The sequence below is a fragment of the Macaca thibetana genome, chromosome 3 (assembly GCF_024542745.1).
Source record: "Macaca thibetana thibetana isolate TM-01 chromosome 3, ASM2454274v1, whole genome shotgun sequence".
NCBI lineage: Eukaryota > Metazoa > Chordata > Mammalia > Primates > Cercopithecidae > Macaca > Macaca thibetana.
In genome coordinates this window covers 76,002,981-76,075,069 of record NC_065580.1, presented here as the reverse complement: position 1 = coordinate 76,075,069, position 72,089 = coordinate 76,002,981, and positions in this window count along the sequence as shown.

Genomic DNA, 72,089 nt, shown 5'->3' with positions numbered 1-72,089 from the left:
GTGTTGTCTCCACCCAATCCCAGTTCTGAAGTCTTCATTTTGTGGCTTCTTTCACTAACCACATTTCTTTAAACTTAATCAGAGCTAACCCTTCCCTAATTGGACTCAGACAAGTTACTTGAGCACTGGACACAAGACCCAGAAAGAATTCAGGGCTGTGAACAGCTGATTATAATTTCCTGTGGTGATTGAGACACACACATGCAGACACACACACTTTAGAGATCCTGGTTATACATGTTACTTAGCTATTCTTTATCTAATTGATGAGTAGGCCTTCCTGAGGGAAAAGGAAAGGGAGTTTCTTGGGTTTTTCTCCATTTCTAACTTCACTGAAGAGTTCTTGGTGGTAACCGTGGGTTGCTCACCATGTCCTGTGGATTTCTCCCACAGAGTGACTTAACAAGGTACAGATTCTGCCTTACCACTCTAGTAACGTTGCTCATGATGACCCAGTCACCATGACTTTCCCTTTGTCAAATTCTTTTCTTTTTTTTTTTTCAGAGTTTTACTCTGAAACTCTGACCAGGAACCAGGAGTTATAAGCCCTTCTTTTGACTTCTCATAGGTGCCTTGTGCTCTGATTGCAACACTCACCTTGCTTCACCTTGTGTTATATATACTCCTTGACATTCTTATATTGCACACCTTTCTAGATGGTAGGAACCTGATGCAATGCCAACAGTCTGTTGCACTGAATTGATTTAATTTGGTTCTGAACCCAGAGGCTTGCTAAAATTGTTTGGTTTTCTTAAAAAAGACATCGATTCTTTTAATAAAACAAGAGTATATTATGGAAAAATTAGAAAAATGCATAACTACAAAATGAAAACACCCATTATACCACCAGTTAGAGACAGACTTGCTCTCTTTTTGAAGTATTACTTTATTTTTTCCTAAAATTTTAATCAAATGTTTTAATTTTTCCAACAAATAATAAATTATACCAAGGTCATTTATAAAGTGATCATTCTCCCTGCTGATTTGAACTGATTTTAACAAATTGAAGTAATTGTTTTTGTATAGCAATATTGGTTGAAATGTCACTTCAGTGATACTAAAAAGGTTGTCAAAAGTAGTTATCTCCACCTCCTTGCCTCTCATTCTAAAAGGTATCGCATACCCACCAGCTTCACCAAGATTGCTCTTTTCAAGCTAGGCAATGCTCTCTATTTTGTTTGTATATTGCTTGAAGTCTCCACAGGATTTAGCACAGTTGACTACCCCTTCCCTGAACTACATCCTTCTGTCTGCTTCAATGCCTGTCTGGTTTTTCTCCAGCCTCCTCAGCTATCTTTTTCCTGTTTCCCTTGCTGCCTTGCTCCTCTTCTGTGTATCCTCCAAATGCCAGTGTCTGGGCATCTTTTTAGGACTCTTTTGCTTCCCTAACATGCTCATTTGTGCCTTGGCTTTAAATATAATCATCGATTATTGCCCAACCTGGATATCTTGAGCCTAACTTATCAGGACACCAGATTTCTGTAGGTTACTGCCTGCTTGTTACTTCCTCAAAATCTCTGATAGACATCTAAAACTTACTATATTTGAAACTTTTGATTCCCCACACCCACCCCCATCCTGGTCTTTCTCCAGTCTTCTTAGTATCATGCACCCAGTTCTTTTAGACCATAACAGGAATTACCCTTGATTCCTTTCTTTTCTTCAGTGTCCCAATTCAGTCTTTTTGACTTTTCCTCCAAAACATATCCCAAATTAATTCACTTCTTTCCAACTTCACTATCCCTACTTTATCCTGGTCACTTTCATCTTTCCCAGACTACTCTGCTAGGCTCCTGTCTGGGTTGGCCATTTCCATACTGGCTGTTTATAGTTCATTCTACAAATAGAAACCAGAGTGATCTTTATGAATGACAAGTCAGACTGTCACTCTTCTGCTTTAAAACCTTCCAATATTTCTTTATTATACTTAAAAAATAAAGTCCAACTTCTTTATCTTGGGTACAAGGTCCTGCAAGATCTAACTTCTGTCAACCTCACATATGCTTGCCCCCTTTCCTACTGTGCTCCACCCATATTGGCCTTCTTTCTGTTTCTCGACTACACCAAGCTTGATACTTTCTTTGAAAGATTCTTTCCCCTGCATTTGCATGGCTCACTTCTTCTAGCCATTCACTTATCAGATTTAATGTCACCTCCTCAAGTCAAAATTATGCCACCCTACCTGAATTATCTTTATTTTTATTTATTATATAGATAGTGTACGTATCTTGTGTATAATATATATGTATGTATATGACAGAGAGAAAAAGAGCATTGTCTGCCTCTCCGATCAGAATACAAAGAGAAACAGACTCTTGTCTACCGTATTCACTGTTGTATCCTCAGTGACTAGAATGGTACTTAGAGCATTATTTTTAAATAAATGAATGAATGTGACATAGGCTAGAACTTTATTTACACTTGCCTATGCTTTTGTTTTTTCTTTTCTGTTCTAATGATCTACCTATTCTTTCATCGAACAAGTAAACAAATAAAACAGAAATAGAAGACTCCATCTCAATTGCCATAGTTATCACATACGTTTTAATATTTGATAGGGATAGCCAAAGTTCTCCCTTCTTACACTCATTATTCTAAACATTCCTAACTAGTATCGCCTGTTTGTTCTCCAAGTGATCCAAAAACATACTATATATTTCTTTATTTATATATTTATTTATTTATATAAAAACATACTATTTATACTGTATAGTTCAATTTTCATAGGCTCAGCATAAAGACTCTGTGTGTTTCTTGTTAAGTCAGCTAGTTTATATTTTTCTTGCTATTGTGAACAGCCTATTGTCCACACAAGGAGAAGTCATGCATTTAGGTTACCTACCGGGCCTTTAAAGACATTTGAGTTTGCACCTCCTGATATACAGGAAAACTAATACTTGTCCATATTTATTTTCTATGTAATCTTCATAGTGGACTTTTTCATTGGTTTTAGCAGATCTTCAACTAATTTTCTTTACTTTTCTAGGTAGTCTATTATATCATCTGCAAATAACAATCATTTTTTTCCCTTCCCAAGAGTTAAACCCTTTACTCCTTTTCCTCCCTAGTCTGGTTGCATTCAGTAGAAGTACCATAAAAATATTCAATAATGATGAGTATCCTTGCCTCATAATGACTTTTATATAAATGCCTCGAGTCTCCCTATTAATTATGTTGTTGAATGCTGGTTTTAGATAGATTACTATATTAAGAATGACATAGCCTTCTCTCCTAGTTTAAAAGTGCCATATGGTTGTTTCTGATTGCATAATATATAATGCTTTATATTATAATACATTCTCATTGTTGCCATATTTTTATTATTTCAGTATGGAAATCATCCAGGAATGTTATAATATTGCCTTTATCTGATAGGACATTAAATGTTGACTGTGTATCCACCATGTTAAAAACATTGTGCTATTTTTATACTCTGCAAATAAGTAGATTAAAAGGAGATTTAAATGTGGATGTGGTAATCCAACCCCATGTTTAATGCTATTTCACCGCCCACCATCATCTACCAAAGCATTAGATTTGTTGTTACAAAATACCAAAGCAAGCAGTTGCTACTCTACATATATGTACTGTGAACCATCATATTTTCTCCCTGTTAGCTATGTCTATTTTTCCTATGACAATTAAAGGTTTTTTTCAATTCCTTGTTGCAATATCTTAAATAATGAGTCCTAACCTGGATGCATATGAGAATTAGCTGAGGTTTGAAATATTCTGATATTTAGATCCTTCCCTAAACTAATTAAATCTGAACTACCAGGAGTGGGTACGAGGCAATTTTATTATTGAAAAGCAACATTCAGCCAGTAGAGTCACTCAGTGTTGAACCAAGCACTTTGTGTCTGGCCCTCCAAGAATTCAAGAAAATAAAAAATCTCTACACCAGCTATTGTCAAACTTTGCTTAGAAATTAAGGGGCAATTAGAAATATCAGGGTGCATTTAAAAATTCAAGGTACAGGATTGGTAAAGGGCAGAGCAAGATGGCAGAATAGAAGGCCCCACTGATTGTCCCCCAACCCCTGCAAACACACTAATCTAACAACTGTCTGCAAAAAAAAAGCACCTTCATAACGACAAAAAATCAGGTGATCACTCACGGTACCTGTTTTTAAAAAATTATTATTATACTTTAAGTTCTGGGATACATGTGCAGAACGTGCAGGTTTTTTACATAGGTATACACGTGCCATGGTGGTTTGCTGCACCCATCAAACTGTCATCTACATTAGGTATTTCTCTTAATGCTATCCCTCCTCTAGTCCCCCCAACCCCTGACAGGCCCCAATGTGTGATGTTCCCCTCTCTGTGTCCATGTGTGCTCATTGTTCAACTCCCACTTATGAGTGAGAACATGCAGTGTTTGGTTGTCTGTTCTTGTGTTAGTTTGCTGAGAATGATGGTTTCCAGCTTCATCCATGTCCCTGCAAAGGACATGAACTCATTCTTTGTTAAGGCTGCATAGTATTCCATGGTGTATATGTTCCACATTTTCTTTATCCAGGCTATCACTGATGGGTATTTGTGTTGGTTCCAAGTCTTTGCTATTGAGAACAGTGCTGCAATAAACATATGTGTGCATGTGTCTTTATAGTAGAATGATTTGCAATCCTTTGGGAATATACTCAGTAATGGGATTGCTGGGTCAAATGGTATTTCTGGTTATAGATCCTTGAAGAATTGCCACACTGTCATCCACAATGGTTGAACTAATTTACACTCCCACCAACAGTGTAAAAGCGTTCCTATTTATCCACATCGTCTCCAGCATCTCATGTTTCCTGACTTTTTAATGATCACCATTTTAACTGGCGTGAGATGGTATTTCCTTGTGGTTTTGATTTGCATTTCTCTAATGACCAGTGATGATGAGCATTCTTTCATACATTTGTTGGCTGTATAAATGTCTTCTTTTGAGAAGTGTCTGTTCATATCATTTGCCCACTTTTGATTGAGTTGTTTGTTTTTTCTTGTAAATTTGTTTAAGTTCTTTGTAGATTCTGGATGTTAGCCCTTTGTCAGATGAATACATTGCAAAAATTGTCTCCCATTCTGTAGGTTGCCTGCTCATTCTGTTGATAGTTTCTTTTGCTGTACAGAAGCTCTTTAGTTTAATTAGATCCCGTTTGCCAATTTTGGCTGTTGTTTCATTGCTTTTGGTGTTTTAGTCATGGAGTCTTTGCCCATGCCTATGTCCTGAAAGTTATTGCCCAGGTTTTCTTCTAGAGTTTTTATGGTTTTAGGTCTTACGTTCTGGTTTTAACTTTATATCACTGAAAGAGGCACTGAAGAGGTAGGTAAAACAGTCTTGAATCACCAACACCACCCCTCCCTCATCCTGAGGCAGCAGTGGCATGGTGAAGAGAGCTTTTCTGTGCACTGGGCAGAGGGAGAGTGCAGCAATTATGAGGCATTGAGCTCAGTGCTGTGCTATTATAAAAGAAAAAAACTAGATGAAACTTAGCAGGTGCTCACCCATGGAGGGAGTATTTAATTCAGCCCTAAACAGAGGGGAATCATTGACCCCCAGCAGTCTAAACTTGAGTTCCTACAAGCCTTGCCACCATGGGCTACAGTGGCAATCTAGGCCACCAGGACTACAACTCCTAGGCAAGCCCTAGTGCTGAAATGGGCCCAAAGACAGTGACAGTGGGCTAAGCAGGGCACGTGACTAATGACACATCAGTCAGGGGAAGCTAAGGGAGTCCTGGCATCACCCTTCCCCTAACCCCAGGCTGCACAGCTTGTGACTCCAAAAGAGACCCTTTCCCTCCACTTGAGAGGAGATGGAATAATGGGGAAAACTGTTTTGCATCCTAGATAAGCTCAGCCACAGCAGGATAGGACATCAGTCAGAATCATGAGGTCCACTTTCCAAGCTCTAGCTCCTGGACAACATTTCTATACATACTGGAGACCAGAAGAGAGCCCACTGCCTTGAAAGGAAGGACCTAGTCCTGGCAGGATTCGTTATGTCCTAACTAAAGAGTCCTTGGGCCCTGAATAACCAGCAACACTACCCAGGTATCGGTGAAGGCCCTGGGTGAGCCTGAGACTTGCTGCCTTCAGGTGAGACTCAGCCTATTCCCTGCTCTGGTGGTTAGGTGGCAAGATGCCTTCCACATGAAAAAAAGAGGAGGGAAAAGTAAGCGGGACTTTGTCTTGCACCTTAGGTGCCACCTTGGCTACAGGGGATAGAGCACCAAGAGGATTCTCAGGGTCCCCAATTCCAGGATTGGCTCTTGGATGGCATTTCTGGACCTGCCCTCAGCCAGAGGGGAGCCCATTCCCCTGAAAATTGAATCCCAAACCAGGCAGCATTCACCACAAGCTAACTGAAGAGCTGTTAGACCCTCAAGGAACATCAGAGGTAGTCTGGCAGTACTCCTCATGAGCCTATGGTAGTGGTGGTCACAGGGTGAGGCTCCTCTCTGTTTGGAAAGGAGTGGGAAGAGTGGGAAGGACTGTGCCTTGTGGCTTGAGGGCCAGCTCAGCTGCAGCACATTAGAATATCATGTAGAATTCTAAGGTTTTTTTTTTAGTTCTTAACTCCCAGATGGCACTTCTGGACCTGCATGGGGAGTGGAGGAACTCACCACCCTGAAAGGAAGAACACAGGCCTGGCTGGCTTTACCACCTGCTAAGTGTAGAGCCCTAGGGCCTTAAGCGAACATAAGCTGCAGCCAAGGAGTGGTTATAGTAAGCCTTGGGCAACACCCAATGCTGTGCTGACTTCAAGTCTGACCCAGCACAGTGCTAGTGGTGGTGGCCACAAGGGTGCTTGGGTCACTCCACTGCCAGCTCCAGGTGGCTCAGAACAGAAAGAGAGGCTCTGTTTGGGAGAAAGTAAGGAAAGAGAACAAGAGTCTCAGTCTAGCAATCCACAGAATTCTTCTAAATCTTATCCAAGACCATCAAGGCAGTACCTCTATGAGTCTGGAGGAACCACTGCATTATTGGGCATGGGGTGGCCCCTGAAGCACATACAGCTTAGATCACAACTCCCTAGTCCTTCTGAATATATGGAAAGCCTTCCCAAGGAGGATGGGTACAAACAAGCCCAGACTGAGAAGACTACAATGAATACCTGACTTCAATGCCCAAACACAGACAAATATCTACAGGTGTCATGACTATCCAGGAAAGCATGACCTCACCAAATGAACTAAATAAGGCACCAGGGACCAATCTTGGAGAAACGGATATGTGACCTTTCAGACAGAGAATTCAAAATAGCTGTTTTGAGGAGACTCAAAGAAAAATCAAGATAACACAAAGAACGAATTCAGAATTCTATCAGACAAATTTAATAGAGATTGAAACAACTAAAAAGAATAAAGCAGAAATTCTGGATCTGAAAAACGCAATTGGCATACTGAAAAATTCATAAGAGTCCTTTAATTGATCAAGTAGAAGAAAGAATCAGTGAGCTTGAAGACAGGGTATTTGAAAATACAAAGTTAGAGGAAACAACAACAACAAAAGAATAAAAAAGCAATGAAGCACACCTACGGGATCTAGAAAATAGCCGCAAAAGGGCAAATCTAAGAGTTGTTCGTCTTAAAGAGAAGGTAGAGAAAAAGATAGGGGTAGAAAGTTTATTCAAAGGGATAATAACAGAGAACTTCCCAAACCTAGAGAAAGATACCCATATCAAATATAAGAAGGTTATAGAACACCAAGCAGATTTAACCCAAAGGACTGCCTCAAGGCATTTAATAATAAAACTCCCAAAGATCAAGGATAAAGAAAGGACCCTAACAGCAGCAAGAGAAAAGAAACAGACAACATACAATGGAGCTCCCATATGTCTGGCAGCAGACTTTTCAATGCAAACTTTACAGGCCAGAAGAGAGTGGCATGACATATTTAAGTGCTCAAAGAAAAAGAAAATTAACCTAGATTAGCGTATCTGGTGAAAATATTCTCCAAACATGAAGGAAAACTAAAGACTTCCCCAGACAAACAAAAGTGTAGCAATTTCATCAACACCAGACCTATCCTACCATAAATGCTAAAGGGAGTACTTCAGTCAGAAAGAAAAGAACATTAATGAGCAATATAAAATCATCTGAAGCTACAAAACTCACTGGTAATAGTAAGCACAAAGAAAAACAAAGAATACTGTAACACTGTAATTATGGTGTGTAAACTACTCATATCTTAAGTAGAAAGATGAAAAGATGAACCAATTGAAAAAAATAACTAGAACTTTTTAAGACATGCGCAGTATAATAAGATATACATAGAAACAACAAACAGTTAAAAAGTGGGAGGATAAAGTTAAAGTGTAAAGCTTTTATTCGTTTTCTCTTTGCTTGTTTATGCAATCAGTATTAAGTTGTCATCAGTTTAAAATAATGGGTTATAAAATACTATTTGCAAGCCTCATGGTAACATACATGGTAACATACGATGGCTACAAAAAAATAAAAAGCAAGAAACTAAATTATATCACCGGAGGAAAAAACTTTCACTGAAAGAAAGACAGGAGGAAAATTAAAAAGGAAGAGAAGACCACAAAACAACTAGAAAACAAATAACAAAATGGCAGGAGTAAGTACTTTTTTAAAATCAATAATTACATCGAATGTAAATAGACTAAATGTACCCAATGAAAAGATTCATTGATCTGTCACCTACAAGAAACACAAATAAAGACAACTATAAAGACACACATAGACTGAAAATAAAGGGAAGAAAAAAGATATTCCATGCAAATGGAAACAAAAAAAAGAGTAAGAATAGTTATATCAGACAAAATAGATTTCAAGACAAAAACTATAGGAAGAGACAAAGAAGGTCACAGTATAATGATAAAGGGGTCAATTTAGCAAGAGGATATAACATTTTAAGAGGACAATAAAGTTGAAAACCTAGAAGAAATGGTTAAATTCCTAGATGCATAAAACTTACGAAGATTGAACCATGAAAAAATCCAAAACTGGAACAGACCAATGACAAGTAATGAATTCAAAGGCATAATAAAAAGTCTCTCAGTAAAGAAAAGCCCAGGATCTAATGGCTTCACTGTTGAATTCTATCAAACATTTAAAGAAGAACTAATACCAATTCTACTCAAATTATTATGAAAAATAGAAGGGAAGGGAATACTTCCAAACTCATTCTATGAGGTCAGTATTGCTCTGATACCAAAATCAGAGAGATACATCAATAAAAGAAAACTAACAAAGGGCTAATATCCAGAACCTACAAAGAACTCAAACAAATTTATGAGAAAAAAACAAACAACCTCATCAAAAAGTGGGCAAAGGATATGAACAGATATTTCTCAAAAGAAGACATGCATACAGCCAACAGGCACATGAAAAAATGCTCATCATCATTGGCCATCAGAGAAATGCAAATCAAAACCACAATGAGACAGCATCTCACACCAGTTAGAATGGCAATCATTAAAAAGTCAGGAAACAACAGGGGCTGGAGAGGATGTGGAGAAATAGGAACACTTTTGCACTGTTGGTGGGATTGTAAACTGGTTCAAACATTGTGGAAAACAGTATGGCGATTCCTCAAGGATCTAGAAGTAGAAATACCATATGACCCAGCCATCTCATTACTGGGTATGTACCCAAAGGATTATAAATCATGCTGCTATAAAGACACATGTACATGTATGTTTCTTGTGGCACTATTCACAATAGCAAAGACTTGGAATCAACCCAAATGTCCATCAGTGACAGACTGGATTAAGAAAATGTGGCACATATACACCATGGAATACTATGCAGCCATAAAAAAGAATGAGTTCATGTCCTTTGTAGGGACATGGATGCAGCTGGAAACCGTCATTCTCAGCAAACTATCGCAAGAAAAGAAAACCAAACACCGCATGTTCTCATTCATAGGTGGGAATTGAACAATGAGATCACTTGGACTCTGGAAGGGGAACATCACACACCAGGGCCTATTATGGGTGGGGGGGAGGGATGGCATTGGGAGTTATACCTGATGTAAATGACGAGTTGATGGGTACTGACGAGATGGTGGGCGCAGCACACCAACATGGCACAAGTATACATATGTAACAAACCTGCATGTTGTGCACATGTACCCTAGAACTTAAAGTATAATAAAAATAAATAAATAAATAAATAAATAAATAAATAAAACTAACTACAGGCCAATATCTCTGATGAATATTGATGCAAAAACCCTCAACAAAATACTAGCAAATCAAATTCAACAAAACATTGGAAAGATCATTCATCATGACTGAGTGGAATTTATCCCTAGTATTCAAGGATGGTTCAACATATGCAAATCAATCAATGTGATACATCATATCAACAGAATAAAGGATTTAAAAACCCATATGATCATTTCAACATCCCTTCATAATAAAAATATTCAAAAAACTGGATACAGAAGGAATATACCTCAACATAATAAAAGCCATATATGGCAAAAGCAAATTAAGTGTTCATTAACAGATGAATCAATAAAGAAAATGTAGTACTCACATACAATGTAATACTACTCAACCATAAAAAGAATGAGATTCTGTCATTTGCAACAACATAGATGGAACTGGAGGTCATTATGTTAAGTGAAATAAAACAAGCACAAAAAGACAAACTTTTCATATTCTCATCTATTTGTGGGATCTAAAAATCAAAGCAATTGCACTTATGGACATATAGAGTAGAAGGATGGTTACCAGATGCTGAAAAGGTTAATGGGGGGTTGGAAGGGGTGGTGGAATGGTTAATGTGTACAAAAACAATTAAAAAAAAGAATGAGTAAGACCTAGTATTTGATACCATAACAAGGTGACTATAGGCAAAAATAATTTAATCACACATTTTAAAATAACCGAAAGTGTATAACTGGATTATCTGTAACACAAAGGATAAATGCTTGAGGGGATGGGTCCTCCATTTTACATCATGTGATTATTACACATTTTTTGCCTATATCAAAACATCTCATGCACTCCATAAATATATACACATATTATATACCCATTAAAAGTTAAAAAAATTATGATGACCAGGTCACACTTAAAGGCAAATAAGGACCTCTGTGGCGTCAGTCTTATTTGGCACGCCACATGTAAACCCAAAAGGTAGCCAAATTTAAGAACTGCTGTTCTACACTCCTGCAAATCAAAGTATGGTCTGTGGTTCAGCAGCATTGTTATAACTTGGAAGCTTGTGAGAAAAACTGATCTCAGATTTATCATATATGCAGATGACTTTGTTACATTAAAGTTTTAGTAGCACTGCTTCCGCAAGGGGTTTCAGCCTTGTAGCTTAGATTCTAAACTTTGAGACTTGTTATTTTGCTTACGATTTTAATTCACATAGTGGGGAGCAGTGACAACCCTAGGGAGTAATTCCAAAGATTTGTTTCAAAAAAGCATCTGGACTTTTCAGGAAGCCACATGTCCCTGCAGGGATGTCATTTCATCCCTTTTGCTCTTGCTAACTTTATTTTTATGTTTTTGTTGTAGTTCTTTCATTTATTTTGTTCCTGGTCTTGCACATGTTTGGTGACTGCAACAGGTTGAGGGAAAATATGATGCTAAGTGAGATGTGAGGCAATTGAAAGCCTTCATGCACTTAATCTAAAAATGAAACAACACCCTATATATAAAGTGTGAATTGCTTGTAGATGCGCTGACACCCTGAGGTGTGGGAGGAGAAGGAGGCAGTAACCACAGTACTCACCTGAGCAGGCTGGCTCAGCTCCCTGTTGAAACAATGGGATTCCCTAATGGCAAAATCACACCTGAGCCTCCTCTAACACTCCAAAAGCAGCAACCTCTTCATGAGCAGGGGGAGTTGTTCTTCAAGAAGCATAGAGTCCTGATAAATAATGTTTTCATTTAGGTTGAGTCAGTCATTTAGCATTGAAATAGCTTTCTAGATATGATAGGTATTTTTAGAATTTGCATTAATTCTGTCAGCATTATGGCTAAGAAATGGGCTTAGCAATAGCTAGTAGAAGATTGGCTAAAAGTCTACAAGGATTTCTCCTTGCTTTTAGAATCTCCCTATCTCCCCAGTTGCAGCCCCAGGTTTGTCCTGTGTCCATGTGACCTGTGTAAATGCCTTACACCTTACATCCCTTCCTTTATGCATGTGTTGGGAGTCCCAACACATGTCCCAAACACATGCATAAACTGGGAATCCCCTGTGCCCCCTTTCTAAGAGTGTCTCTCCTAGCTAATAGTGGAATGTTGGAAGGGGACATCCTGAAAGACTCAGCATAATTACTAATGTGGCTAATATTTATCAGGTCCTTTCAATGTGCCAAGCACTTAACAAGCATTATTTCATTTCATTCTCATAACAATTGTCTGAATTTAGTATTACTATTTTTATCCCCATTTTGTAGAAGAAAAAACTAAGTAACTGACCTAAGATCCCACAGCTATTCAAAGTCAAACCTGGTGGGATGCAAACTCAGGCATTCTGTCCCCAGAGCCCATGCTCTGACCCACTTGACCCACTACACTAAAATAGCTCCCTAAATGAGACTCTCTTGACAAAATGGGGAACTTAAACTTGGCTTATTATGAAAATCCTAAGCAAGAAATTTTAGACTAATACAATGTACTCCCATATATCTACCACCTAGATTTAGCAACCATTAACTTTTCGTCTTATTTATTTCATCCATATTTATTTTTACTGAGTCACATAAAAGTAAATTTTAGATCTTCTTATATGTCACCCCTTTAGTAGATAGAATGGTGGTTCCAAAAACGTATAGCCATGCCCTAATCTCCAGAACCTATGAATATTACCTTGTATGTTAAAATATGGTATATTACCTTATTTGGAAAAGGGGTCTTTGCAAAAGTAATTAACTTAAGAATCTTTAGATGAGGAGATCATCCTGGCTTATCCCAGTGAGACCTACATCCAGGGATAAGCATCCTTGTAAGAGAAAGCCAGAGGGACATTTGACATACAAGTTCCTTGGCAGCTGTGAGCCAAGGAATGCCAGGAGCTAACACAAGCTGGAAAAAGCAAAGATAGATTCTCCGCTAGAGCCATCAGAAGGAGCACAGTCCTGCCAACATCATTTCAGTCAAAATTCTAGTTTCTAGAAGTTTGAGATAATAAATTTCTGTTATTTTTAAGCCACCAAGTTTGTAGTGATTTATTACAGCAGCCCTAGGAACAAGTACAACCTTTCAATGATTGAGTATGCATCACCAACAAAATCAGGATAGTCTTCTATATATAGACAATAAAATGATCATATCTAGCAAAAGTAACATGAATTCATATATATTTATATAAAGAAGTATATACAAATATATATTATAAACAAGTACATATTTTGTATAAAATAATATATTTATATAAACAAGTATATACTTATATATAAATATATTTATAAGTAACATATACAATATATACATATAAATATATGTTATATGTATCTATACAAATTTATATATTTAATAAATTTATATATTTAAATATATTTTATTTTATTTATTTATTTTATTTATAATTAATTTATATATTTAATATTTAATATATAAATTAATGTAATTTAAATATATAGATAGAAGAAAAAGAAGATGATTCAATTCATTATTATAAGGAATTGGCTCATGCAATCATGCAATTATGAAGGTGATGTCCTACAATCTGCTCTCTACAGTTGGAAACCCATGAAAGCTGGTGGTGTGGTTTAGCCTGAATCAGAAAGCCTGAGAAGCAGGAAAGTCAACGTTAAAGTTCCAGGATGAATCTGAAGGCTTGAAAACCAGAGAAGTTGATGGTATAAATCCTAGTCCCAAGGCAGGGGAAGACTGATGATCCAACTCAAGCAGGTAGACAAAGAAGAGAAAATGTTTCCCTTCCTTTGCTTTTTGTTTGTTCAGGCCCTCAGTGGATTGATGATGCCTACTCACATTGGGGAGGTCAGTCTGCTTTACTGAATCCAGCAATTCAAATGCTAATTCTATCCAGAAACACCCTCATAGACATACCTGGAAATAATGTTTAGACAAATACCTGGCACCCTGTGACTCAGATGAATTGAAATAAAATTAACCATCACAGATGTCAAGACTGGACTGACCCCAAAGCATTCGTATTCCATGCAGAGCTCACTGTGGCTGGAATTTCACCTTTTGAAATGTCTGTATTTATGTAAGTTTTCCCTGCTTACTTTGAAAATGCCACGTTTCTAGACAGGTGCATTACATGACTAGCACAGCGGTATTAATTGATTTCTTGATCTACATGGCTTTTCCACCGATCAGATGGTCAAAGGGGATTTGAGGCTAATAGGTGTTTGACAAAGAAAACCTTCACCTACTTTCTAATTTTTCCAAGGCTGATGCAATGAACTGGAGGAATAGAGGGGAGAATTGCCAATACTCAGGAGTCAGGCTTCACATTGATCATGCAGCTAATAAGAAAGAAGGCAAAGGTGCCAAGCCCTTTGCCATATGAGAGCTTCCATTAACTTTAGCAGAAGATAGAAAGGAAAGTAATACTACTATTTAGAAACTGCCACTGATGTTTCTTGACTTCTCCTGAGTCGACTAGTATTTTCCCCTCAATGATTCAAATACAAGAGAAATTTTTCTCATCACTCTGTGTCTCAAAGCTCTGAAATAAGGCATCCTTTCCTGTCTTTTATTTGATTTAAGGCCAGCTTCAAGCATTTATTGAACTGATTAGCACATTAGTTTTATTATTTTTTTCCATGTCCTTTTATGTTCTGGTGAGTTTATTAGGTGAGGCCAGTTTCCTTCAGAGAATTTAATCCAAAGGCCTTTACTAGAAGGCTGGCATGTTTCCTTTTCTCATAAAGATAAGGAAACATCAGTAGGCATAACACATAGCAGAATGTCTAGCCTAAGTTATGGAAAAGGCTCCATCCCATGCTCCCTGGTGAGGCTGACTTCACACTTACTGGCTTACTTCTCCCAGTACTTGGTTTACAAGTAAGACAAGTAATCCCCTCTGCGGGTGACTGGTCATGTTTCTTTGTTTACTCTGAGGGTCATTTTGCCACTAACAGCTATACTGGCTCTATGCAGAACTTCAAACCTGAGCCTGTCTACCTGAGCTATAGGGAAGAAGAAGCTACAGAGTTCCCTTTAATAAGACATCAGCAATATGTTTAGTGGCTAGGGAAGATGGGTCACACTTAGGAATACATGGAGAATCTGTTTTAAAAGAGAGAGAATCCAAATGTATTGTACTCCTAATCAGAGGTCCCTAGACTCCAAATCCATTTCCTAATACAGTTTCTCAAGCTTTTTATTTCAATAATGTATGTATTTGGTAATGTCTGATGAATACTTATACTTCATTTTTTTGTTGTCCACTCGTTCATTAACATCTGCAGCGGTGTCTTGGATGGAGGGCGAACTGGAGAAGCACTGAAAAGGAAAGAGAGTGATATTACAAAGTCCCTGAAGTTGGAAACACACAAGCAGCCTGAACACACTTCTGTCCTCACCAGTGGAAAAAGCTCAGCTGCTCTTTCATTTTGCTTCTACATTCCCCAAACCCCAGGCTGCCCTACAATCCTTTTTTATCTCTTTTAAGACAATCTTTTACATTGAGGAAAGATTGAACAAAGGTATTGAATCATCCAGAACAAAATGGAAACTTCCAATTTTGGAATTGTGAAGGCTACCAAAGCTTCACAATTCAACTCATCAATTATGTAGATGCTGCAAAGACTAATTTTTAAAGAGCATTTGATATTGCTTACTTATACTTCCTTATTACTTATCTGCTGCTGGTGCTTATTATCATTAAAGAAAAAGAAAGCAACTTTCAAGTTTTCCTGGACAGCTCTTCCAGGACAATCAATCTACTTCTATTCCATATTTTCTTAATTATAACAAGACATAATTATGTACAGTAGATTCCCATTGGTGGGAACATAATGAAAACAAATTTTATACTGGTCATACTTAGTGTGTTCATGTAAGATGGGTCAAATCTGGAGCAGACCTCAGAGGGTGTCCTGGAAGATGATGACATGTGGAGTGACACCACCAAATCCAACTGCCCCAAAACACAAAGCCCCAAACTGTCAAAATCACTCAACACGTAAATAGATACATACAAATATAAACAGGTAAATAAATAGGCCTCTAAACAGGTATGCAAAAATATAAATTAAAAAAACATAACATAGAGTGAGCATAATAGATAATGGGAGGGGAGAGGGATCAAGGAGACTGACTAGATACAAGGAGTACATGTGCCCTCCATGGAGAGGAACCAGAATAGTAAGCAGATACTCACACTTCAAACAGATAATCGAGGAGAGAATTCACGGAAGACATGGGAAGCACCAGAAGTAAGTAAGAAGAGGGTTTGGTACAGCTTGCTGGCAGGGGGCTGAGAGCCAGGAGAGGCTCCTGGGTGCGGGGAAACCCTCAAGGCTCTGAAATGGGTTTTTACAATCTTGGCTGCAAGAGAATCCCTCAACCCACTAGGGCCTCAGGCCTGACACACAGAGGTGCCTAACGATTGCTCAGAGACATTGCTCCAGAAAGGGAACCCCACATGCCTCCAAGCCAAGAGCAGCCTCAGCTGGGCACCATTCTGAGAGTGTAGATACTAGGGATCTACAGACATGGCTGCTGCTGCTGCTGCACTGATTCTAGGAGACAGACGGAGAAGCTGGGTACTCCCATGCACCCCCTGGGAGGGTCCCTACTGCTCTGTCACAGGCTGCTGTTGAGACTGAGATGTGAGTAGACTACACTTGCACTCCCCCTAGCATCTTGCCCACACTGCTTGCCTAGGAGGTTGCCACCCTCCCTGGACCCTGGACCCAGGCCCAAAGCACCATTTGAGTCTAATGCTGGGTTGTGTCCTGCCCTCAGGCTAAGTTCAGGCTGCCATGACTGCAGCTGCTGCTAAGGAGGATCAGGGAAAGTAGGCTCTCGTATGCATATCTAGAATAATACCACTGTTCTGGAATGGGTGGCATAAGGCTGAGACACAAGTGGACCACACTCCCCACAGCTTCTTGCCCACACTACCTGCTTGGGAGGGTCCTCATTGCCCTCACTGGTTGCAAGACCAAGGTGCCATTTTGAGAGTTTAATGCTAGGCTGCCCCCTGCCCTTGGGCAAAGTTTGAGTTGACATGGCTGCACCTGCCACCCATCTACAGGAAGAACATGGGAGACCAATCTCTCCTGAGCACACTTAGGACGATACCCACTGCCCTGCTACGGGTGGCTGTGGGATTACGGACTAGGCTTCTCAGCCTGTTGCAGCTTCCAGCAACACCAACACAGACTGCTTGGGTCCCGGTGGTTTCTTTTCTACTGTTACTTTCATCACCCACACCACACTAGCTGCCCAGAGGTCTGAGAACCCACCCACATAGCTGGCCCACTGCTCCCACTACTAGCTTCTAAGCAAGCTACCTGGAGGCTAAGAATAAGTCCTCTAGAATCCAGTAACATGGTGCCAGTGTCAACTGCTCTGGGGCCTAAAACAGGCACACTCACTCCACTGCTGCCAACAATAGAGCCCAAAGACTGACTCATGTGCCATCCAACTCCCCGGATAAACTTCACCACAACCTTAGCTAATAGCTATACCTTAAGTCACTGAGGAAATCACAGATATCACTGATCCTGTGTACCGCTGAAGAAGTTATACAAAGACAGCACTACTGCCGGCACCCAAAGCCAAAACCAAAGTATCTTAACAACATACATACATACTTAGGAAAAAATTCTTTCCTACAAAAACAATTTCAAAAAAATAGAAAAAACAACTGCTACACTAGATGTGCAGATATCAATGGAAAGACACAAGAAATATGAAAAAGCAGGGAAATATGATGCGACTAAAGGACCACAACAATTGTCTGGAAACAGTTTCCAATCAAGAATTCCTTGAAATGCCAGAAAAAGAATTCAAAATATTAATTTCAAAGAAGCTCAATTAGATGAAAAAGAAATCTGAAAACCAATACAAAGAAATCAGAAAATCAATTCAGTATATGAATGAAAAATTTACAAGAAGATAGATAGTTTGTTTTTTTAAGACACGGTCTTTCTGTGTTGCCCAGGCCAAAGTGCGGTGGTATAATCATGGCTCACTGCAGCCTTGAACATCTAGACTCAAGCAATCCTCCCACTTCAGCCTCCTGGGTGGGTAGGGTGAAGTGGGATGCCAGCCACACCTGGCTAATTTTTTAAATTTTTGTAGAGATAGGTTTCACCCAAGCTAAAATAGGTATCTTTTAAAAAACTGAGCAGACATTCTAGAAATAAAAGATTCATTGGAGGAAATACAAAATAAGTGTAAAAGCTTCAGTAACAGACTGGACCAAGCAGAGGAAAGAATGTCAGAAGCTGAAGACTGGTCTTCCAAAATAATCCATTCAGACAAAAATAAGGAAAAACTAATAAAAAAGAATGAACAAAGTCTTTGAGACACTGGGACTACATAAAGTTGCTGCACTTATGAGTTATTGGTTTTCCTGAAGGGGAAAAGAGATCAAAAAGTTTATAAAATCTATTTCAAAAAATAATTGATGAAACTTCCCAAACCCTGTCAGAGAGTTAGACAGCTAGATACAGGAGGCTCAGCAATCCCCAGGCAAGTATAAAAAGTACTTCCCTACAGCATGTTATATTCAGAATATCTAATGTCAAAGTGAAGAAAAGAATTTTAAGAGAAAAGCATCAAGTCACCTGTAAAGGAAATGGATAAATTCTGGGAAACATGCAACTTCCTGAGATTGAAGCAGGAAGAAATAGAAACTTCTGAACAGATCAACAATAAATAGCGAGATTGAATCAGTAATAAAAAAAAAAAATCTCCCAGCAACAACAAAAAAGCCCAAGATCAGATGGATTCACAGCTGAATTCTATCAAACATACAAAGAAGAACTAATAATGATCCTTCTGAAACTATTTTTAAAAAATGAGGAGGGGGAAACTCTTTGTAACTCATTCTATGAGGCCAGTATCATCCTGATACCAAAACCAGACAAGGACACAAGAAAAAATAAAACAAGAAACCAATATCCCTGATGAACACAGGTACAAAAATCCTCAAAGTAACACTAGCAATTTGAATCCAACAGCATAATACACCATGATCAGGTGGAATTTATCCCAGGGATACAAGGATGGTTCAACACATACAAATCAGTTAATGGGACACATCACATAAACAGAACTAAGGGCAAAAAATATATGATAATCTCATATATCATATATTCTGCATCTGGATAGCCACATGCAGAAAAAGTATTTGATAAAATCTGGCATTCCTTTATGATAAAAGTACTCAACAAACTAGACATAGAAGAAACATACCTCAACATAATAAAGGCCATATATGACAAACCCATACCCAACATCATACTTAATGGTAAATGTTGAAAGCATTCTAAGAACTGGAACAGGACAAGGATGCCCACTTTTACCACGCTTATCCAGCACAGTACTGGAAGTCCTCACCAGAGCAATCAGGCAAGAAAAGGAAATAAAAGGCATCCAAACTGGAAAAAAGGAAGTCAAAGTATCCCTGTTTATAGATTCGGTGCTATTATATCTAGAAATCCCTAAAGACCTACCAGAAAATTATTAGATTTGATAAATAAATTCAGTAGTTTCTGTCCAAAATTAATGTACAGAAATCAGTAGTGTTTCTATACAACAATGATCTAGCTGAGAACCAAATTAAAAAGGTGAATCCACTTATAACAGCTACAAAAAAGGAGGAAATACCTAGGAATTGATTTAATCAGGGAGGTGATAGAGCTCCATAAAAAGAATTATAAAACACTGATGAAAGAAGTTGTAGATGATATGAACAAATGAAAAAAACACGCCATGCTCATGGATTGGAATAATCACCATCATTAAAATATCTAACTGTCCCAAGCATTCTACAGATCCTATGCAATTCCTATCAAATTACCAATGACATTTTTCAGAGAATTAGAAAAAAATCCTGAAATTTGTATGAAACCAAAAAAGAGCCTGAATAACCGAAGCAATCCTGAACAAAAAGAACTAAGCTGGAGGCTTAGTAACCAAAGCAGCTTAATACTGGTGTAAAAATAGACACATAGACCGGGCGCGGTGGCTCACGCCTGTAATCCCAGCACTTTGGGAGGCCGAGACAGGCGGATCACAAGGTCAGGAGATCGAGACTATCTTGGCTAACACGGTGAAACCCCGTCTCTACTAAAAAATACAAAAAACTAGCCGGGTGAGGTGGTGGGTGCCTGTAGTCCCAGCTACTTGGGAGGCTGAGGCAGGAGAATGGTGTGAACCCAGGAGGCGGAGCTTGCAGTGAGCTGAGATCCGGCCACTGCACTCCAGCCTGGGCGACAGAGCCAGACTCTGTCTCAAAAAAAAAAAAAAAAAAAAAAAAAAAGACACATAGATCAATGGAACAGTAATAAAGACATATGACTACAACAAAATGATCTTTGACAAGTCAGTAAAAATAAGTAGTGGTGATATGACATGCTATTCAATAAATGGTACTGGGAAAGTTGGATAGCCACATGTAGAATAATGAAAATGGACCCATACCTCTGACCACATACAAAAATTAAGTCAAGATGGATTACATAGCTAAACATAAGACCCAAAACTATAAAAATCCTAAAAGAAAACCTAGGAAAAACTATTCTAGACATTGCCTAGGCAAAGAATTTATGACTAAGTCCTCAAAAGCAAATGCAACGAAAACAAAAATAGGCAAACAGGACTTAACTAAACCAAAAAACTTCTTCACAGCAAAAGAAACAATCAACATAGCAAACAGGTAATCTACAGAACAGGGAAAAAATTTTTGCAAACTATGAATCTGACAAAGGGCTAATATCTAGAATCTTCAGGGAACCCAGACAACTCAACAAAAAAACAAACACTGAAAAAAAAAATTGAAAAGTGGGCAAAGGAAATAAACAGACATTTTTGAAAAGAAGACATACAAGTGGCCAAGAAACATGAAAAAACGTTCAGCAGCACTAATCATCAAAGAGATGCAAATTAAAACCACAATGAGATACCATCTCATACCAGTTAGAATGGCGATTATTAAAAAGTCTAAAACCAAAAAATGTTGGCAAGGATGTGAAGAAAAGAGAATGCTTATGTACTCTCGGTGGCAATGTAAGTTAGTACAGTCTCTATGGAAAATAGTATGGAGGTTTCTCAAAGAGCTGAAAATAGAAGTACCATTTGATCCCACAGTCCCACTACTAGGTATGTACTCAATGGGAAAGAAATTATATCAAAAAGGATACCTGCACTTTTATGTCAATCACAGTACTATTTTCAATAGTAAAGATATGAGATCAACCTAAGTGTCCATCAGTGGAGGATTATACGAAGAAAATGTTCATATTTCTTACTCAGCCATAAAAAATAATGAAGACCTTTTTGGGCTGGAGGCCATTATCCTAAGTGAAATAACTTAGAAACTTAACACTTATAAGTGGGAGCTAAACAATGTGTACAGGAAGGCATACAGCATGGAGTAACAGACACCTGGAGACTACAAAAGGTGGGAAGGTGGGAGCGAGTTGAGGATTGAAAAATTACCTCTTGGGTACAATGTTTACTATGTGGGTTATGGGTATATTAAAAGCCAAGGCTTCTCTACTATGCAATATACACATTTAAGATATATGCACTTGCACCTCCCAAATACATAAAAATTTAAATAAAAAATTGATGATGGACTCTTTAAAAATGTCATATGACTTGGGCTGGGCATGGTGGCTCATGCCTGTAATCCCAGCACTTTGGGAGGCTGAGGCGGGCAGATCACCTGACATCAGGAGTTCAAGACCAGCCTGGCCAACATGGCGAAACCCTGTCTCTACTAAAAATACAAAAATTAGCTGGGCGTGGTGGTAGGCGCCTGTAATCCCAGGATTACTCAGGAGACTGAGGCATGAGAATTGCTTGAACTTGGGAGGTGGAGGTTGCGGTAAGCCAAGATTGTGCCACTGCACTCCAGCCAGCCTGGGGCATAGAGAGAGACTCTGTCTCCCAAAAAAAAAAAAAAAAAAAAAAAAAAAGAACAAAACAAAAAAAAAGAAAAGAGATGACTCAAAAAATAACCCAACAGTCCACAGAAGAGGATGATGAAAAGTGATGGAAACCGGTAAATGCAATCAAATCCCTTGTGAAATCACCTGTTGAAATCTTTTCATTTTTATGAGATTCAGAAAGGCAATAGGATTTGTCCAAATTCTTAGTTAATACTAAGTCAATTCTGCCTTTGTCACATGGAAGTAGTCATATGCAATATGCAAAAATGGATGTGGCTGTGTTGCCACAATGCTTTACTTACAAAAACAGTCAACAGGTCAGATTTTGTCCTTGGGCTGTAGTTTGTTGACTATTGATAGAGACTCACAAAAAAAAAAACAATAAGAATTATGACCTTATACTATAAACTTTCCTCCTCTTCAAATAAAGCAATTATCTGTGTGTGTATGTGTGTGTGTGCACATGTATGTGCACATGCCATATATTTGTGCAAAAGGCAATATGAACACTTCTGTAGACCAGAAATGGAAATAGAAACCCAGAGCTATCAGTTGGGTTGAAGTATATACACTGGGTATCACATGCAGAAGGAGATGAAGACAGTAGTGTAACTATGAGATTGTAGAGAATCCAAAGCTTTCCACACCATGGTGAGAGACCTGAACTGGACTCATTGTGTTACACCAGGAGCTAAAGAGTGTTTCCCTGTCCAAGAAAGGAAGACTGAATAAACTGATACTACTGTTTTTGACTATAGCTTGCATAAAATATAAGCTGTAGCAAGAAGCAGCAGCAAAAGTCAATCAGAACGTTAGGTCTGGAAAGAGCTTCTTGCTGGCTGAGTGAATGGATCTTTACATTCACAGTTCATCTTGAAGCTGGAGCTAATTTAGGACCTGGTTCTACTTCTGGGTTGAGGAACTTTATCTAGAAAACTGCTTAGAGCAGAGTGAGACTAAAGACCAAAACCACAAAACAATAAAAACACTTTCTATTCAAGATGAACCTACAAACTGAAATTTAAGAGCACATTAGAAAATTTAACGTTAAGAATGAAACTAAGAAAACAAAGTCTAGGGAGATAAATAGATAAATTCACACATGGCAAAATGTAAACAATGGAACAACCTCGATATGACTTTAAAATAAGAATATTTAAGATCCTCAAGTAGATACAGATAAGAATGTTACCCAGCAAGATAATTTTGAAAATACAGTAGATGGATATGAATAAAAAACCAAGCAATCCCACTTGTGCACATATATCCAAAGGAATTGAAATTCGTATGTTGAATAGATGTCTGCACTCCCATGTTCACTGCAGCTCTATTCACAATAGCCAAGATATAGAAACCACTGAAGTGCCCACTGATGGACAAATGGATTTTTAAAATGTGATATAGCTACAAAATGGAGTATTATTCATCCTTTAAAAAGCAGGAAAGTCTGTCATCTGTGGCAACATGGATAAACCTAGAGGACATTATGCTAAGTGAAATAAGCCAGGCATAGTGAGACAAATACTGTATGACATCACTTATATGTCAAATCTATAAATGTCAAACTCAAAGAAGTAGATAACAGAACAGTGGTTGCCAGAGGCTGGGTGGGAGTGGAGAAGGCAGAGAACGGAGAGAGATTGGTTAAATGGTACAAAGTTTCAGCTGGACAGGTCTTCCTGTTCTGGTGATTTACTGCAGAAGACGGTGACTATAGTTAATAATAATGTATTGTATATTTTAAAAGAGCTAAAAGCAAGGATTTTAAATGGTATTACCACAAAGAAATGATAAATATTTGAGGTGATGGATACGCCAATTAGCCTGATTTAATTATTTTACAATGTTTACACAATTATACGTCAATTAAAAATAAAATTTCAAAAAAACCTGAGAATTTTCAAAACAAAATGAATTCCTAACTCTCAAATACATACAAAATAAATGTGTGTTAAAAATTTTCTTTAATGTATTAAGAAAACTAGGCAGATGTTACACTGAGCTCAAAAGAGAATCCATGAACAGATACATTTATAGATCAAGAATATTAAAATGTGTGCAAACTTTTTTCTGGGATAAAAGAGACAGAATTTTTATGTCTATAGACAAGAATTATTTTGCATAGCTATCAGTTATCTACAATATACAGAGTCATAAAATATCTCCATAGAATCAGAATTTAATAACCCCAAGAGGTCTCCTCTAGAGTCTAGACAACGCAACTTTTTCTCTCTACGACCATAATCAAATGTTAACATTAGCTTGCTTTAGTTTGCAGGTACAGATGGCTTTAAAAAATACTTTCTTGTGTACTTTTCTTCATTTAAAAAAGTTTTAACTTTTTAAATTAAAAACAACTATATTCTCACCACCTCTCAACTCAAGATTCTGATTCTGTAGGTTTGGAGATGGGTCTAAGGTTTGTAATTTTTTAATTACAAGGTTATTCTGACGTGCAGCTGGTTTGGGAACCTTTTACTAGATGGTAACTAACATTCCTCCCAACTCTGAGATTCACAGCAAATGCCCTTGTTTCCTAGTTTGGTGGCAAGGCTGGGATCAAGGCCTAGGTTAGCTAAGGGCTAATGAAAGGTTTAGAGTCTTAACCCAGAGAAGAAAGGCACAGCAGTCCATTCTATGCCTAGGTTGGCAGGATGCAAATATCAGGTGCCAGACATTTTTTATAGATGAACTTACCATTTCCCTGGAGCAGAATTAGGATAACAGTCATCCAGTGCAATGTCTGGGCAGGCCTATTAATTGCTCTGAGCCTCATTATGTGTGCCCTGTCTACATCACAGGCTACTATGAGAATGTATTTGGAGCTGCTTTACAAACTGTGAAGTGCTATTCAGTGATAAAATGTTGCAATTATGCTTATTAGTACTGGTCATTATTTTGGCAAACCAGTTATACATAGCAAATTAGAGATATGCTAGAAATTATACTATGCTTTTTTTTTATTTGATGGGGGGTAAGGAAAAAAATGAGGCTCTTTCCTGTCAGCATAAAAATATGTTTGGAAAAAACCTAGCCAAACCTAAGAGTCATGAATTACTTTTAGATACTAAATCTGATCAGCTTAGGAACCCAATCATGTAAACAAGATAAAAATTTATATTAAAATACAGTTGGACCAGCTAGCACTGGATGGAAAACTCCAGACTGTTAGGAGTTGTTCATGAGTATAATGGGATCCATTTGCTTTAAAGGGGATTCTGTGATTGCTTGGTATGTTAGGCTGACCCAAAAGTTCCTATGAAAATAAACAAGTGAAATTCTCAAAAACACATGGTACTCATCAAACTCATCTCTATGACTTTTCATTGTCGTCCTCTATGGCTATCTGAATCCTACACATTTTCTGATTCGCCTTCTTCCTCCATGGATCTTTCTTTTATTGCCCATCACAAGTCACAACTGCTTCTTCTTCCTCTTAACTAGCAGCAAAACTTCTGGTCTTCATCACTGATGTATCACTGATGTAACTTTTGCTCATATTGCATGGTATGACTGTCGTGAAGGATTTGCCAGCCCCTTTTTTTTTTTGAGACGGAGTCTCGCTCTGTCGCCCAGACTGGAGTGCAGTGGCCGGATCTCAGCTCACTGCAAGCTCCGCCTCCCGGGTTTACGCCATTCTCTTGCCTCAGCCTCCCGAGTAGCTGGGACTACAGGCGCCCGCCACCTCGCCCGGCTAGTTTTTTGTATTTTTTAGTAGAGACGGGGTTTCACCATGTTAGCCAGGATGGTCTCGATCTCCTGACCTCGTGATCCGCCCGTCTCGGCCTCCCAAAGTGCTGGGATTACAGTGCCAGCCCTTTTTAATAACTTTGTCTCTTCCTTCCTAGGTGATGTAGTAGAGGGCAGACTTTCCCTCTACCTTCCTAGGTTTGATAGCTGGGTTTATCCAATAAACTGTCAACAGGCAGATCAATAGGAGAAAAGGTACACAAATTTATTCATTTTTAACATTACATGCGCAGGGGCATCATGGGAAAAAAGACGTGAATCTCCGAAAGAGTGATGAGATTTGAGAGCTTCTACACCATCTTAATGGAGAAAAGGGAGGGAGGCGTGTAGGTCATTCAGGAGAGAGTAAATGATTTTCAGAAAAAATGAGAGTCCTTAGAAGAATACATGGGAGATATGATGGTTTGTAACAAAGCTTGTCTGGGCGTTGTGTCGACTTCTAATTTCCTCTCCTGTGATGAGTCAATCTTCCCTGGGTGATGAAACTCCTGGGGATCGGGGGAATTAAGACAATTGATTTCCTTTTAGAGTACCCGGACCTACCTTTAGGCAAATAAGGGATGTTTAGAGAAAGTCTTTCCCAGCATTTGCTGCTTTTCAAGTGCCTTCAGCTCAAAATAATCAATATACCAAAGCAGCATATTTCAGGATGACATGTCCTGAACTCCTTCAATGATAAGCAGTCTAGGGCCAACAGCAATGCTGTGAACATTTTTGAATCTCCACTGCCCCCAGGCTCAGTATTTTATGCAAAAGATTGTAGACTCTGCTAATCTTTCTGAACCACTTAAGCCATTGACCAAGACTGTAGAAACTTCCAATTCTATATTGGAAGAGAATGAGTCTTACTTTTTTGCAAGGTCTATGGCATTGATTAATTTTAGAAATTCATTTTATCTTTCATATTTAAGATACATTGTCACTGACACAAGTAGCTGAATCTGAAGAACAATTAAAGCCAGATATTTGAGCACAGCAGGACTTTGCCTACCTCTCTTGTCTCTTACCTAGCGTATCTTTGGTGTCTACATTATTCACCTTCATAGCAGATAATTCTCCCCCTCAGGATGGGAAACCTGATTATCAAAAGCTGCTGGAGGCTGGGTATGGTGGCTCGTGCCTGTAATCCCAGCACTTTGGGAGGCCAAGGCAGGTGGATCACCTGAGGTCGGGAGTTCGATACTGACCTCACCAACATGGAGAAACCCCATCTCTACTAGAAATATAGAATTAGCTGGGCGTGGTGGTGCGTGCCTGTAATTCAAGGTACTTGGGAGGCTGAGGCAGAAGAATCGCTTGAACCCAGGAGGGGGAGGTTGCTGTGAGCTGAGATCGCACCACTGCACTCCAGCCTGGGCAACAAGAGCAAAACTCTGTCTCAAAAAACAAACAAACAAACAAACAAAACCTACTGGAATTTATAACTTATGCTTTCCATCTATGGGGAGAGACTGACATGCTTTTTTCGTTCTCAGTTTCACAATTACTGGGAAAGCTCTCTAACTGGTCCAGCCTGGATCAGGTGATCATATCTGGACCAATCATCTTTAGTCAGGAATGAGGGTAAGATTACATTAAAACACAGATTCTTCCATCTAAACCATGTGGTTGGAATGGGAGGAGAAACAAAACAACAGGTGTCAATCATACTTGCACATCTCATCTTTCACCATTCCCAATTAAAATCTGTCCTCATTATTTCCATACACATCTTGCTTCTTTTTGTCTCTATCCCTTTCCTCACAGGCTACCCTCTTGATTTATTTATAAGGCTTTGAGGCTTCTCTCACAAGAATATTGAAGGCTTCTCTTACAAGAATATTGAATATTTACATTCCCCTTACCATTTTTGGTCAAATGCTGTATCATAATGGCATGCATGGTATTGTAGTTAAATTAAGAAGACTCACATTCAGGTTATTATCCTAAGATTTGCTAGCTGTATGACTCTCTGCAAATTCTCTAACTTCTCTGGGCCTCAGTTTTCTCTTCTTTTTTTTTTAGACGGAGTCTCACTCAGTCGCCCAGGCTGGAGTGCAGTGGCACGATCTCAGCTCACTGCAAGCTCCGCCTCCTGGGTTCATGCCATTCTCCTGCCTCAGCCTCCTGGGTAGCTGGGACTACAGGCGCCCGCCACTACGCCCAGCTAATTTTTTTTTTTTTTGTATTTTTAGTAGAAACGGTGTTACACCGTGTTAGCCAGGATGGTCTCGATCTCCTGACCTAGTGATCCGCCCCCCTCGGCCTCCCAAAGTGTTGGGATTACGGGCGTGAGCCACCGTGCCTGGCCAGTTTTCTCTTTAATCTCGATAAAATGATTATAATGTCTACCTCACATGTATATTTTAACATCCAAGTGAAGTAATGCATTACTTTGTAAATTACCATAGAGATAAAAAGGTATTTTCACATCTCAGTGCATGGTACCAGGAGGGGCTTTGACTTTACACTGGAACATTGATGAAATATGTTTGCCCTTAATGCTAGGCTGGGCCCACAGAACACCACTACCATCTATGTCATAGCTCAGATAATGTTTGCATCACTGGACGAAGAATCTATGGCACACTAATGCTCAATAGGCACAGGCAGATGCTCAATATCATGAGTCTTTAAGGAAAGGTCAACAGAAACTACAATGAGACACCTCTTTATACCCACTTGGATGGCTATAATAAAAAGATAATAAGTGCTGACAAGGATGTGAAAAAGCAGGAACCCTCATATATTGCTTATAGGAATGAAAAATGGTGCAGTCACTTTGGCAAATACTTCATCAGTTACCCCAAAAGTTAAATACAATTCGGTATTTATGCAATTTCTGTTTACCGTGTGAACCAGCAATTTCACTTTTAGGTATACACCCAAGATAAATGAAAACAAAAAATGTGTACACAAATGTTCACAATAGCATTATTCACAATAGCTAAAACAACTAAATGTCCATCAATTGATGAAGGGATGAACAAATGCGATATGTACATACTATGGAATATTATTCTGTCATAAAGAGGAAGGAAGTATTGTACATGCTACAACATGGATGAACCTTGTAAACATTATGCTAAGTAAAAAAGCCAGTCAGAAAAGACTACATATTGTATGATTCTATTTATCTAATATGTCCAAATATTTGGAGACAGAAAGTAGACTAGTGGTTGCCTAAGGCTGTATGTGAGGGAAGGAAAATGGAGACTGGTCTCTTAATGGGTACAAGGCTTCTTTATGGGTTTATGGAAAGGCTTTAAAATTAGATTATGGAAATGGTTACACAACCTTGTAAATATTTTAGAAACCATTGAACAGGTGAATTATGGTATGTAAGTTATCTCAATAAAATGACTTTTTAAATACAAAAGGATCATTCTTAAAAAGAAAAAAAAATGGAAGTAGTGCCTTGTGCCAACAGGTGGGAAGAGCATTGATGCTTGGAAGTAAGGTTCCAACCAACACACTCAAATTCAGAGTTAGAACCTCCAGTCTCCCTGGTGGGGTACTCACAAGAGCTCTTTCACAAATCTCCATTCCTCTGCTTATATACTTCCCTGGGCTCAACATGTCCTTTCCTTCTTGCCTACCAAGTAACTTCTTATTCCTCCTTTGAGAGTCATCTCGGGTATCCACTTCTTGTGAGTTATTTCCTATGCTATCTTCTCTTCCAGATGATGCTAAGGGCTTTCTCTTCTTCAGTTCCAAAAGCACCCCATACATACCATCATCAGAGTGTTTATATCTGGCTCATCAATACTTTTATAAATATACCTCCTTATCAGCCTCTGAGTCCCTCAAGGGAAGAGGCAATTTCTTTATCGTTTTAATATCTCCAGCACTTGACAAGATGTCTGATCCAGGAGGACACTCAATTAATGTTTGCTGAATGGATAAAAAGGGAAGGTGCCCCAGAAGTACACTGGAACACTACCTAGAGATTAAGATCAGGGGACTCAGAAACTAAGTCCAAAATCAAAATCCCATTGGGAAGGAAAGCTGTGTGGAAGTCCCCTCCCAATGCAGGGTCTACGTAGGGAATGGGCAAAAGTGACTCAAGGAAGAGGCTGTCTCCATGACCAGCTGCTGGAAGTTCAGTGGGCCCAATTATGGGCAGCTGGGGATGCCACAGTCAATGTATATGAGATGGGGGTGGCCGACTACTATTATCATCTAGTTGTTTGTCTACTTTATTCAATTGAATTATAAAGTCCTTAAGGGTAAGCGCTAGAATTTCTTCTTTTATGTGTTCCATAGATACTCTGCAAAATGTTTGTTAAATGAGATAATTTTACCCTAAACATTTCTTCCTCAAAAAGAGTGAACAGTCTATTTCCTTTTTGCTGATTCAGTATATTCTAAACTCTTAAAATGAAATGTAAAACACAGGAGAGTGGCTGCCTTCCAATTTGAGATAAATCCTGTGGGTTTGAGAGAAAATATGTTATCATTGAAGAACTAACTCAAATCATGAAACTAAGTGAAGACAAAACTGCCTATCATGATAGCAACATGACATATTAAACATCTATTTGTTTATTTGTTATTGCTGTAAGATGCAAGCTCCATGAGAGCTGAGAATTTTATCTGTTTGTTTCACCAAAGTATCCTCAGCACCTAGAACAGTTTCTGGCACATAATAGGTACTTAATAAATACCTGCTGATAAAGAGAGGCAAGGAAAGAAGAAAAGAGAGATGGAGGGAGAGAAAACTTTGAGGTATGAAAATGTGTAAACACCAGAAATTAGTGCCAGATAAATCTTACTTAACATTGTTATAAGTGATACAAAGAAAATGCCTGCTAGAATAAAATTTTCCACAAAGCTCTTCTGTATAGTGACATAGCAAGGCAATAAGAATAAACTGCAAAAGAAAATAACATGGACATGTGAGTAGGCAGAAAAATAGCAAATAAGCTCCATGCAGACTGATGTAAGATGATATAATAACACATTACGGGAAAACGGTACAAATGTGCCTACAAGATAATGGTTCCTGACAATCAGATCAGGACCAGGAGAGAATCTGAAGGAGTTGTTGAATGTAGCCTACTTTATGCCCAAGAGTTATGCTTCAATGTCAATGCAGTGAAAGAAATAAGTCCCATATTATTTTAATTATGCAACTCTGGACTTGGATGAAAAATATCTCTGAAAAATAAATACATTTCTTTCTTTCTTTCTTTCTTTTTTTTTTGAGACGGAGTCTCGCTCTGTCGCCCAGGCTGGAGTGCAGTGGCCGGATCTCAGCTCACTGCAAGCTCCGCCTCCCGGGTTTACGCCATTCTCCTGCCTCAGCCTCCCAAGCAGCTGGGACTACAGGCGCCCGCCACCTCGCCCGGCTAGTGTTTTGTATTTTTTAGTAGAGACGGGGTTTCACTGTGTTAGCCAGGATGGTCTCGATCTCCTGACCTCGTAATCCGCCCGTCTCGGCCTCCCAAAGTGCTGGGATTACAGGCTTGAGCCACCGCGCCCGGCCTAAATACATTTTTTTCTAATAGTTGTGTCACAATTTTGTTTCCTCTCGTTCTATGTCCTCCATTCAAGACTGTTGTGTATGGATGTGGGCCCATCTTCTTGCCAAAAAGGTAGGCATAGCCTAAGTTTAGGTGACACAGTTAGGGTGTCCTCTCTGTGGGAAGAGCTTCTGCACCTCTTGCTATGGTAGGCTCAGCTGCTCTGAATAAGACAGACCCAGTGCCCTTCTGGCTATAGCTAAATAGAATCTGAGCAGTATTCACTATCCATATTTTTTGCCCTTGTTCTCTGTATAAATCTAGTTTACTTAAAGTTGGCTTGAGTAGGCTTCTATTTAGAGTAGTCCTCCATTATCCATTACCCCCAGTGGATGCCTGCAAATGCAGACAGTTTTGAACCCTATGTATGCCATGTTTTTTCTTATGCATACATACCTATAATAAAGTTTAATTTGTAAATTAGGCATAGTAAGAGATTAACAACAATAACTAATAATAAAATAGAACAAGTATAACAATATGCCAACATTGCTACTTTTGCACTGTTGGTCCTTTATTAAGTAAAATAAGGATGACTTGAACACAAGCACTGCAATAGCGCAGCAGTTGATCTGATCACCAAGATGGCTACTAAGTGACTAGTGGAAGGGTAGCATGTACAATGTGGATACCCTTGACAAAGAGATTATTCACATCCCAAGAAGGATGGAACAGGATAGTGTGAGATTGCCTCACACTACTCAGAAGAGCATGCAATTTAAAACTTATGAATTGTTTATTTCTGGAATTTTCTATTTAATATTTTTGGATGGTGGTTGACCGTGGGTAACTAAAACTGCAAAAAGTGAGAGCACGGATAATGGGGGACTACTGTATTGCAATCAAAGAAACCCTAGGTATCAGTAGGAACTGTATTTCAAGAGAAAAAAAAAATGCCCCATCCCATCCTGCATAAAAGTAGATGCAAATCAATTCAACTGGTAAAAGGACTTGAAAACAGATCCTGAAAACAGATGAATACTTTACCCAAAGTTGGAAGCAGTCCCAATCCAAATGTACCTTGGCCTATATCTGGAGAGCCTTTGTTTAAAATTCAACTCAGACAGAGTGAGGTCAGAGGGTAACTCCTGGCCAGCTCCCCAAATATTGCTATCTAATACCCAGTGCCAAAAATAGAGTTACTTTTGTGTCACTAGACTATGATCTGAAAATCTATGCTTTTATATGATTTTCCTATTGTTTTTCATTGTTGGCTTTCCCAGGAAATATTTATTTTGGGGGAAAAATCAAGACGCCATATTTCGTTGGATTTAGTTCTGACCTCTGTACCTCACAAATGCCAATATGGGGCCAAAGGTTGAAGAGCAACTAGGATGACTGCAGGAACTGATGACCTTCCTCACTGGGTTAATTGTCTTTTAAATTAGGATTGTAACATGGAAAAGCAAGAGTTTACAAGGGTTGTTAAAATGAATGAATTCATGAATTATATGTAATTTTTATGTTAACTTATTTAATCCATATAACAATTCCATAAGAAAAATGCAATTATTATCCCCATTTCACATAGGGAGGTTGAATACATTGCTTAAGCCTCACAGTAGCGAATCTTGGATTTGATTCTAGCTGTTTTTTCTGTTTGTTTGGTTGGTTGGTTGGATTTTTTTGTTTTTTGTTTTTGTTTTTGTTTTGTTTTGTTTTGTTTGAGACAGAGTCTTGCTCTGTCACCCAGGCTGGAGTGCAGTGGCACAATCTTGGCTCGCTGCAACCTCTGCCTCCCAGGTTCCAGAGATTCTTCAGCCTCAGTCTCCTGAGTAGCTAGGATTAGAGACATGCGCCACTGTGCCTGGCTAATTTTTGTATTTTCAGTGGAGATGGGGTTTCACCATGTTGGCCAGGCTGGTCTCGAACTCCATACCTCAAGTGATTCGCCTACCTCAGCCTCCAAAAGTGCTGGGATTACAGGCATGACTACCGCACCTGGCGCTGATTCTAGCTATTCTGGCACCAGAGTTCATGATCTTCACCATACACTAGATGGCCCCCAATGTATTAAACTCAGCTTGGAATATAAGTTGGAGCATCTTATAAGTTGGAATACTTACAAAACATAAAACTCTTTACATGAAGGTGTGGCTACAAATATAAATAGGCAAGACTGCTAAATTCATGAATGTTAAATTCATAATATTACACGAAATGACACTAGGGACATCACAGGTTATCAACCTATTGATGTTGATGAAAGGGAGCAACCATAATGTCTTCCTAAACTCTGCTTTAGAGACCCTGTTCCAGACAAACCAGAGACATGTGGAAGCCAGCTTCATTCCATACAAAAAGTCTCATGTCCCTATCATATGTCATAATAGTTACAGAAGTAATATTTTAATGATCATTAATAGGTCTTCACAGCTGGTGGCTCCTACTGCTGGTGACAGAAAGTGCAGAATGGTCAATAGATTCTGGTCCCACTGGCTTTCCCATGCATGTATTCATGCTGGACTGTCTCCATTGCATTACTTCTTTGCTCATGTATTGATTTTTACACCCCATCTGTCCTCTAATGAATATTTTGAAATCAAAATTTAAAATGGGAAAATAAACTTAAAATAACTTTTCTTTAATATTTTTATTCTGTTATGAAGTGTTATCTTACAATTTCACATGCAGCCACAAATACAAAATTTATGGTAGCTGGGCCTGAAGCCTCTCTATATTAAGGAAAACTATCCGGTAACTTGCAATGTTCATTAAATGTGGGAAATGTAAGTTTAGTGAATGAGTTTTGAAATCTCTCTGTGGGAGATTTTACCTAAACACATTAATGTAAACTACTGAAAAGATAAAAAATGTTGAGGTGGGGTTGGAGGGAGGGAGGAGCACTGTTGGGAGAGATTTCACTTGGTGACTGTTGCTATAGGAACCATTTACCAATTGCTCAAGATATCAGTTCCCAAGAAAGACAGGAATAGCAAACAAAATAAAAACAACAAATGGAGAAAGCAATGGGGGTTTGGCACCAGGAAAAAAACTACCTTTTTATGTGCATACACTTGAGAAGATGATATTTTCTCAGGGAGGAGGTTGGGTGGAGAGTAGGGAGGTAGATTCCAAAAATGTGGTGACCATTCTCTCTCAATGAGCAGGTGGTCATGTGTTAAACAAGAGGGAGGTCCTGACTGACAGCCACATCTTCCTCCATAGCTCACTGCCACTCCATGAGTCAATCTTGAGAATGATCATAAACTTTGACTGCAATTCCTTTTTTCTTTTGAACTAGCCTGAAGAACCACATAGTAGGTACTCAGTATGTTTGGTGACTGGTCAACCATTCTTCCACTTACAAGTTCCTTATCATTGCCTTTAAGACCAATGAGCACAAAATCTCAGTACAGGAGGGTATATTTGAAATCCCAAATGAGAAAAATATGCCTTGCTCAAAGCCAGGCAGCCCAGTACATTGCTTTAAAGTTATGGCTCATTTGCAAGTTCTATTCACTCAACGCATAGAGCTACCTTCCAAGTGACCTGTCAGGTTAAAAACTAAACTTATTATTTTTTATGTTCCAATTAATACACATTTTTATGCTGCTATGAAGGCACAGTAATCATGATTGATGCCTGGGACCTCAATCCTTCCAGATTTAGCGGAGTACTTTATCCTGATTTTTTCTCCATCCTTCTCCCCTCGATTTATTTGCCTTCTCTCTGGCTGTACGTCACCTTCTATTTGATCATTCGTAAAATATTTGCTACTATTTCAAAGCTGAGCAAGACTGAGGAAGTTTCCACTAATTTCTTAAACGGAAGAAAATGTTGAAATACTCACGAATTCATTTTTTAAATTTCTTTGTCATTCTCAGTACCATCTGTCCCCTTATTTCTCCAGGTGAGAAAGTCAGATTCAGGAAAAAAAAAAAAAAAAAAAAGAAAGTCAGATTCAGATTTAACAATGAACCCAATATCATCTCATGAAAATGCTGGCTGAATTTCCCAAATACAGTTAGGGGAAAAACTAGATTTGCTCAAGGCAGAGGTTACTACCCATCAGTGGGAGGCATAAATATTGGTAATATCTGTATGCATGGGCGTCTACCGGGACTGGCAAACTTGAATGCCTTTGGAGTATAGGCAGGTGATATGAATGAGTAAAATCAGTCTGGCGAAGCTATTGGTGAGCGGAAGAGTGCATAGCATGTCTAAATGGATCGGGTTAGGGAGGGTAGAGTACAGGGAGGAGAATATAAATCAATTATTCAGCCCCAGCTGCTGATGCCATGCAGAAATGTGGGGTCATATTTTCCACACCATCCCATTTTCAAGAGAGGACAGAAATCTGGATATTCTAACACATTTCTTATTTTCCAAATTTCTTAACATTCAAGTCTGGTCCTCTGTTATCCCCACTCATTCTTTTGAAATGTTATTCAGGCTCACATCATTAAACACCTCTTCTTACCAATGGCTTCCAAATTTACATCTTCAGCCAAGAAGCTTTCCTAAACTCTGACTTGCATACCCACTCTCCTCTTTGACATCTCCACTGAGATGTCCAACAGACACTGCTAATGTAACATGGGTGAAACTGAACTCTGATCTTTCCTGAAAACTTCCCTACCCACAGCTTTCCACATCTCCCCGATGGCAGTATCATTCTCAGGCCAGAAATTCCAGAAACTCCGCAGTCATTTGTCACTTCTTTCCACATCCAATGTAATAGACCTTTTTGTGTTTACCTTTTGAAACACTCCCACTCCCACAATTTTTCATAACCTTCACGGATACCTCCCTAACCAGCATCATTTTCCATTTTGCAGTACTTCAAAAGATTTCTAACTGGTCTGCCTGAGTCTATCCTTATCTCTTTCCCTACAGCCTATTTTCAACAAAGAAACCAGAGTAATTATATTTAAATATAAGTTAAATCAGGTCATCTGCTATATACCTTGCAGGGTTCCCAATCTCAGTAACAGTAAAAGTTGGCCCTTAGAAAAGCTCATAAGGCCCTACACCAACCAGTCCCTCATCAATTAACTCACCTGACTTTTTACTACCTTTCCAGTTGCTTACACCACTCCAGCTCCACGGTCTCCTCGTTATTTCCCAAACAAGCACCCGTACTCCCACCTTAGAGACTGGGCACTGGCCATTACCTCAGCCTGGAACATCCTCACTGCTCATGTTTATACAACTGACACCCTCACCTCCTGCAAGAGTTTGTTCAAATTCTTCCTCCTCAACAAGGCATCCCATAGCCCACCCCATCCTCCTTCTAAACCCCTGTAACCCCAGTTGACTTTGTTTCTTAGCACTCACTTCCTCAGATACTATGTCTTAATCATTTAGTATGTCTGTTATTTATTGTTTTTCTCTCCCTGCTAGAATATAAGTTCCATGAATGCAGCTTTGTCTGGTTCCTTAACGAATTCCAAGTTCCTGAAACAGTCAGTACCTGGCACATGCCCAATAAATAATTGTTGAATGGATTTTTAAAACTTGGGAATTATTTAAATAAACAAATACAAAAGTGTGTGGGCCAAACAAAAGAACCCACAGGTCAAGCCTATGGACAACCTACTGGTGATCTCTAGTTATGAGTAGCAGAGCAGCCCCTTCATCCTTCCTCCTCCAATATGCCTGGTCTACCCAATATGTACAAGCATCTCTTCTTCTATTCCAGATTTCAAAAGCAAATAGTATACAAAATTAGTGTGTGTGGAGTGTTGGATCTAGACATATCCTTGACTTCCTCTCTGCCTCCTATTTCTTCCACTGCTCTCTCCAAACTTGCTCCATCCAGAAAACAACATTGCAGACTCCATCCTGGAGACAGGGCTGAGGGAGAAATCCATGAAGAATGCAGTGTGCCCACTGTAATACTTGCCTACCTAGCTCCTCTGTTGTTCAGGCTAGAACTGAGCATCAGTAGCCAGAGCACTCACCTGTCAGGATGTCATTACAGTTACTTTAAATCATGTTTCACCTTCAATGTTGAAAACCGAGGTGACATGGCATGGTGAATTCCAGAGCAAACAGACCCAGTTGAAATTCTGCCTCTGCCAATCACCATGGACACCTTACTCACACTCACTGAGTTGTAGATTCCTCGTCTGTTTGACAGGAGTCATCATGGATGAGGATTAAATGGGATAATAAATGCCAAATGCTTGGCATATAGTAGATGGGTGATATTTTCTTTTCTTTCCACCAAACCAAATGTTTGCTAACTCATTCTGGAGAGTTTGGTTCCTCCCCTTCTGCTAAATCACTTTCAGCAAAATTATAGCTTTCTTTGAATCTACTGCCCATATCATAAATATTTCCTAAATTCTGGAGTCTATTCTCAAACATTTCTCTCCAAAACACTCTAAAATTCTGTTTCTCTCCCTCACTTAAAAACATTGCTGTTGCTACATAAGAGTTAACCTTTTCAGAGACTTTCATGGCTTCTGTATATTTGCTACCTAAGACTTCAGCACAAAGACCAAATATATAGACTGATTAAAATAAAGCCAAATCAGAAATGGCATTTAAAAGTATGTAAATTCACATTTTTAAAGTTCCAGACTAATTTTTAAAGCACTCTCTGTCCCACCCCAAAAGGTTTGGTTGCTGGTTTTTGTCTAAATTAATCCAGTAGCAACAGACTCACGTGTTCCTGTGTGACCTGGAAATTCCCAAGTAATCACTTTTGAGTAGCAGATGTTTAGATAAGCTAACATGTTCTTAGGGAAATAAATCCTTTTATGATTATTTCAGAATGGATCTGTATGTTTGGCTCAATACTTTAGGGGAACTGCATTCTCCAACAGGTGAAAATAAATACATGCAGAGCCAGGGTTTAAGTCAAAAGAAGAGAATCTGGCACCTATTTTCTAGTGACTATATAAAGACAGGCCAGGGCGCTGACCCCAGGATGGGTGTGGGTCAGAAGGGCAGGAAGGGAATCTGCTAGTCCTCTTGTTCTCTTTTAAAGTCTTGTAAGAGCTAAATTCATGTCATTTTTAAAAGAGGGCTTGAGAAAGGAAGCATTGTCAGAAAGATAACTTAGTACTTACAATACGTATAAATATGAAATATTATCATGTTGTGTGTAGAAGCAAGTGGAGACATAATACAACCTGATATCAGTCTCATCAGCAAATATTTGTTAGGTATCCTTGGGAATGAGGCAAGCAGCCGACAGGCAGATGGACACATAGAGGAGTGTTGGAGTGACCCATTTAGGTAAATATGTTGGCAGGGAACTATTTATTATGGCTCTGGGTTTTGTTTTGCTGTTTGTTGTTTTGGTTTGGTTTTTGCTAGTTCTCTGTCCCTTCAGTTTCTGCAAGAAAAGTCTATCAGTCACTAATACCTTTGCAGAAAGAGAGAGAGAGAGAGAGAGAGAGAGAGAGAGAAAGGCAAAAAATAATTTTTCATTAGCTTTTTTCTTCAGGCAAAACCAAGTGCTATGCTTTAGCACTCCACACCTGATAAAGTCCTAAACCTTCCATTTTGACAGGCCACAAAGAGAAAGGCAAGTGATCCCAGCTCTAAGAGAGTCCCTTCCTTTCCTTTTTCCTTCCTTTCCTTCTTCCTTCCTTCCTCCCTCCGTCTGCCCCTCTAGTTCTCTCATTTCTTTTCTGTTTTTCTCTCTTTCTGCTGGCACAGCTTCCCTCTTGGTTGTGTCTCTCTTTGCTTGAACTTTTCTAATACTTTATTTTTATCCACAAACCTCATGCAATTTTCTCAACAAGAGAGATTATGGAGGCACTGCACGTACCTACACAATTTTGCTCACATCAGGATGGAAGTTTTAAAAAAATTTTTAATCTAATTTTATTTAATAGGCAAACAACAACTTCAGTCAAGATACAGACCCAACGTTTTCCACAAAGTGAGCATATAAACTCAGTGGTCTGGGGCCTGTGGTCAAAAAGACATGGTAGTTCTACACTCTTCAGATCTTTCCAATTAGAACTTGAAAGCCCATTTTCCTCCCAGAGAAATGCCAGATGCATTCTTCTTTAATGAGCTTAGGCCCAAAACTGCAATATGATCTCCTGCTTCAGGTGGAACATGGATAACAACTTAGAAAGAAAAGAGAATGGGGTCTGCAAGAGGATGTAGATTGAAGGATTACCTTAATTAAATGTAAAAGTAGGATCAGAGAGGTTGGAAGACCTTAAAGAAACATTAGTTCTGTGGTCTTAGAGACAAAGCCATGGAAGGCAGCTGTTCCTCTATCTGGGAAAAAAAAAATCCAAGTCTGAATGTTTATACAATATTTTTTAAAAAAATAGGGTAGCCATGACAAACATCCCATACAATATTTAGTTCTCAGTTGACTTTTCCCTCTTCTGTGTTCTAATGCTATGCATTCTATCCAGCTCAAACTCATAAATTAGGTTTTTCTTTCTAATAATCCCTGACTCTACTGGTTCCTTATATTTTTTTCAGTTTTAAAATTCAAGCTGCAGGTAGATAAAAATTTAAAGTTTAATTCAAATGAAAGTATTTATAGTTGGCTCAGCATATTTTGTATGGTGTTTCTAAGAGTGACCAGGACTTAAAAATGTTGCAATTTGGATTAAATAAATTGTAATTCATTCAAACAACAAGAAATTATGCAGCTATGAAAATGACAGAGGAAACCATGTACTGAGATAAATTTAAGTCGAAGATATGTTTCGTGACAAAGTAAGATGCAGAAGAGTATGCAGAGTATATTGACTTTTGCATTAAAATAAGCGAGAACTCTATATATGTGTCTGTTTACTTGGATATACAAAAAGAAATATAAGAAAAACACACAAGAAACCAATAACAATATTTAGGGCATGAAGAATGGGCAGAAAATAACTAGGTGAATTGGGTACAAAAGTGAGGAGACATTTTACTGTATACAGTTTTAGATCCTTTAACCATGTGACTACTTGTGTGTGCATGTGTATGTGTATGTATGTACATATATATACTATATGAGAAATTTATATATAATTGTAAAGTTCTTCACTAAACCAAAAAATAAGTGCAGAAGTCCAAAAAAATTACAAGCTGATGAATCTATGGGAAGAGTATATAATACTGACCTGCATTTTAATTGCAGACCCTGTCATTTTGTGTCTTGCTAATATCTCAAGGGTAAGCTACCAAATGCCTACAGTTTGACCCCTAGGTAAAAGGAGAGATCAGGAAACTTCAGAAAACACAACCACCTGATAATCTTCTTAATCTCAGTGATCCACGAATGTCAAGGCAAACTTCTGATATACCTTTTCAAAGTTCCATATAAATCTCTTTATCTAAGGTAAACTTTGGGTCAGTGAGAAATACCAGGGACCCTTGTTTTATGCTCCTGAGTGTTTTAGATGCATTATTTCACATATACTCCTAATAGTTGAAGAAATATTCAGCATTTCTAATACCTTTTCATAAGCAGAGATGTTAAAGTGTTGAATAATCCGGCCCTGACTGTGAGAGTATGCTCAGTGGTAAAGGAGAAACCACTTTAGTTTGATTCCCAGCCATAGCACTACAAAGATTCAAAGCCTTTCGCCTCCTGTCCATTTCCATATTAGTTTTCGCCCAAAACACTCCCCATTCTCCTGTTACAATACCAGCTTCAGTGTCATTTTATAGCTCATTTCTTATGTACCTAGATCTCTTTCTTTTCTCAGATGGCAAATTTGCCTCTGATATCTGCGGAATGCTCATCATTGGAATTATTAAATGTACAAGCTGACACAACAAACCACCAATTTGTTACTTTGATGAAAATATTTTTGTATTTTTAGCAGATGGCTAAAAAATGTTGCCTTTGTTATACAGTCTTTGTTTTGACAAAGACAAAAAAGAGAGAGAAAGAAAGCTCTGGATCATTTTTCCAGTGAAACTTAATCTAAAACCAAACAATTTGGCACGTGACTTCTGAGTGTGTTCCATGTGTTTCTAGAGCCCATTTCCCTGGCAACCTCCACACTCTCCCAGCTGTAGAGGTCAACACAATAGACTTGTCACAGGTTTTAAGTCGGGTAACCACTTTTAATTTGGAGAAATTATTACCCGGGGAGAAAATAAGCTGCTCCTGTACTTCAAAGAAAAAAATAGAAATCAAGATGCACACGGCCTCCTGAATTGGACTGACTTAATGGTGCTGTGTGCCTCATAAGCAGCTGTTCAAATAAGTAGCTGCCCGGAGGAAATGTATATTCAAATACTTCTTGTCATTTGCCTCTCCTTGCTTCACACCTAAAAGCCAGATGCAAGCTCTTCCAGGGCTAACAAATAGATGCCTTCTGGTGGCTCATTATGGTAATTACTGGCCATATATTACTGCCATGTGAAAAGGGTTGTAAGGCAGGCCAGCCCAGGGGCATTTACAAGTGGTTTATTTGTGTTGAGCTATTAAGAATCCGCCAGTTATCAGATCAACCACTGCTCTTTGGGTTTTGCAAGCAAGTTGTTCCCTAACAATCTGGTCCTTCATCTGCTACCTTTGTGATATGTTTAAGCACCACTTAGAGACCTGACATACCGCTTAGGAAACGTACTTTACCTGTTTGCAAAGAATTTACAAAGTCCACTGCATCCTATGAACAGCTTCTGCATGAATCCTTCCCAAATCCCTCCCCTCCACCCCATGCCTGCAAAGGCTGCATAGCTTGCTCTATTCTTTGATCAAAGAGGTGTGTAACAGGGCTACACCCCTCTTTGTTGGCCACAAGCACCTTCTTGGTGTAAATGAACATGGATGCAACTGACTTTTATGAGTTTGGACAACCTCAGCGTTGACTTCAGGTTATGATGAGTCTGAAGCTCATACAAGTTGGGGGGAATGTCTTCTTTAACAAAAAGAATAGAACACTTATGAATATAAAATTAGGCAGAGAAATGAATATTTGGAATAAGAAACTTTTTTTTAAAGCTGAAAATCTATAAATATCTGGTCCTAAAAAATAAAATCTAAAAATCTAAAAACAAAACAAAAAAGAATAACATTACTTTTAGAAATTAACTTCCCGACTCTCCTATAATTTTGTTGTTCTTACTTTGGGGACAACAGAGTCTTTGATTGCCTTTTCATATGACAATGGTTTGTTTATTTGTTTTGCGTTTTTGCGAGACAGGGTCTGACTCTGTCTGGAGTGCAGTGACGCAGTCATGGCTTACCACAGCCTTGACCTCCTGGGCTCAAGTGATCCTCCCACCTCAGCCTCCTAATTAGCTGGGACTACAGGTGCACACCACCATACCGGACAGTTTTTAAATTTTTTGTAGAGATGGGGTTTTACCATGTTGCCCACACTGGTCTCAAATGCCTGGACTCAAGTGATCCTTCCGCTTTGGCCTACCAAAGTGCTGGGATTACAGGCATGAGCCACTGTGCTCGGCCTAACTATTTTTATGGAGAGAAAAGAAAGATAATTCAGACTTTATTTAGCAGCATTGATTAAAAAAAAATTATTACCTAGTTTAAGAAAAGTTCCTTTCAGCTTCATGATATAGAAGCTTCATGTAAATTCTAAAAATTTTTAGAATTCTGTTAAATTTGGGGAAATGTTTATTAAATTTTTTATACATGAGTTATAATATTTCAGGGCATTTTAAGTTTTATTTTGCAGTAACTAATCTTAAGTACACTTTGAATTGAAATATATTCATTTTTATAGATGACATCAGTGAAATGTATCTTTCTTAATGAACTACTTTTGTTTTCATCTGAAAATTCTTTTGTTTATGTTGCTGCTCTGTATCACAGTAATTTCTATTGATTTCATCACTCATTTTTAGTGTTTTTACTTTCATATTCCATTATTTTTTTTCTGAATTTTCTTTTAGTTTTTGTAATACATTAATAGATGATAAAAATGGTACCCTTCAACACCATTCAAATCAGGAGAATACTGAAAAGAAATTCTCACTTCTTTTATTAAAGCATTTCGAAACATCTTACCAAATTTGTTTCTCAATGTTAGAAAAATTTGGCCAATTAACAAAAAACACTTAATAATTGGAAGGTGCCCATGCAAACGAGAGACCATGAAGCTTCAGCTTCATTAGAGTTATAAAAACAATCTTCTTTTGGGCCTTTAAGAGATAAGCTGATAGACAGGACTCACCTACGCATCCTTGCTCCATACAGTCTATTGCCAAAGACATAGTCATTCAATTTAAATTTGGGAACAGGAGCTTCAAGCTAATTTTTTTTTAATGGTGGGGGGTTTTCATATTCCTAGAATCCTCAAAGGAATGTGGGATGGGGAATAGAGTGGGAAGGAGCTCTTGGTGTGGGAGGTGGGTGGCAGAAAAATAAGAAATGGCTCTTGGACACTGTCTACTTTTCAGCCTAGTGTCAGGACCTACAAGCTTATTTACACTCTGCTTCTAATGGCAGGCATTTGGTTGTTGCAACTGCATAAATCTGCTTCTCACAGGAGGCAGAATATTCAGCACATTTTGGGGGGGCTGACATTATCTCACTAATTATAACAGCAAAATTAGAAATAACTTAAATATTAAAAAGCCAAGTGTTGGTTAGATGACTTATTACATATCCACATAATAGATGCATGCAACGTCTTAAAATGTTCCCTAATAGTATATCTATTGATTTGGAAATTGTTAATAATATATTTTTCAAGAAACAAAATGAATACAAAGCAATATGAAGGGTAAAAATTACAGTTTAGCTTATTTAAAAAAAAACCCAACTATTTATCTACATAGTAGACATAGAGGTTATAAGTACCAAAGTGTTGAGAGTAGTTGTCTCTGGGCAAGTAGAATTGTAAAATTTGAAACTTCTCTTTAAAAAAAAAAAAATGCTTATTCATATCAGTCATTCTTTTTCCTAATGACCATCTTTTATTTTGGTCATGGTAAAATATTTTTAATGCAAAAAGAGGAAAATGTCCCTTTGATATTGGATTTCTTTAGTCTTTGCCAATAAAATAATAATCTGAAATTTAAATTTATATATGCAGTTTGATATTCATGTTAAAGCCCCATTTTCAAGAGGTCTTAATCTATTTCTAAGAAGAATTACTCTCCAGCATTTACTATAGCAAGAGGAGGGAGGTCAGTCTCACATATGGCACACTGAGTTCTGCAAATTTCATCTGATTGGGGAATAGGCCAACATACCAAAAAATTAGTTCCAGGTGGCTGTAAGAGAAATGTTTTACGTTTAATTGAATGTTTCTAGGAGGTATGTATATGTAAAGTATTCTCTGGAAAACATTATATTTAGTCATTCACACTTATATGTATAGTTAAGAAAATATAGTACCCTCTAAGAAATGTGAGATATGTTTAGATATTCTGCAGTGATTTGAGTTGCCATCAAGCAATACTGGTTGCTGTGAATGCAATATCAACCAGCACTTAGAATCTGGGAAGCTCAGAATGCGCTCTTTTACGTAACCTTACTGTATCCTTGGAAGAAAATGCAAAAGAAACATTGAGGAAACTTCTTAAAATGCATATTCCAAGGTCTCTCACAGATATTCAGGTTCAGTAAATCTATGATGTGGCCTAGGAATGGACAGTTTGAATGGGGGCCCCTACTTGGAGAAACGACGTTTTAAGAAAGTGTGCCTGGTTTTTTTTTTTTTGTTTTTTTTTTTTTTTAAATATGGGGAGAATTACAGCAGAGAGCAGGGAAGAGCCTTCTCTAGAGCTTCAAGGATGGTGATATGTGGAAAAGAGACAAGAAGAGTTGCTTTTGGTCCTAAACTTTCTCCATCCCTTCTTCACCAGCTGACAAACATGCCCCCTGAGTTGTATAATGGGAAACCTTCGACCAAATTAATCAATGCCTCAAAACTGGTCCTCTGGCAGTTACTGAAATCATGCTGTGTGGAAAAACAATCCTTTTCTCCTTAGAGGAGCTTGAAACCCTGTTAAGATAATGACTTAGGCCGTACTTAAAAACCTGCCACCTTCAACCTTCTAAATCTCTGCTCCTGCAGATTGCTGCCCCGAATACGTGTGCTTTGTCTCTGCTTGTGCTAATGGGTTTCTGTGTTCCGTTGGAGACACGTGACAGCTGGTGTCATGGTGCTGCTGAAAAATGCATTCTCTGTGCCCAGGAAGAACCTGTATAAATATTCTCAATAAATAAATAACAGTTGTCATTTTCAGAGTATGACAATCTCCAGCTGCCTGTGCTTAAAGTGAGCGACGTGTCATTTATCCTAATAGATGTGAATGCATGTATTGTACATACCAGTGAGTCACCTAATTCTTATTCATTTCAGCCTTGGTCTCAGTTGGGGGCAAGTGCCTCTAACAGGGTTTGGCTGGATCAAATCACAAGCTGAAAAAATCTTGGTCAATTATCGAAGCCCGAGGCTAAGGAGGGAGTTGTCTTTTCATACCTCCTCACAGACCCCTCCTCTTCCCGGGCTTACCTAAGATGCCAGTCAACCTCCCATTGACTGCCGTCTTAGGTAAGACAGTCATCTCATCTGTGGTATTTCTGGGAATCTTTCTCCCCCCTGTAATTTAATGTGACTCAGTTGTTCTCTGTCCTGATAATACAAGTGGTGAGAAAGTCGCTTAATCCGACAGGCATCCCCTCTTGTCAGCACCTCTTTATTTCCCTCTTTAAAGGTTCAACATGTTTTGATTTACAATACTCACCAAGATAACTGCAGGTGCCCTCTCTAAAAAGCAAGGTTAACTAACCTGAGATGAATTCTTTTATTGTAAACAAAAGCAACACATGAGCAGGAAATACAATTAATGCAGGTGCTTCTCTGAAATTTAGCAAATGTCTGTTGTTTTTGAAAGGAAAAAAAAAAACTCTATTGCCTGGAGGTTTGTTTCATGCTATTTCAGTGAAGAAGGGATTTGAATTAGAATACATTTGAAGGAAAAAGGAATAGCAGAGGCCCCAACAAAGATCCCATGTAAGGAACTATAAATTGTTGAAGGACTCAGGTTATTCAGGGGTAAGCAAAGTGTTGACCCAAACTGACGCTAATGTGTGAATTTCTGGGTAGAAGCCGTCCAATGAAATCATCAGTTTTATATGACATGCATGTGTAGAGCTAGCTATATTCTTGTGAAGTAACTTTTAAAAGTACTCCAGTTAAGGCAACCTTTGTAGAACCTGTCATTTGACTCTCCTTGGAAATATATAATGAATATATTAATTCAAGGAAAGTGTTTTTAACTCTGTTAGAAGGAGGCAGATGTGCTAGCTTTCTCTTCAGTTTGCTTGAGGTTCAGACTTCGCTATTCTAATACAGTTCACTGTTTTTTTAAACCTCAGAAGTTAACTGAAAGTCTTTTATTGTGAAGTGTAGGTAAATCTTTTCAGGTGGTGCTGAAGAGATGTGCTGTTCGCGTAAAGAAATGATCAAAAAAGGAAATCAGGCAAAATAAATACTGCAGTCCTACCAAACAGCTTAATTTTGTGAATCTTGTGTAGTTAGAGAAAATTAAGATTAAAAGCCATGAAAAACAAAAGGTAGAAATTGTAGACTTAACAGGAACACCTGACAAGCAGTTACAATTAAATTGCCGAGTATATTACATCTAGTTTTAAAAATCTTGATCATTTCTCTAAACAGGTAATGTTTCTTCTGCCTTTTAACTCTTGGTCGTGATATTCGTTTACTTTAGACAGTTTCATCACGAAAAGTGTTACTTTTCGCCACTGGCTGGGGTCCTTTTTCATATGCATTTGCCTAGGGGACCACATTCCTATGTTTGTAACCCCGACCCTCCCTCTGACAATCTTCTTCCTCCACAGAGCACACACATAAAATAAGGTTTCTACACATGATTTTGGCATAGCCACACTTCCTCAATGGCGAATCTACCTGCTCTTGGAATGACAAGATGACAAGGCTGCATGCTCAATTACACCTGCTCCTCTTTTTAAGTAATTGCCTTAGATCTTGCCAAATGATGTGCTAGTTTTCTCAGGCACTCTAATTTAAATTAGAATGAAGCTGCTAAACTTTTATCAATTACTACATCCTAAGCAATGCCTTTGTTTTCAAGAATTCTATCTTTCATGACCCAATTACAAATGGCTAAAGAATCCCGCAGTTTCAGACCCCAGTATATGTAATCAGTATGTTTCCTTAAGCATAGTCTGTATGTATAACTGGTTTTTCTGTATCTGTATTATTATATCAAAAAAAAGAGTGTTTGTTCGTGGAGTTTCCTGTGACTTGTAGAAGTAACAACGACAAAGGAGTTAAGTAAGTTGCCAGATTTAGCAAATAAAAGTACAACATGCCTAGTTGAATCTGAATTTCTAATAAAAATGAATTATTTCTTAGTATAAGTGTGTCCCCTGCAATATTTGGGACATAATTATACCAACAAAAATTTGTTGTTTATCTGAAACTCAAATTTAACCAAGCACTCTGTATTTTATCTGGGAACCCTAAAGTTGAGTAAAGCCAAAACTGATTTATATTTATGTGTTTCTATGAGTAATATTTTACCGGGAAATGAATGAGTTATATTTCAATTTTGATATTGGGGAAATATGAGATGATTAATTTAAATAATAGGTAAAAAATAAAATATAATTGGCAAAAAATATTAGCCTAAATGGGGGTTTCATGCCTTTTTTTGCATTCTAGTAAAATATAAATTTTCTCTGTATGCGTAAATGTGAAAACTCCATTGTTTTCTGCCTGAATTAGCATTTGTTATTTTTGTGCGTGACCCTCTAAAACACTTTCCATTACTCAAGTCATCTGCAGTCACTCAAAACTGGTGAAGCCTTATGAGAATAGCAAATGGAGAAATAGTAGTCTGATTAAAATTAGCTCAGTTTGAGGAAGAAGGGACTCTGCTTTAAATTGGGACTGTCAGGAAAAATATTAGGAAACAAATACCTCAGGTAATTTTCAGAGTCCAAGATAATTTATTTTCAAAATCATAATTTCAGTACAGAATGTTCTAATTTTTACCTTTTTTAGTGGATGGGAATTTAATACCTGTAAACACTATAAATTGTAAATGTAGGTTGTAAATGACCTCATGTCACTGGAGATGGGAGAAGGAACCAGGGCTGGATGTCTCAGCAGTGGCAGCAGGTGGGGGACACACAATGGAGTTACACACGGGGAGTGCTAGGTGCTTTGAAAATGGTTCATCCTGTGGTCTTACTTCAGCCTTGGGGGTATCCCTAAAAGGTAGTTACTTATGTGGTCTTACACTTGAGATCAACTCAGCAAGAAGCACACACAGTGACCAAGCAGCACAGCCTGGATTCAAACCCAAGGCTCAGTGTGTGCTCTAATCTGGGACTGGGCCATTTCCCCTCCCAGGGGGTTGAGTCCCGGAACCACCTGGAGGGCCTGGTAGCAGGCACCACTCTGTCCAGGCGTGGAGGCAGCCAAGCAGAATGAGTCACCCGACTCCAAGTGCAGGGGAGGACAATGGGAAGGCAGCAGAGGGCAGGTGGAAGGAGCTGAGAGGCCAGGTCAATGGGCCTCCCAGCCACAAGCCCTGAGCAGTGTGGTTCCCACTCCTGGGTGCAGCCTTCAGGCAGGCAACAGCCACCATCAGAGACAACAGTCATCATCAGAAAACTTTTACTTTTACGGTTCATGATCATTAGAAAAATACTGTAGTTACAAAATCAGTTGAATGCATTTTCTCATGATTTCTTTCCTCACAAATTTTATACTATAAGCCAATTTAAAAAATAGTTTTCATATAGTTATGTGCTGCAAATATTTTGATTATTAGAGTTTTACACATTTCAAGTTTTATCATCTGTGTGCTAATATTTACTCTATGTATGAATTGGAATGTTTCTTATTTATTTTTCTTTCTTTCTTTACTATTACTTTTTGAGACAGGGTCTTGCTCTGTCACCCAAGCTGGAGTGCAGTGGTATGATTGTGGCTCACTGCAGTCTCCACCTCCTGGGCTCAAGCAATCCTCCTGCCTCAGCCTCCTGAGCTCCCACATCTGGCCTATTTTTTTCTTTATATTTAACATCTGTCTCTTAATAATCCTCACTGTCTTTTTTCCTTCCTTATTCTTTAAATACACGGAGTTCAAAATAGAAAGAAAAGAGAGTACTGGTACTTCTATTATTATGATGAAATGAGCTTCTATTATCAAATAATACACCTATCATGTCAAACCTAATGTTGTTGCTATACTTTTGAAGTCCCCAAAATGAAATACCTTTCTTCTCTCTGTCTCTCTCGTGTGTGTGTGTGTGTGTGTGTGTGTGTGTGTGTGTGTGTGTGTGTGTGTGTGTGTGTGTGCAGACATGATCTTGCTCTGTCGCATGGGCTGGAGTTCAGTGGTATGATCATGGCGCACTGCAGCCTCAACTTCCTGGGCTCAGCTACGATAGCGTCCCAAGTAGCTGAGACTACAGGCATCCACCACTACACCTGGCTAACTTTTAAAATTTTTGTAGAGATGAGGTCTCACTATGTTGCCCAGGCTGGTCTCAAAGTCCTGGGCTCAAGCGATCCTCCCACCTCAGCCTCCAAAAGTTCTGGGATTACAGGCCTGAGCCATCTGACCCAGCCACCTTTCTTCTTAGTTGGCTTGACGAGGTGTAAGGCAATGAAAAAAGTATTCCTTTTAGGTGCTCTAAGGGGTGAACAATGGGCATATAACATATAATACTTCGTTGTTAACATGACAAAGTATAGGTACTGGGTCTACTGTACAAAGCTTTCCTCAACTCATTTTATCTAGCTTTCTACAATGTTCAATAGTATGCATTAAATATCTCTGCAGTGTCTGTGGGAAGATGTCAAATTTATTGAACAAGGTTATAATATAAATGAGTATATTACATCTATGTATGTATGTGTACATATGTATTCTAATATTTAAAAATCTGTTATTTTACTGTAGACTATCCTACTCTGTAATGTTATCAATATCAGTAAAATCACCTATCAGTTGCTTTAGAAGAGTTCAGAATGTCCATTTTCCTGAGGGGGTGGGGGGAACAAGAAAGTCTTAATTGTAAAGCAATAGGAAAAAATAGCCAAAAAAGTTCAAGATGCCCTGTGAGAACAGATCTGTCACCTGGCTGTGCACCAACCAGAAGCAAGGCACACACTCACTGCTTGCTGAGGTCGTCTGAAGTGGAGAACTGGGTAAATATTCCCAACATGGGGGAAAGAGAGCAAGAAATGAAAAGAAAGAACAGCTCAAAGCAGATAGTGGAATGCAGGGGTGGTAATGGGTCTGAAGCACTGATAGCACAAAATCAAGACTACTCCAAGGAAGAGAACAGAAGCCTTTTTCAGAATAGAGGGAGAATGTTATTTTTCCGAGATCTGTGGAAATCAGTGTCTAAAATATGAAAGGTACCATGGGAAAAAGAAGGTTCTGTGGTCAGATATACTTGAGAAATACAAATACTCTCATCTTGGAGATTTACAATGCATACCTAAACATTATAATTTCTGAGAGTGCCTATTTTTAAAAAAGTATCTTTAATCTTGTTAATAAATGTATTCATGTTTCATATTGGTGTCCTCACACTTATTTGACTATGGTATTGTTTTTTTCAGACCACCTGGTAGCATTCCCAATTGTGTGAATGGATGAAGCTGTGAAGTCTTATGTTTTGCGGTTAGTGGTTGTTTGGAAACCTGAATATGGATAATATCAATACCTCAATGGTACCTGAAGACATCCGTAATGCACTGGTAATGGGCAGAATAGCAAAGTGGTTAAAAACAGGAGCTTTGGATTGGGTAATCCCCGGGCTCAAATCTCAGGTATTCTACCTGCCTTGCCAAAGTCCCTGACTTCTTTATGTCTGTATTTCCTCATCTGTCAAAAAGAGGGGAAATATAAAGATAACAGGACCTATTTCATTAGTTTTGGGGCGGTGTCAGATGAGATATTTCCTTTAAAACACATAACATTCTGCCCAGCACATGGGAAACAAAAAACCTAAAGAATTCGGCACTCAAATCTCCTCTTCTGTGAATTCTCTAGGAAGAGTTTTTATCTGGCTACTAAAGTGGTTTTTGGAGAATAGAGATTAAATGAATACCGCATCTCTGACCAAGGCAACATGATGTCTGGGACTACAGTCAAATGTAAGTGTGATCTTACCAGACCCATGGTGGATTGAGGATTCTGTGAGATTACATGTGTGAAGAACTTTGTGGTCTAATGGCTAGTAGCAGGTATGGCTATTTCATTGTGGGAGGGAATGAACTGACAGGCAATATAAATAGGGTGAGTTGGGTCTCTTACCCATTGTCACACATTTTCAATATCTTCTTTGCTGGGACATGTACAGGCTCTGGGATTTGTGTCTGTGAGCTCAGGCAGGAAGAATCCTTCTTACCACTGACAGCTAGAATTCTGTAGGAAAGAAGGAAAAATCTCAGAGAGGTGGTAAGCTCTTGTAATGGAGACCAGAAAGTCAAGCATACACTGTATTTTTCCTTGAGTCAGTGAAAAATTCCCATCTTCATCCTTTTTAAAATTGAGAGTTGGCCAGATGTGGTGGCTCATTCCTGTAATCCCAGCACTTTGGGAGGCCAAGGCGGGAGGATCACGTGAGCCCAGGAGTTCAAGACTAGCCTGGGCAACATAACGAGACCTCATCTCTACAAATAATTTTTTAAAACCGAAATAATTTTAAAAATTGAAAGCTGAGGAAATAGGTTTAAATTTTTTTTAATTTAGTAACAATTATAGATCCACAAGAAGTTGCAGAGATAATAGAGAGGTCCTATGCACCACTCACCAATTTCCCCTATTGCGTACACCTTAGGTGGCTGTAGCTCAATATCAAAATCATATTGGTATAAAGCATGTACATAGTTCTAGGTTATTTAATCGTATGTGTACTTTTACCACCAGAATTAAGATATAAAACAAAACACTTTATTTTACCTGTTTTACTCTTTTCAAGAGGCAGTCTTATAAAAAGAGTTCACATTGCTATGAATATTAGTTTTAGTAATTATACTTCAATTTTCACAACTGGAGGCAGGGTTTTGACATCATAATTCAGGATTTTTATAGGATTCTGAACATCTCTTCTATGACTACGATGTGCTTCTCCTTTCCTCTTTGTAAATCTGGTCATCATATGTAAATACTTTAGGAACTAGCTTTACATTCTAATTCAGTTCTTCTCCTCTGTCATCATTTATGATTGCATTGGAGGAAATGTATGTGTTTTACAAAAGGCAAAATGTGCTGAAGAAAGAACCAAATGGTGAAACAGATCCCATTTAAAAAGCCATAAACAAGCTTACAGCAGTAAGTGGTGACATGAATAAATTGCTTTTGCAGGAAAATTCAGACTTAATATCATTACTAAGCCACAGCTGAAAGGCATAACTATATTTCAAATGGTAGTAATGACTAGTACCATTGGATTAGAAATGATTTCATGATGGCATCATAATGATTTATTTTTTTTTTAAAGAGAGAAACTTGGAATCTCATCATGGTAGTTAGAAAAATAAAAATTCAATGATGATATGACTGTACTGTATTCTTTGCCAGGTTTTCCTCTGGTCTTTAATACAAATATGTCAAGATTTAAGAGACCAATTCTCACAGTTTTAGTGTGGTTACAGTTCCTAGTTTCTTATAAGGCATAATTGTGACTTTCATAGTTCAACAAAATGTTGAACTTATTAGACCTGCAGGCTAGTGACTGCTATTATAACCAATAATTGTATCCATAAAATGAATTCTTCACAATAAATAGAGAACAAAGCTTTGTTGAAATTGAGAGGCTGGGTGGGCATCTGTACTCACTAACTACACTAGCAAAGGGTCTGGCTCTGGCACCCAGCCTAACATTAATTAGCAGCATTTTGCTGAGTGTGTTTCATAAAATAGGATTGTCTCATAAGATGCTTTCTATGAAAATAATTCTGTTTTTTACACTACAACCAAGACATTATTGCTGTTAATACAGATTTTCCCATATCTTTACCAATGTGTTGTCTTAGCATTCTCCCTTACGTACAAGTTCTTTTAGAGATCATTTTTTCTTTGCTTTGACATTCTTCTCTTAGAATTTTTTTTTGGAAAATAGATCTTTTAGTTTGTTGGAAATGTGCTAATTTCACACTGGAAGATGTTTCACTGGCTATACAACTCTAGGTTGACAGTTATTTTCTCTTAGCATTTTGAAGATATTATCCCATCTTCTGATGGTCTCAATCAAATTGTCATTTGTTTTAAGCTATCTGGTGTGTTTTTTTTTTTTTTTCTCTATTCCCTTTTAAGAACCTCTCTTTTCTTTGGCAATCTGTAGTTTCATTGTGTATCTAAATGTCTTTTTCTTTTTTCCTTTATCTTATTTGTTTCTTAGCAGGATATTGACTCTAAGGGTTTGTGTTTTTATTTTTTCTGCAAAATTCTCAGTGTCATTTTGAATTGTGTCTTTTCCCAATTCTATTATCCCCCTCAGGAAATTTGATTAGAGATTCGTTAGACCTACCCTCCATGTTCACTGATTTTATTCTGTCCAATCAGCTGTTAAAGTCTAATCTACTGTTTAGTCCATTGAGTTTCTAATTATTTTTACAAGTTCTGTGGTCCATTTTTTATTTTGCCTGGTCATTTTTCATAGTCTTTTATTTCTTAATAATACTTAAAGAGTCTCTTATTTCTTTAAGCATATTAAAAATACCTATTTTATATCCTGCATGTAGTAATTTCTACTTCTATAGTCTTACTGGGTCTAACATGTATTGGTGGTGTGTTTTTTTTCTCTTCCATTCTATTGACTCTTGCTCATGGCGGTTTATTTCCTCATTTAATATGATAGTTTAAATTTTGATCTCACATTCCTTGGAATTTGGGCTGTGGAAACTTTTTGAAGCTCAAGTTTAAAGTGTTTTTCCTTAGATATGATTTATTTTTGCTTCTATCAGTCACCTAGGAGCACTACATAACCAGACCAGTTCAAATTAAATCCTGAATTCTGGGTTTTCCATGGGCATTGAATTCTTTGAAATCCATCCCCAAACCCATGTAAAGGCTTCTTTGTGGTTTTGAATTCTCAGGGAAACATTTTCCCAAACGCATCCACCAAGAGCCAAGTTGAAGACAGCAAACATCTGTTTTATATTTCTCTCTGCTGGATGTTTTGTTATTTAATCAATACATTATGAATTATAAATAATTTTATAATAAATAATTTTATAATTAATTGTAACATGTTTACCTTTTCACCCAAAGAGTCACTTTGAGAGGTTTTGGGTTTATACAGGAATCTCTGATCCAAACCTTTTTCCTTGAGCAGGCTTAGCCTTCTTTGGTCCTCTAAACAGATATGGTCCATTAAGGCCCATACTCTAGGACACCAGCAGATGTTGGATGCTCTCAAAGCAGCTGCCAGTGATAGTATTTTGTTTACTCTATGCGGCCATACCTTCTCATGGTTAAGGCTCAATTTCTTGCCAGCTCAGTTATTTACTTAAAGACCAAATATTGCAGCCATCATTTCTTTCTTCCTTTTTTCTTTCTTTCTTTTTTTTTTTTTTTTTTTTTTTTTTTTTTTTTAGACAGAGTTTCGCTCTTGTTGCCCAGGCTGGAGTAACAGTGGTGTGATCTCAGCTCACTGCAACCTCCAACTCCTGGGTTCAATCGATTCTCCTGCCTCAGCCTCCCGAGTAGTTGGGCTTAGAGGCACATGCCACCATACCTGGCTAATTTTGTATTTTTAGTAGAAACAGGGTTTCACAATGTCAGTCAGGCTGGTCTCAAACTCCTGACCTCTGGTGATCCACCCGCTTTGGCCTGCCAAAGCGCTGGGTCTACAGGCATGAGTGACCATGCCCAGCCTGTATCCATCATTTCTAATTGTTCTATATTAGGAAGGTTTTTATGATGGCTTCTTTGCCATATTACCTAGAACAGAATTCAGAATTGCATTTAAACATAGGAAGAAAACTACCTCAGGAAATAAGGACAATAAAATAGCCAAGTAAATTGAATGGTAGAATTGAGGAAAGAGAGGTAGAAGCAAGTATATGTATTTATTGTTCGTAGTAGAAAGCAAGATGATATGTATTTAAAATGGAATTAAACATATGTGAAATTATAAAGATAAGCACTGTAAACCATAAAAAAGATAATAAAGCTTTCAAATTATTAGGAGGAAAATGCATGCACAAAAGCAAAGTAAAGTGAACAGAGCCTAAAAGGCAAAAGAATACATAAGTTTAAGAAAATACTTGCAAATAAACAAAGCACAGTAAACCAGACAATGTAATAAAACATAAAGGTAAAAGATAACTAAATGTCAGAATTAAGATGTGATGGCAGAACTAAAATACACAGTAAAGATAAATCTTATAGACTCACCTATGAAAATACTTTCAGAGTAAGTCACAAATAAAAATTCAACTTTCTTCTGAACTGAAGAAATGCTTCTAAAACAAAGTGTCTCAGATGATTGAAAGGAAAAAGATAAATACACTGTAGCATGCCTATGAAAACACAAAATTACGTAGGGTCTGTAATATCAGACAAGATTGAATTCACAGCAAAGAAATATTACATAAAACTAAGAAGGCATCGTATGACAAATGCTATTATTCACAGGAAGGTGCAAAAATCATAAATACTTACCTACTAAATAGCATAGAATAACGATTCCTAGGGTAAAACTTTAACATATACAAAGATAAATGGATACACAGAATATAATAATAGATGTACATGTGTCATCTTCTTCAAGTAGATCAAAATAAGAAAAAAAGGGGTATTTCCTTTTTTGGTGAGTTATTTGAGTTCCTTATAGATTCTGGATATTAACCATCTGTCAGATGCATAGTTTGCAAATATTTTTTTCTCAATCTATAGGTTGTCTTATTACTCTGTCGACTGTTACAGAATGGCTATTATTAAAAAGTCAAAGTGGGCAGAGCCCACCACAGTGCTACAAAGCCGCTGTAGCCAGACTGCCTTTCTAGATTCCTTCTCTCTGGGCAGAGCATCTCTGAAAGAAAGGCAACACACCCAATCAGGGGCTTGTAGATCAAACTTCCATCTCCCTGGGACAGAGCACCTGGGGGAAGGGGTGGCTGTGGGCATAGCTTCAGCAGACTTAAATGTTCCTGCCTACTGACTATGAACAGAGCAGTGGATCTCCCAGCACAGTGCTTGAGCTCTGCTAAGGAACAGACTGCCTCCTCAAGTGGGTCCCTGACCCCCATGCCTCCTTACTGGGAGACACCTTCCAGCAGGGATCAACAGACACCTCATACGGGAGAGCTCCGGCTGGCATCTGGCAGGTGACCCTCCAGACAAAGCCTCCAGAAGAAGGAACAGGGAGCAATCTTTACTGTTCTGCAGCCTCCACTGGTGATACCCAGGCAAACAGGGTCTGGAGTGGACCTCCAGCAAAATCCAGCAGACCTGAAGCAGAGGGGCCTTACTGTTAGAAGGAAAACTAACAAACAGAAAGCAATAGCATCAACATCAACAAAAAGGACATCCACATGGAAACCCCACTTGAAGGTCACCAACATCAAAGACAAAAGGTAGATAAATCCACAAAGATGAGGAAAAACCAGCACAAAAAGGCTGAAAATTCCAAAAACCAGAATGTCTCTTCTCCTCCAAAGGATCACAACTCCTTGCCAGCAAGGGAACAAAACTGGAGGGAGAATGAGTTTGCCAAATTGACAGACGTAGGCTTCAGAAAGTATGTAATGACAAACTCCTCCAAGCTAAAGGAGCACATTCTAACCTAATGCAAAGAAGCTAAGAACCTGAAAAAAGGTTAGAGAAATTGCTAACTAGAATAACCAGTTTAGAGAAGACTGTAAATGACCTGATGGAACTGAAAAACAAAGCACAAGAACTTCATGAAGCATACACAAGTATCAATAGCCGAATCAATCAAGAGGAACAAAGGATATCAGAGATTGAAGATCAACTCAATGAAATAAAGCGTGAAGACAAGATTAGAGAAAAAAGAATGAAAAGGAATGAATAAAGCCTCCAAGAAATATGGGACCATGTGAAAAGACCAAACCTATGTTTGATTGGTGTACCTGAAAGTGACGGGGAGAATGGAACCAAGTTGGAAAACACTCTTCAGGATATTATCCAAGAGAATTTAGCAAGACAGGCCAACATTCAAATTCAGGAAATACAGAGAATACCACAAAGATACTTCTCGAGAAGAGCAACCCCAAGACACATAATCATCAGATTCACCACAGTTGAAATGAAGGAAAAGATGTTAAGGGCAACCAGAGAGAAAGGTCAGGTTACTCGCAAAGGGAAGTCAATCAGACTAACAGCAGATCTCTCCACAGAAACCCTAAAAGCTAGAAGAGAGTGGGGGCCAATATCAACATTCTTAAAGAAAAGAATTTTTCAACCCAGAATCTCATATCCAGCCAAACTAAGCTTCATATGCGAAGGAGAAATAAAATCCTTTACAGACAAGCAAATGCTGAGAGATTTTGTCACCACTAGGCCTGCCTTACAAGAGCTCCTGAAGGAAGCGCTAAATATGGAAAGGAAAAACTGGTACCAGCCACTGCAAAAACATACCAAATTTTAAAGACCATCACCACTATGAAGAAACTGTATCAACTAATGGGCTAAATAACCAGCTAGCACCATAATGACAGGATCAAATTCACACTTAACAATATTAACCTTAAATGTAAATGGGCTAAATGCCCCAATTAAAAGACACAGACTGGCAAATGGGATAAAGAGTTGAGACCCATCAGTGTGCTGTATTCAGGAGACCCATCTCATGTGCAAAGGCACATATAGGCTCAAAATAAAGGAATAGAGGAATATTTACCAAGCAAATGGAAAGAAAACAAAAAACAAAAAACAAAAAACACCACAGGGGTTGTAATCCTAGCTTCTGATAAAACAGACTTTAAACCAACAAAGATCAAAAAAGACAAAGACAGGCATTGCATACTGGTTTAGGGATCAATGCAACAAAAAGAGCTAACTATCCTAAATATATATGCACCCAATACGGGAGCACCCAGATTCATAAAGGATGTTCTTAGAGACCTACAAAGAGACTTAGACTCTCACAAAATAATGGTGGGAGACTTTAACACCCCACTGTCAATATTAGACAGATCAGTGAGACAGAAAATTAACAAGGATATTCGGGACTTGAACTCAGCTCTGGACCAAGTGGACCTAATAGACAATGACAGAACTCTCCAACCCAAATCAACAGAATATACATTCTTCTCAGCACCACATCTCACTTATTCTAAAATTGACCGCATAATTGTAAGTAAAACACTCCTCAGTAAATGCAAAATAATGGAAACCGTAACAAACAGTCTTTCAGACCACAGTACAATCAAATTTGAACTCAGATTAAGAAACTCACTCAAAACCGCACAACTACATGAAAACTGAACAACCTGCTCCTGAATGACTACTGGGTAAATAATGAAATGAAGGCAGAAATAAATAAGTTCTTTGAAACCAATGAGAACAAAGGCACAACATACCAGAATCTCTGGGACACAGCTAAAGCCGTGTTTAGAGGGAAATTTGTAGCACTAAATGCCAATAGGAGAAAGCAGGAAAGATCTAAAAACTGACACCCTAACATCACAATTAAAGGAACTAGAGAAGCAAGAGCAAACAAATTGAAAAGCTAGCAGAAGACAAGAAAAAACTAAGGTAAGAGCAGAACTGAAGGAGATAGAGACATGAAAAGCCCTTCAAAAAATCAATGAATCCAGAAGATAGTTTTTTGAAAAGATTAACAAAATAGATAGATGGTTAACCAGATTAATAAAGAAGAAAAGAGAGAAGAAGTAAATAGACACAATAAAAAATGATAAAGGGGATATCACCACTGATCCCACAGAAATACAAACTAGCATCAGAGAATACTATAAACACCTCTAAGCAAATATACTAGAAACTATAGAAGAAATGGATAAATTCCTGTACACATACACCCTCCCAAGACTAAGCCAGGAAGAATTCAAATCCCTGAATAGACCAATAACAAGTTCTGAAATTGAGGCACTAATTAATAGCCTACCAACCAAAAAAAGCCCAGGACCAGATGGATTCACAGCCCAATTCTACCAGAGGTACAAAGAGAAGCTGGTACCATTCCTTCTGAAACTATTCCAAACAATAGAAAAAGAGGGACTCCTCCCTAACTCATTTTATGAGGCCAGCATCATCCTGATACCAAAACCTGGCAAAGACACAACAACAACAACAAAAATTTCAGGTCAATATCCCTAATGAACATGGATGTGAAAAACCTCAATAAAATATTGGCAAACCGAATCCAGTAACATATCAAAAAGCTTATCCACCATGATCAGGTCAGCTTCATCCCTGAGATGCAAGGCTGGTTCAATATATGCAAATCAATAAACATAATTTATAACATAAACAGAACCAGTGACAAAAACCACATGATTATTTCAATAGATGCAGAAAGGCCTTTGATAAAATCTAACACCCCTTCATGCCAAAAACTCTCAACAAACTAGGTATTGATGGAACATATCTCTAAATAATAGGAGCTATTTATGACAAACCCACAGCCAATATCATGCTGAATGGGCAAAAGCTGCAAGCATTCTCTTTGAAAACCAGCACAAGACAAGGATGCCCTCTCTCACCACTCATATTCAACATAATATTGGAGGTTCTGGCCAGGGAAATCAGGCAAGAGAAATAAATAAAGGGTATTCAAATAGGAAGAGAGGAAGTCAAATTGTCTCTGTTTGCAGATGACATGATTGTATATTTAGAAAACCCCATCATCTCAACCTAAAGCCTCCTTAAGCTGATAAGCAACTTCAGCAAGGTCTCAGGATACAAAATCAATGTGCAAAAATCACAAGCTTTCCTATACACCAATAATAGGCAAACAGAGAGCCAAATCATAAGTAAATTCCCATTCACAATTGCTACAAAGAGAATGAAATGCCTAGGAATACAACTTACAAGGAATGTGAAGGACCTCTCCAAGAAGAACTACAAACCATTGCTCAAGGAAATAAGAGAGGACACAAACAAATAGAAAAGCATTCCATGCTCGTGAATACGAAGAATCAATATCGTGAAAATGGCCATACTGCCTAAAGTAATTTATAGATTCAATGCTATTCCCATCAAGCTACCACTGACTTTCTCCACAGAAGTAGAATAAAACTACTTTAAATTTCATATGGAACCGAAAAAGAGCCCACATATCCAAGACAATCCTAAGCAAAAAGAACAAATCTGGAGGCATCACACTACCTGACTTCAAACTATACTACAAGGCTACAGTAACTAAAACGGCATGGTACTTGTACTCATACCAAAATATATATATATACACACACACAGAACAGAGGCCTCAGAAATAATGCCACACATCAACAACCATCTGATCTTTGCCAAACTTGACAAAAACAAACAATGGGGAAATGATTCCCTATTTAATAAATGGTGTTATGAAAACTGGCTAGCCATCTGCAGAAAACTGAAACTGGAACCCTTCCTTACACCTTATACAAAAATTAACTCAAGATGGATTAAAGACTTAAATGTATGACCTAAAACTATAAAAACCCTAGAAGAAAACCTAGGCAATAACATTCAGGACATAGGCATGGGCAAATACTTCATGACTAAAACAACAAAAGCAATGGCAACAGAAGCCAAAATTGACAAATGGGATCTAATTAAACTAAAGAGTTTCTGCACAGCAAAAGAAACTATCATATATTGAACAGGCAGCCTACAGACTGGGAGAATATTGCTGCAATCTATCCATCTGACAAAGGGCTAATATCCAGAATCTACAAGGAACTTAAACGAATTTACAAGAAAAAACAACCCCATCAAAAAGTGGGCAAACAATATGAACAGACACTTCTCAGAAGACATTTATACAGCCAACAAATATAAAAAAACAGCTTATCATCACTGGTCATTAGAGGAATGCAAATCAAAACCACAGTGAGATACCGTCTCATGCCAGTTAGAATGATGATCATTAAAAAGTCAGGAAACAACAGATGCCAGGGAGGATGTGGAGAAATAGGAATACTTTTACACTGGTGGTGGGAGTGTAAATTAGTTCACCCATTGTGGAAGACAGTGTGGTGATTCCTCAAGGATCTAGAACCAGAAATACCATTCGACCCAGCAATCCCATTACTGGGTATCTACCCAAAGGATTACAAATCATTCTACTATAAAGACACATGCACACATATGTTTATTGCAGCACTGTTCACAATAGCAAAGACTAGGAACCAACCAAAATTCCCATCAACGATAGACTGGATAAAGAAAATGTGGCATACATACACCATGGAATACTATGTAGCCATAAAAAGGATGAGTTTATTTCCTTTGCAGGGATATGGATGAAGCTGGAAACCATCATTCTCAGCAAACTAACAAGGAACAGAAAACCAAACACCACGTGTTCTCACTCGTAAGTGGGAGTTGAACAATGAGAACACATGGACACAGGGAGGGGAACATCACATACCATGGCCTATCAGGGGGCTAGGGGCTAGGGGAGAGATAGCATTAGGAGCAACACCTAATGTAGAGGACGGGTTGATGGGTGCATCAACCACCAAGGCACATGTGTACCTATGTAACAAACCTGCACGTTCTACACATGTATCCCAGAACTTAAAGTATTAAAAAAAAAAGTCAAAAATTGCACATGCTGGCACGTATGCAGAGAAAATGAAACACTTATACTCTCTTGGTGGGAATGCAGATTAGTACAGTCTTTATGGAAAATAGTACGAAGATTTTCAAAGAACTAAAAATAGAACTATTACTCAATTCAGCAATCCCACTACTGGGTATATACCCAAAAGGAAGTAAATCATTGTATCAAAAAGGTATCTGCACTCGTATTTCTAGCACAGCACTGTTTACAATAGCAAATAATCAACCTAAGTTTCCATCAACGGTAATTGGATGAAGGAAATGTGGCATATATACACCATGAAATACTACTGAGCCATAAAAAAGAATCATGTCTTTTGCAGCAACATGAATGGAACTACGGTCCATTTTCTTAAGCGAAATAACTCAGAAACAAAGTCAAAACGTCATGTTCTCACTTGTAAGTGGAAGTTAAACAAAGGATAAACATGGACATCTAGAGTGGAATAATGGGCACTGGAGACCAAAAATGATGGGGAAGGTGAAGGTTGAAAAGTTACCTATTGGTTCACTATTCAGGCAATGAGTATGCTAAAAGCAGACTTCACCATTAGGCAATACATACATGGAAGAAATCTGCACTTGTACTCCCTTTATCTATAAGAATAAAAATACATTTTAAAAAAGAAAAGTGAAAATATAAAATATTTAAAAATTAATAGAGTAGATATTATTGATACAAATTATACATCATACAGGGATTATGCCTTCTTTTTAAACACACATAGACTTTTTAGAGGGAAGTATTTTACTTCAGAATGAAAAATGAACAGCTTCCACACCGTTAACTGCAAAGTACACAGTATTCACAAATACAATACTGGTTATTTGAGGAAATGTAGTCACACCTCAATTTCTCCTTCATGGTGTTTTCGTTTCAAAAGATCTGTTTACCAAGAAGAAACAGTATATTTTTCCAATAAACTTATAAAAATCTAAAATTTCCAAAGGAATCAAGATTGACTTCCCACTACCACCACCTTAATATCATCACATCCTTATTGGGATGCTAATATTGACATCCACAGCATACACTTACTTTCAACAATGAGGTTGCATCTTAAAAAAACTAGATCTCTGCAAGTATTCAGTGTCTGAAATAGACAGCTAATACAGGATTAAATATTATTTTATAAAAATAGTCTCCTTAGCAGTAAATTAAGTCTGCACATTCACAATAGTCCTAGAAAATAAATACTGTAATTATTACAATATGTCATGACAAACTAGTTTCAAAAAACAAAAGTTTGACATCTTGCTAAAAATTCTGATCAGAATAAAATGAATACACATAGAACTTTTTAAGGAATGAACATTTATTAGGCCATAAAAATCATAATACACTTCAAAACACAAGTTTTGTTTTATTTATTTTATCCATGGTAAAATAAAACTAGTAATAAATACCTATATTATAAAAATTTTAAAATGTTAGGAGCTGAATAAAAATTTTAATCTCTTTTACAACACTCTCAGATAAGAGAAGAAATCTAAACAAAATACTACAAGCAATACATACTGAAACCTGTAGGAGGCAAAAAAGGTGATCAGAGTAAAAATCAAATTTCAAAGAAAAACTGTCAAATAAGAAGGAATAAGAACAAATTAAATATTCAAAATAAGAAATTGTCATCATCAATAAAAGAAACTTGAGGAAATCAGAATTAAGAAACTAGTAAATGAAGTGGGAAATTTCTGAATAGCTACAAAAAAGAGTGAAATGAATAAATTTTAAAAATTGTCATTTTTAAAAGGTTAATTAGATAGGTAAACCATTAACATAAGTTTTTAAATGGCGAGAGATGGAGAAAGCAAAAATATTTAAAATGAGAAATTAAGTTGAGAACCTTAGTGCAGATATTGAGGGGGAACTAAAATTTAAAATGTGTCTTTGCTTAACTTCATGCATATGGATTATAAAAATCTTTAAAAAATGGTTGACATTTCTAGGAAACTTAAATCACCAAAAGTGACTTCAAAAGGGATAGAAAATCTAGGGTATTTCAGAGAAATTATAAAAGTTGTTCAAAAGTTGCAGGCATCTGGCCCAGATTATATTATACCTGAAGCCTACTCAAAATGTCAATGCAATGTTCAGAAAATTTCAATGCTGTTGAAATGATTCTAGCAGAGATAGAAGAAAAACGTTTATTTTTTTGTATGTACCCATCAAAATAATTATATCAAAACCTGACAGGATACTTAATGTGTGTGTGTGCGTGTGTGCGTGTGTGAGTTTATGTGTGTGTATGTGTATCAGTCATTTTGTGAATACTGATACAAAATAATATATTAGCCAACAGAATCTAACATTGCTTTAAAAGAATACATCATAACCAAGATAAAAATTTAGATTATTAGATAAATTACTAATATAATTTATGTTTCTATTATATCAGAAGAGAAAATTTATATTATTATGCCCAGAAAGGGTATGAAGGTATTTAAGTTCAAAATCTGTTGTTGATTTTAAAAGACTCTTGATAAAACAATAATAAATAGATTTTTTTAAAATTTATTTATTATTATTATACTTTAAGTTGTAGGGTACATGTGCATAACGTGCAGGTTTGTTACATATGTATACTTGTGCCATGTTGGTGTGCTGCACCCATCAACTCGTCATTTACATCAGGTATAACTCCCAATGCAATCCTTCCCCCCTCCCCCCTCCCCATGATAGGCCCCGGTGTGTGATGTTCCCCTTCCTGAGTCCAAGTGATCTCATTGTTCAGTTCCCACCTGTGAGTGAGAACATGCGGTGTTTAGTTTTCTGTTCTTGTGATAGTTTGCTAAGAATGATGGTTTCCAGCTGCATCCATGTCCCTACAAAGGACACAAACTCATCTTTTTTGATGGCTGCATAGTATTCCATGGTGTATATGTGCCACATTTTCTTAATCCAATCTGTCACTGATGGACATTTGGGTTGATTCCAAGTCTTTGCTATTGTGAATAGTGCTGCAATAAACATACATGTGCATGTGTCTTTATAGCAGCATAATTTCTCAGAAATAATACCACACATCTACAGCCATCTGATCTTTGACAAACCTGAGAGAAACAAGAAATGGGGAAAGGATTCCCTATTTAATAAATGGTGCTGGGAAAATTGGCTAGCCATAAGTAGAAAGCTGAAACTGGATCCTTTCCTTACTCCTTATACGAAAATTAATTCAAGATGGATTAGAGACTTAAATGTTAGACCTAATACCATAAAAATCCTAGAGGAAAACCTAGGTAGTACCATTCAGGACATAGGCATGGGCAAAGACTTCATGTCTAAAACACCAAAAGCAACAGCAGCAAAAGCCAAAATTGACAAATGGGATCTCATTAAACTAAAGAGCTTCTGCACAGCAAAAGAAACTACCATCAGAGTGAACAGGCAACCTACAGAATGGGAGAAACTTTTTGCAATCTACTCATCTGACAAAGGGCTAATATACAGAACCTACAAAGAACTCAAACAAATTTACAAGAAAAAAACAAACAACCCCATCAAAAAGTGGGCAAAGAATATGAACAGACATTTCTCAAAAGAAGACATTCATACAGCCAACAGACACATGAAAAAATGCTCATCATCACTGGCCATCAGAGAAATGCAAATCAAAACCACAATGAGATACCATCTCACACCAGTTAGAATGGCGATCATTAAAAAGTCAGGAAACAACAGGTGCTGGAGAGGATGTGGAGAAATAGGAACACTTTTACACTGGTGGTGGGATTGTAAACTAGTTCAACCATTATGGAAAACAGTATGGCGATTCCTCAAGGATCTAGAACTAGATGTACCATATGACCCAGCCATCCCATTACTGGGTATATACCCAAAGGATTATAAATAAATAGATATTTTTAATATCCATCTAACTGACAGCCAAAACCTGCATTGTGCTAAGTGGTGAAACTACTCAAAATATTTTCAACAGGAGAAAGACAATGATATCCACCATTACAATGATTACTTATCGTTGCTTTAGCGGTCATAAATGTGGAATTGGAAAAGAAAAATAATTAAATGCAAAGGTTTGCAGAGAGACATAGAATTATCATTATTTACGTATACAATTAAATTGTACAACTGGAAAACACCACAAACAATAAAATAACATTAATGCGCACAAACCAGTTATTCTCCTATGTATAAGTGAAAGTTACATTAAAATATAAAGAAATAAAGGTAGTATTTGTCATAGGAACAAAATGATAAAATACAATAGGAGTAAATTTAAGAAATGTTCAAGACATATATAAAAGGACTTTAAAAGAATGAGGGATAAAACAAGAATTGAAGAAATATAATGATATACCTTGTTACTGGATAAGAAGACTCAATATTTTGAAGGCAACAAGTCTCCCTGTATTTACCTATACATTAATTTTATCCCAATGAAATTACTTCACAAATAATTTTTAGAGTAGGCAGCAATTTAGAAGCACATAAATTTCTGATGTGACATTAATTCTACAAGGTACTACATGCTATATTAATTAAAACACACTTTTACTGGCACATAGAAATGAAACACAATAAACCAAATGAAGAGTTGAGATGTATACCAAAATCTTCATGGTAATGTGGCTTGTTATAAAATAAGTATTTCAAATCCATGCCCAAACAAATTTACTTAATAACTAGTCATGAACAATTGCCCGGTCTTCTGGAAAAATAATGAATTAATTCTTACTCCAGATGGATTTATACCAAGAAGAAATCAAATAGGATCAGAGATTTAATCATTACTAGAAGAAATTCTAAAAGTACTGAAAGAAATTATGTGAGAATTTAAAAATTAAGTTTGTAATGAGAGAAGCCTTTCTGAGCATGGCACAAAGCTTAGAAGCCATAAAAGGTGATAAATTTGTGTACATAAAAAGTAAACATTTTCTGCATAGTAATAGAATACTACAAATTCAATGGCATTGACAAAGCAGGAATAATATTTGTAATATGCTATATATAATAAAGGGCTATCTTTCTTATTATATAAAGAGTTCTTATGAATCCATTAGAAAAAATATTTTAAAAACAGTAGGAAAATGGGAGGATGACATGAGCAGGCAGTTTATAGAAAAATAAGTTCAAACAACTTCTAATGAATTAAAGTTGAGTAAAATGAAATGATGTTTTCAGCCTTGTCAACCATTAAAGAAATGTTTATTAAAATAACAATAATATATAATTTTAACCTATCAGATTGATATACTAAAACATGCATGCATGTATGATTGTATTTGCATATTATCTCTCCAGGGTGAATCATCTCAGATGTTAACAGTATTTGTCTCTCTGTAAGGTAACCAGGGAACAAGGGTAAGATGAGCATGTACTCTTTACAGCATACTATATTGTACGTTTAACTTTTTAAACTATGTGTGTATCACTTTTATAGAATAAAATAGTATTTTAAAATATAAATTGAAGCCAGTAAAATTAAATAGATTAATTAATGTCACACAACAAACTGCGGATGTTTCATTAAAGCCCAGGACTATATGATTTGAACTAAAGTGCTATATGATTTGGACAAAAGGCATACCGTTGACATTAATTTGCATTATTATTTCTAAGCTTTTGTCAGAGAATCCAACATGACAAGGATAATGTGTATGAGCTATCTTGTGAAGAGGATCTGTGGGAACACTTGTTGAGAGGTTGATATTTTTATTCTCTGCACTGTTTTCTATTTTTGAATTTTACTAATAGAGATAGGAAGCAACTTGTGACACCTTCGTTTTTAACAAGCATCTCTGACAGATCCAGGGTTTTAAACAGTCTTCTTTTTAAAGCTCTTTAAAGCCTTTTTTCATCGGTAAAATTAGTGTTCTGTGTGTGAATAAGTGTGTGTAATCATTACTCAAGCTTCAGACTATTAAATTACAAAACCTAAATTGAGAGTAAAAGCATATCTTGTTCTATTTGGTTGCAGTGAACTAAGGGACTCAAGGAATTTACCTGTGGAACATAAAAAGCACCTCTGTTGAAGCTGAGAATTTACAGAGAATTTACTTTTTTCTTCTTTTTCTCCTTTCTTCTTCTTTTTTCAAATAACAGAATCCACTTACTAAAATTGTGCCTCACAGAGCATTGACCTTTATACTATAATAGCTTCCTCTGGGCCATTACAACTTATAGGGCAATACCTTCTAATCTTCCAACCTACAAGTAAAGGTTATAAAGTTTTAGAGCACAAAGTACCTAACTCTTTGCTTGTACATTCACTTTCTCTGCCAAAATCCAAAACCATTAGCCTACTTTAGGGACTTTTAGTATATGAAGTGACATTTTTTAAAAACCAAATTTATCTTTGAGTAGAAAAGGGGATTTTAAAAAGGTATAATATTCTAGGATAATGGTTTGACTGAAACCCTAAAGGCCACCAAATAGGACTTCCTGCTCTGTTGAGGATTCCTGGATTGTTCTGAGTTTGTAGGGAGAGGACTGGAGGACTGGGTTTTGTTTGGTGTAATCTATCTTTCTTTGTGAAAATGAACATCAAAATTTAAGTAATTAAGTAGTGAGAATATCACTAATTTTTTTCTTCTGCTTGTATTTTCTGAAGTTTAAGTCAACAAACATGTTATATTTAAAGTTTAAATACAACTTTTTGTAAAATTTGGAAAATATAAACACAATAAGGATGAAAAATAGACTCACCATATGAATTTTCATGTTTTTCTATCAATATTTTCTGTATAACATATATAAGCACCTAAGTACTTTAAAAACTCCCAATAGCAGAGCCATCGAAAGGGTATAAGATTTTTCTCTCATGTTAAAATCCAGACATAGGGAGTCCAAGACCAGATAGTGGATCTGTTACATAAAGTACTTAGGAAATTGGGTCCCTTCCACCTTTTGGTTCCTCTATGCATGATCAATTCTCACTTAATGATCCAAGAAGGAAACCCTAGCCATCACATTCACTTTCTAGCCAGCAGGGTCAAGGAAAGGGAAAAAAGAACACGGCTCTTCCTTTTAACAAGTAAACATACCACTTCCATTTACTTGCTAATCTCCAGAACATGATCACATGACTACACATTCTTTTGCAATGAGAGCTGGGAAATAATATATATATATTTTTTGGATGGCATCGCCAACTAAAAATCCCATCTTATGTTTTCTGCTTGCTAAATCCCATTGCTTCTATTAGTGGTGCACATTCTCATACTACTGTTAACATGGGAGGTATATTTTTGAGATTTTCTCTTTGTTCTACCCTGATTTATAAAATCGTAAGATGAAGATCAGCCTTAAGATAAAAACGTAGAAATAATGAGAAAAATTTTTAGAAGAATGTAAATCATCCAAATGGACTCAAAATGAAATAGAATATAATAAATTCTAATAAGTTTAATTTTTCATTGTCTATTTATCACCAACTTTCCTATGTTCAAGAAAAGACATTCAGCCCAAACAGGTAAACTCTCTGATTTTAAATAATCTCTATTTTATACACACTGTCTCAGACACCAGAAAAAGAGGACTGTCATTCCACTCACCGTATGAGGCTAATAAAACCTCTATGCCAGAACTTGTGAAAGAGCATAACAAAGTAAAATCAGATTTGGAAGGCAGTTATGAATCTAACTGAAGCTTATAAAATGTCAGAAAAAAATGAAATTTTTACTGAATTTATAGGCTAATTTGGGTGGATTTCTCTTTATATACAAGAAGGTGAGTATTAACAATTTGAATTTTTGAAGTTTTTTCTCTTTCCATTTTTTCTTCTCCATTGTTTTGGGAGTTAACCATTCTGTATCTATTCATTTAATGGTTACATGTGCTGTTCTAACACAGATGCCTAACAAACCTTAATGTTAATGAGTCCTGTCTCCTATCCTCGCCCAATATTCCATGGTCCATCATTAAAATCACCGACTAGCATAAATCCTGAACCCTCTTGTCCCTCTCTGGTTTTAACAAACATCGACCCTGATAAATCCCAATATTTTTTGTATTCCCCATGTACCTCTGTATAGCTGAATTTGGCTGGAGAAAAATATAGTCATACTGACTGGTCTCATTTTATATTTATGATTGTTAGCTTTAAGAATGTTGTTTGTGCTGCCTGGCAGTCATATGATACTTGTCATGACCATTTTCCTAGGTTACTATTTTATGTTTTCTCCTTTTTTCCCCCAAACCTCCAGCACATCCTTCCTCATCCTCACTCTCAATAATGACTTGCTTCCTATTTCACTGAAAAAATAGAAGCAATCAGAATATGCCTTCCCAACTCTCCTAATGCCACAATACCCACCTCCTTGTATCTAGATTAACCTATTTTTCTTCCTATCATGAATGAATAGTTTGTTCTAAGGCCATGCTTTTGCACATCACCTCTTGTCTACTCACGAACATTTCTCCAACAAATTTTCTCTCCCCCAGCATCATAATTTCCCCCACCCGTGACTGCATCATTTCAATCTTGACTCTCTTAATCAATTCTCTGTTTAGCAATCAGCATGCTGTCTATTAAATCAGAACATTTTACTTACACCTCATCATCTTCCGATGGCTTTCCTTGATACTTGGGATAGCATTCAAACTCCTTCACCTAGCTTGCAAAGTCCTCTAGTTTGGATGTTATCCCAAGTACAAAGGAAAGCTATTGGAGGATGATTTGCACTAAGTTTAGAAAAAAATCTGCATCTATAGTAAATAAAACAGCAGAGCTACGCATGGTGGCACTCACCTGGTCTGGCTCCTACCTTTCTATTGAAATTCATCTTGCACCACACTCCCTCTGTTCACTATATTCTGGCACAGTGGTCTTGTGAAACTTACCAAACTTCTCCCCACCCTTATGGCTTTATTCCAGTTTTTCTATCCACTTGTAAGGTTCTTTCGATGATATTCATATGAGTGTCTCCCTTGAATATGGAAATTCATATATTGGCTCAAGGCCAAGTTCAGAGAGAAGTTTCCATTGACCGTCCAATCCAAAGGAGGAAATCTCCATCATATCTCATTATTTTTTAATTTTTAGTATAGCACTTATCATACAGTGGGTGATATCGTTTTTACATATTATTTGTCAATTTTTATCTTTTCCTGCTAAACTTTTACTCCATTATAGCATAAGTTTTCCTCTGCTATAAATCCATAGCACTGTATCCTTCATACATAGAACAGAACTTTATATTAGACATTCACTAAATATTAATGAATGAACAAATGTTGAATGAATGACTGAATGGGAAGCCTTCTAATCTACTTCTTTTTTTTTTTTCTTTTTGAAAATCTTGCTCTGTCGCCCAGGCTGGAGTGCAGTGGCGCGATCTCCGCTCGCTGCAAGCTCCGCCTCCCGGGTTCACGCCATTCTCCTGCCTCAGCCTCCCGAGTAGCTGAGACTACAGGCGCCCGCCGCCACGCCCGGCTAATTTTTTGTACTTTTAGTAGAGACTGGGTTTCACCGTGTAAGTCAGGATGGTCTCAATCTTCTGACCTCGTGATCCGTTCGCCTCGGTCTCCCAAAGTGCTGGGATTACAGGCTTGAGCCACTGCGCCTGGCCGCCTTCTACTGTACTTCTAACAAAGTCCTATAAAGGTAAGTCAGCCTTCTTGTTAAGACATACGTTCCATTGCCTTGTTTAAACAAATTAATATGATTTTTTAACGTACACTGTATGTATTTTAAAGTCACTGTGGCAAGAGAAAGATAGCTTTCCATTTAGCTCTCTCTAAACTTTAACTCGACAAAATGAATCACATGCGGTCATTGGAATGATAATTAGTGGAATTATTAGATCCACATTTGATCATTACCACAACTAGAATGTGTGTTCACTAAACAGTGAATAACCAGGCCTTCCTTATTCTGTGCTATAGTTGTAAAAAGAAACCAGAGGTAAGTGTTCTATCCTTTATAGTGCATAATAATAATAATACAAATATTCTAGATATATAATAATAGCTAGAAGGGTGGATTCCTGACTTTTCCACCTAGGTGTTAAGGACAAAAAGTAACTTGAGATATCGGGGCTACCACAGAACTTTACCCTTTTACCCAGGGAAAGTAAGTCTCCACATATTTGTCACCTCTCCATCTGTAACACATCTTTAATGGGTCACATTTTATATTCCCTTCAGCTGAGTCTAGAAATGATTAGTTATTTAAATCATTCCAAGGCTACTGTTAAGTAAAAATATTTAAATATGGAA